At 42.0% G+C, this 72,089-nt stretch overlaps 2 protein-coding genes across 6 annotated transcripts; both read left to right on the forward strand.

Annotated features, from left to right (window-relative positions):
• The first annotated feature begins 18,226 nt into the window (after window positions 1-18,226).
• On the forward strand, window positions 18,227-26,275 carry LOC109889068 (ATP synthase mitochondrial F1 complex assembly factor 1). Of its 5 annotated transcripts, XM_031822460.1 has the most exons (10): window positions 18,228-18,459; window positions 19,085-19,205; window positions 21,516-21,624; window positions 22,890-22,943; window positions 23,082-23,156; window positions 23,275-23,325; window positions 23,439-23,486; window positions 23,918-24,013; window positions 25,072-25,179; window positions 25,546-26,275. In XM_031822460.1, the coding sequence occupies exons 3-10, from the start codon at window positions 21,613-21,615 to the stop codon at window positions 25,723-25,725; spliced, it is 624 nt and encodes a 207-aa protein (XP_031678320.1). In that variant the 5' UTR covers window positions 18,228-18,459; window positions 19,085-19,205; window positions 21,516-21,612; the 3' UTR covers window positions 25,726-26,275. The 5 variants fall into 5 exon arrangements, with proteins under 5 accessions (XP_020335819.2, XP_031678320.1, XP_020335820.2 ...); XM_020480230.2 differs by lacking the exon at window positions 19,085-19,205 and having other exon boundaries at window positions 18,227-18,459; XM_020480231.2 differs by lacking the exon at window positions 19,085-19,205 and having other exon boundaries at window positions 23,094-23,156.
• A 1,849-nt stretch (window positions 26,276-28,124) lies between these two features.
• Window positions 28,125-42,321, forward strand: LOC109888587 (ras-related protein Rab-3B-like). The gene is made up of 5 exons (XM_020479747.2): window positions 28,125-28,540; window positions 29,297-29,521; window positions 38,261-38,379; window positions 38,492-38,616; window positions 39,960-42,321. The coding sequence occupies exons 2-5, from the start codon at window positions 29,297-29,299 to the stop codon at window positions 40,148-40,150; spliced, it is 660 nt and encodes a 219-aa protein (XP_020335336.1). The 5' UTR covers window positions 28,125-28,540; the 3' UTR covers window positions 40,151-42,321.
• The last annotated feature ends 29,768 nt before the right edge of the window (window positions 42,322-72,089 follow it).

Here is a 72,089-nt window from a genome sequence, read left to right on the forward strand (position 1 = left end):
GTAGGTGGCATTCCCTATAGCCAGGCCAGCTTTGTCAGTTGGGTGAGCATGGCATGTGAGGCAGGGAGGGCAAAGAGAGGAAGGGCAGCGAGGGGTGCGCTTGGCCCTTTTGGCTCAGTGGCCTCCAATCCTGGAGGTGTGGAGGTGAGAAACGCACCGCAGGAAGAGCCACCTCAGAACATGAATAATTGAAATAAAGGGAGGGAACAGATGTTGAGGGTTTTGGTTCCCTCCACAGTTTCATTGTTCTATTTTTTTCCAGTTTTTATACATTTTTATGCTGACATTTTTACCTTTTTGTTTCAGATTTAGCACATTAGCCTACACTTTGAGCTACCAATTCTCCACACTTTTCCTACAGTTCATATTGAGCTAACCTTTCGATGCAAATCAAACTTTATTTAAAGTCCATTGAAAATTGCTATACACACACTTTACAGTAAAACAGACAGTTAGATATAATAAAAAGCAGTAACACTTACAGCCTGCAGCTATAATGCATTATGATCAAGTTATATCTCTTTTAATTGGCGTCTGTCCTTTGTGACATCGTGCTGGTCACCAGGCCAGTGACCTTGGAGGAAGAGAGGCTCAGACTGACCACAGACATTCTACTGGCCACCGACGGACACATCCACACGGTCCAACGTCAAAGGAACACCGTTCCTCACCTTCTCCCAGCTGGACGTGGCAGCCCAGAGAGCGTGTTACAACCATGACAACAGTACACAGCCCAGAGAGTGTGTTACAACCATGACAACAGTACACAGTCCAGAGAGTGTGTTACAACCATGACAACAGTACACAGCCCAGAGAGTGTGTTACAACCATGACAACAGTACACAGCCCAGAGAGTGTGTTACAACCATGACAACAGTACACAGCCCAGAGAGTGTGTTACAACCATGACAACAGTACACAGCCCAGAGAGTGTGTTACAACCATGACAACAGTACACAGCCCAGAGAGTGTGTTACAACCATGACAACAGTACACAGCCCAGAGAGTGTGTTACAACCATGACAACAGTACACAGTCCAGAGAGTGTGTTACAACCATGACAACAGTACACAGCCCAGAGAGTGTGTTACAACCATGACAACAGTACACAGCCCAGAGAGTGTGTTACAACCATGACAACAGTACACAGCCCAGAGAGTGTGTTACAACCATGACAACAGTACACAGCCCAGAGAGTGTGTTACAACCATGACAACAGTACACAGCCCAGAGAGTGTGTTACAACCATGACAACAGTACACAGCCCAGAGAGTGTGTTACAACCATGACAACAGTACACAGCCCAGAGAGTGTGTTACAACCATGACAACAGTACACAGCCCAGAGAGTGTGTTACAACCATGACAACAGTACACAGCCCAGAGAGTGTGTTACAACCATGACAACAGTACACAGCCCAGAGAGTGTGTTACAACCATGACAACAGTACACAGCCCAGAGAGTGTGTTACAACCATGACAACAGTACACAGCCCAGAGAGTGTGTTACAACCATGACAACAGTACACAGCCCAGAGAGTGTGTTACAACCATGACAACAGTACACAGCCCAGAGAGTGTGTTACAACCATGACAACAGTACACAGTCCAGAGAGTGTGTTACAACCATGACAACAGTACACAGTCCAGCAAGACTCATTCAAGGCAGACTTGAATGATTGAATTCAAAGCATTCTTGTTCAGTCAGATTTAATTGGATCTTTACATTTTTCTCTAAATCCAGACACAATTATGTCACAAATGTTACAATATGTCTCCTTCTGATGTTAAACACCATGAAATGTCAGTTGATTTTGACTGTATAAAAAAGGTAGATGTTTTTCATCACATGGCCCATCCCACATACATTTGGACGGAGTACTTGAGCATAAAAAGAAGTTCAGCAAAGCTCATCAAATGCAAAAAATATATACAGTATATATATAAAAGTCAAGTTTCAAGAGATGAGGGAGCTGTCACGACCTCTGCCTGTTCGGGTGGTGCTCGGCGGTTGTCGTCACCGTCCTACTAGCCACTACCGATCCCTTTTTCGTTTGTCTGTTGGTTTTGTCTTATTAGTTTCACCTGTGTGTATTTTAGTTTAATTAGCGTCCTTATATATAGTAGGTTGTCCCGCCCTTGTTTTGTGCGGGATTGTTTTTGTTACTCTGTTGTATGGTGGGTTTTTCGTGTGGTTATTCTCCGGACTATTTTGGTCCTGTGTTTGGGCTGGTCTATTGTATGCGCCCTGTGTGTTGACGTGACCGTTTTTGTGCGCCGGAGAATAAATTGACAATCTACTGAACCCTGCTCTCTGCGCCTGATTCCATCCACCACTCCTAGTAAATCGTGACAGGAGCGGTCTTTGCTACAGTATGTTAATGAGCTTAAGCTTGGGTGGAGAGAGAGAGATGGCGGGGCATATGACTGACCTGTCCTGTCCTCTCCCCTGCTTTCCTTTCCTCTCCTTTCCTTTCTTTTCCTTTCATCTCCTGTCCTCTCCTCTCCTCTCCCCTCCTTTCCTTTCCTCTCCCCTCCTCTCCTCTCCTTTCCTTTCCTTTCCTTTCCTTTCCTTTCATCTCCTGTCCTCTCCCCTCCTTTCCTCTCCTCTCCTCTCCTCTCCTCTCCTCTCCTTTCCTTTCCTTTCCTTTCCTTTCATCTCCTCTCCTCTCCTCTCCTCTCCTCTCCTCTCCTCTCCTCTCCTCTCCTCTCCTCTCCTCTCCTCTCCTCTCCTCTCCTCTCCTCTCCTCTCTTCTCCTCTCCTCTCCTCTCCTCTCTTCTCCTCTCCATCACCCAAAGGCCTGGTGCACACACACACACACACAGAGAGAGAGAGAGAGAGAGCACCCTGGCTGTATTCCACCTCGGGGTCAGCTGGGAGCCAGCAGCGCTTCTGCAGCCAAGCCAGCCCGTGACAAGAGGAGAGGAGAGGGGGAACACACCCACTGCCTATGCTCTCTGTCAGAGCGGGAGGTGATAGCCGACCAGCAGGGGCAGTAGTGATGGCATCTCTTAACTGACGCACTGACCCAAAAGAGCAATCAGTCATTTTATCCACGCCACACATCACACCACACATCACTCAAATACAAACTGATAACATTTTTAGATCATCCATCTATTTCACTAGGCCTATTTCTTCTGGTTTCTGGTTAACCCCAGTCTTAACCAACACATTAAGGTATTTGACCAGCTTCATCCATGCTGTATTGGTGTGTTACTGTATATTTCTGTTGGAGGGTGAATGAGGCCACACCTGTGTGTCAGAGCAGGGGCTTGGCACAGGCCCCCAGGCAGAAGGTGTTTTCTATGCCCACTCTCCTGGCTCCTGGTCGCCATGACAGCGGATGATGAATGGACATTATTAGGGGAATAATAAAAGCGGATGGCATCGGTTACCATGCCGGCCAGAGAGGAGTGTACAGACAGACAGGCATCCCTGGGCACAATTACCCAGCAAATATGTGATGATGGAGATGGCAGATGTTGCACCGGTTTGGCTGAGAGAGGGGACCTGTGTGTGTGGTGGCCAGTGTGTTGATTGTCATGGCTGGTGAAGCCTAGTGCAGTTGTCAGCTGCAGGGCTGTGTGTGTGAGGCAGATTGTCTTGGCAGCGGGTGGAACGAGGACTAAAATCTGCCCACACACACTCCACTGTCCCCATTTCAGCTCTAGTACATTGTCACTGTAACATGTGGTGGGCCATGGGCAAAACTGGGAACACGCATCAAAACTTACCCAGCTTGCAAGTGGGAAAGGGAATCTTCAGAGTGATTTATTGCTTTTTAAATTGGAATCAGAATAATAGCTAGTTCTCATGGTAGAGTAATGTAAATTATTTGGAGGGGTTTTCGATCATTTAGAGAAATTATTAATTTTGGTAGTTATTTTTCAATGCTATGTCTTTCTATCACACAGACACTGTTGCCAGTGGCAAACATGGCCTGACTGCTGATGCTTTGATCCGTACACTTTCTCCATCCATCTTCTTCTGTTATACAAGATGTCCACGAGTCGGCATTAGCCCTTTTACTGTACCTCTGTCTCCTGTGTTTTAATGGACACACCACCACAATATCACACAGCCAAACCACCAGTTCACCTCAATGTACAATCCAACCAACCATAACTTGATTTTACAACAAACGTGATCTGTGCTTTCTATGCCCACCTACATTGCCTTCAGAAACTATTCATACCCCTTGAATTATGCCACATTTTCTTGTCACAGCCTGAATTCAAAATGGATTAAATAGATGTTGTTCTTCACCCATCGACACACAATAACCCATAATGATAAAATTAAACCTGTTTTTAGAAATGTTAGTAAATGTATTGAAAATGAAATGCAGAAATATCTTATTTACATAAGTATTCACACCCATGAGTCAATACTTTGTAGAAGCACCTTTGGCAGCGATTACAACTGTGAGTCTTTCTGGGTAAGTCTAAGAGTGATTACAACTGTGAGTGTTTCTGGGTAAGTCTAAGAGTGATTACAGCTGTGAGTCTTTCTGGGTAAGTCTCTAAGAGTGATTACAGCTGTGAGTGTTACAGGGTAAGTCTAAGAGTGATTACAGCTGTGAGTGTTTCTGGGTAAGTCTCTAAGAGTGATTACAGCTGTGAGTGTTTCTGGGTAAGTCTAAGAGTGATTACAGCTGTGAGTGTTTCTGGGTAAGTCTCTAAGAGTGATTACAGCTGTGAGTGTTTCTGGGTAAGTCGCTAAGAGTGATTACAGCTGTGAGTGTTTCTGGGTAAGTCTCTAAGAGAGATTACAGCTGCGAGTGTTTCTGGGTAAGTCTCTAAGAGTGATTACAGCTGTGAGTGTTTCTGGGTAAGTCTCTAAGAGTGATTACAACTGTAAGTGTTTCTGGGTAAGTCTCTAAGAGTGATTACAGCTGTGAGTGTTTCTGGGTAAGTCTCTAAGAGTGATTACAGATGTGAGTGTTTCTGGGTAAGTCTCTAAGAGTGATTACAGCTGTGAGTGTTTCTGGGTAAGTCTCTAAGAGTGATTACAGCTGTGAGTGTTTCTGGGTAAGTCGCTAAGAGTGATTACAGCTGTGAGTGTTTCTGGGTAAGTCTCTAAGAGTGATTACAGCTGTGACTGTTTCTGGGTAAGTCTCTAAGAGTGATTACAGCTGTGACTGTTTCTGGGTAAGTCTCTAAGAGTGATTACAGCTGTGGGTGTTTCTGGGTAAGTCTCTAAGAGTGATTACAACTGTAAGTGTTTCTGGGTAAGTCCCTAAGAGTGATTACAGCTGTGAGTGTTTCTGGGTAAGTCTCTAAGAGTAATTACAGCTGTGAGTGTTTCTGGGTAAGTCTCTAAGAGTGATTACAGCTGTGAGTGTTTCTGGGTAAGTCTCTAAGAGTGATTACAGCTGTGAGTGTTTCTGGGTAAGTCTCTAAGAGTGATTACAGCTGTGAGTGTTTCTAGGTAAGTCTCTAAGAGTGATTACAGCTGTGAGTGTTTCTGGGTAAGTCTCTAAGAGTGATTACAGCTGTGAGTGCTTCTGGGTAAGTCTAAGAGTGATTACAGCTGTGCGTGTTTCTGGGTAAGTCTCTACGAGTGATTACAGCTGTGAGTGTTTCTGGGTAAGTCTCAAAGAGTGATTACAGCTGTGAGTGTTTCTGGGTAAGTCTCTAAGAGTGATTACAGCTGTGAGTGTTTCTGGGTAAGTCTCTAAGAGTGATTACAGCTGTGAGTGTTTCTGGGTAAGTCTAAGAGTGATTACAGCTGTGAGTGTTTCTGGGTAAGTCTCTAAGAGTGATTACAGCTGTGAGTGTTTCTGGGTAAGTCTCTAAGAGTGATTACAGCTGTGAGTGTTTCTAGGTAAGTCTCTAAGAGTGATTACAGCTGTAAGTGTTTCTGGGTAAGTCTCTAAGAGTGATTACAGCTGTGAGTGTTTCTGGGTAAGTCTCTAAGAGTGATTACAGCTGTGAGTGTTTCTGGGTAAGTCTCTAAGAGTGATTACAGCTGTGAGTGTTTCTGGGTAAGTCTCTATGAGTGATTACAGCTGTGAGTGTTTCTGGGTAAGTCTCTAAGAGTGATTACAGCTGTGAGTGTTTCTGGGTAAGTCTAAGAGTGATTACAGCTGTGAGTGTTTCTGGGTAAGTCTCTAAGAGTGATTACAGCTGTGAGTGTTTCTGGGTAAGTCTCTAAGAGTGATTACAGCTGTGAGTGTTTCTGGGTAAGTCTCTAAGAGTGATTACAGCTGTGAGTGTTTCTGGGTAAGTCTAAGAGTGATTACAGCTGTGAGTGTTTCTGGGTAAGTCTAAGAGTGATTACAGCTGTGAGTGTTTCTGGGTAAGTCTAAGAGTGATTACAGCTGTGAGTGTTTCTGGGTAAGTCTCTAAGAGTGATTACAGCTGTGAGTGTTTCTGGGTAAGTCTCTAAGAGTGATTACAGCTGTGAGTGTTTCTGGGTAAGTCTCTAAGAGTGATTACAGCTGTGAGTGTTTCTGGGTAAGTCTCTAAGAGTGATTACAGCTGTGAGTGTTTCTGGGTAAGTCTCTAAGAGTGATTACAACTGTAAGTGTTTCTGGGTAAGTCTCTAAGAGTGATTACAGCTGTGAGTGTTTCTGGGTAAGTCTCTAAGAGTGATTACAGCTGTGAGTGTTTCTGGGTAAGTCTTTAAGAGTGATTACAACTGTAAGTGTTTCTGGGTAAGTCTCTAAGAGTGATTACAGCTGTGAGTGTTTCTGGGTAAGTCTCTAAGAGTGATTACAGCTGTGAGTGTTTCTGGGTAAGTCTCTAAGAGTGATTACAGCTGTGAGTGTTTCTGGGTAAGTCTCTAAGAGTGATTACAGCTGTGAGTGTTTCTGGGTAAGTCTCTAAGAGTGATTACAGCTGTGAGTGTTTCTGGGTAAGTCTCTAAGAGTGATTACAGCTGTGAGTGTTTCTGGGTAAGTCGCTAAGAGTGATTACAGCTGTGAGTGTTTCTGGGTAAGTCTCTAAGAGTGATTACAGCTGTAAGTGTTTCTGGGTAAGTCTCTAAGAGTGATTACAGCTGTGAGTGTTTCTGGGTAAGTCTCTAAGAGTGATTACAGCTGTGAGTGTTTCTGGGTAAGTCTCTAAGAGTGATTACAGCTGTGAGTGTTTCTGGGTAAGTCTCTAAGAGTGATTACAGCTGTGAGTGTTTCTGGGTAAGTCTAAGAGTGATTACAGCTGTGAGTGTTTCTGGGTAAGTCTCTAAGAGTGATTACAGCTGTGAGTGTTTCTGGGTAAGTCTCTAAGAGTGATTACAGCTGTGAGTGTTTCTAGGTAAGTCTCTAAGAGTGATTACAGCTGTAAGTGTTTCTGGGTAAGTCTCTAAGAGTGATTACAGCTGTGAGTGTTTCTGGGTAAGTCTCTAAGAGTGATTACAGCTGTGAGTGTTTCTGGGTAAGTCTCTAAGAGTGATTACAGCTGTGAGTGTTTCTGGGTAAGTCTCTAAGAGTGATTACAGCTGTGAGTGTTTCTGGGTAAGTCTCTAAGAGTGATTACAGCTGTGAGTGTTTCTGGGTAAGTCTAAGAGTGATTACAGCTGTGAGTGTTTCTGGGTAAGTCTCTAAGAGTGATTACAGCTGTGAGTGTTTCTGGGTAAGTCTCTAAGAGTGATTACAGCTGTGAGTGTTTCTGGGTAAGTCTCTAAGAGTGATTACAGCTGTGAGTGTTTCTGGGTAAGTCTAAGAGTGATTACAGCTGTGAGTGTTTCTGGGTAAGTCTAAGAGTGATTACAGCTGTGAGTGTTTCTGGGTAAGTCTAAGAGTGATTACAGCTGTGAGTGTTTCTGGGTAAGTCTCTAAGAGTGATTACAGCTGTGAGTGTTTCTGGGTAAGTCTCTAAGAGTGATTACAGCTGTGAGTGTTTCTGGGTAAGTCTCTAAGAGTGATTACAGCTGTGAGTGTTTCTGGGTAAGTCTCTAAGAGTGATTACAGCTGTGAGTGTTTCTGGGTAAGTCTCTAAGAGTGATTACAACTGTAAGTGTTTCTGGGTAAGTCTCTAAGAGTGATTACAGCTGTGAGTGTTTCTGGGTAAGTCTCTAAGAGTGATTACAGCTGTGAGTGTTTCTGGGTAAGTCTTTAAGAGTGATTACAACTGTAAGTGTTTCTGGGTAAGTCTCTAAGAGTGATTACAGCTGTGAGTGTTTCTGGGTAAGTCTCTAAGAGTGATTACAGCTGTGAGTGTTTCTGGGTAAGTCTCTAAGAGTGATTACAGCTGTGAGTGTTTCTGGGTAAGTCTCTAAGAGTGATTACAGCTGTGAGTGTTTCTGGGTAAGTCTCTAAGAGTGATTACAGCTGTGAGTGTTTCTGGGTAAGTCTCTAAGAGTGATTACAGCTGTGAGTGTTTCTGGGTAAGTCGCTAAGAGTGATTACAGCTGTGAGTGTTTCTGGGTAAGTCTCTAAGAGTGATTACAGCTGTGAGTGTTTCTGGGTAAGTCTCTAAGAGTGATTACAGCTGTGACTGTTTCTGGGTAAGTCTCTAAGAGTGATTACAGCTGTGGGTGTTTCTGGGTAAGTCTCTAAGAGTGATTACAACTGTAAGTGTTTCTGGGTAAGTCCCTAAGAGTGATTACAGCTGTGAGTGTATCTGGGTAAGTCTCTAAGAGTAATTACAGCTGTGAGTGTTTCTGGGTAAGTCTCTAAGAGTGATTACAGCTGTGAGTGTTTCTGGGTAAGTCTCTAAGAGTGATTACAGCTGTGAGTGTTTCTGGGTAAGTCTCTAAGAGTGATTACAGCTGTGAGTGTTTCTAGGTAAGTCTCTAAGAGTGATTACAGCTGTGAGTGCTTCTGGGTAAGTCTAAGAGTGATTACAGCTGTGAGTGTTTCTGGGTAAGTCTAAGAGTGATTACAGCTGTGAGTGTTTCTGGGTAAGTCTCTAAGAGTGATTACAGCTGTGAGTGTTTCTGGGTAAGTCTCTAAGAGTGATTACAGCTGTGAGTGTTTCTGGGTAAGTCTAAGAGTGATTACAGCTGTGAGTGTTTCTGGGTAAGTCTCTAAGAGTGATTACAGCTGTGAGTGTTTCTGGGTAAGTCTCTAAGAGTGATTACAGCTGTGAGTGTTTCTAGGTAAGTCTCTAAGAGTGATTACAGCTGTAAGTGTTTCTGGGTAAGTCTCTAAGAGTGATTACAGCTGTGAGTGTTTCTGGGTAAGTCTCTAAGAGTGATTACAGCTGTGAGTGTTTCTGGGTAAGTCTCTAAGAGTGATTACAGCTGTGAGTGTTTCTGGGTAAGTCTCTAAGAGTGATTACAGCTGTGAGTGTTTCTGGGTAAGTCTCTAAGAGTGATTACAGCTGTGAGTGTTTCTGGGTAAGTCTAAGAGTGATTACAGCTGTGAGTGTTTCTGGGTAAGTCTCTAAGAGTGATTACAGCTGTGAGTGTTTCTGGGTAAGTCTCTAAGAGTGATTACAGCTGTGAGTGTTTCTGGGTAAGTCTCTAAGAGTGATTACAGCTGTGAGTGTTTCTGGGTAAGTCTAAGAGTGATTACAGCTGTGAGTGTTTCTGGGTAAGTCTAAGAGTGATTACAGCTGTGAGTGTTTCTGGGTAAGTCTAAGAGTGATTACAGCTGTGAGTGTTTCTGGGTAAGTCTCTAAGAGTGATTACAGCTGTGAGTGTTTCTGGGTAAGTCTCTAAGAGTGATTACAGCTGTGAGTGTTTTGGGGTAAGTCTCTAAGAGTGATTACAGCTGTGAGTGTTTCTGGGTAAGTCTCTAAGAGTGATTACAGCTGTGAGTGTTTCTGGGTAAGTCTCTACGAGTGATTACAGCTGTGAGTGTTTCTGGGTAAGTCTCTAAGAGTGATTACAGCTGTGAGTGTTTCTGGGTAAGTCTCTAAGAGTGATTACAGCTGTGAGTGTTTCTGGGTAAGTCTCTAAGAGTGATTACAGCTGTGAGTGTTTCTGGGTAAGTCTCTAAGAGTGATTACAGCTGTGAGTGTTTCTGGGTAAGTCTCTAAGAGTGATTACAGCTGTGAGTGTTTCTGGGTAAGTCTCTAAGAGTGATTGCAGCTGTGAGTGTTTCTGGGTAAGTCTCTAAGAGTGATTACAGCTGTGAGTGTTTCTGGGTAAGTCTCTAAGAGTGATTACAGCTGTGAGTGTTTCTGGGTAAGTCTCTAAGAGTGATTACAGCTGTGAGTGTTTCTGGGTAAGTCTCTAAGAGTGATTACAGCTGTGAGTGTTTTGGGGTAAGTCTCTAAGAGTGATTACAGCTGAGAGTGTTTCTGGGTAAGTCTCTAAGAGTGATTACAGCTGTGAGTGTTTCTGGGTAAGTCTCTAAGAGTGATTACAGCTGTGAGTGTTTCTGGGTAAGTCTCTAAGAGTGATTACAGCTGTGAGTGTTTCTGGGTAAGTCTCTAAGAGTGATTACAGCTGTGAGTGTTTCTGGGTAAGTCTCTAAGAGTGATTACAGCTGTGAGTGTTTCTTCCAGCTCTGTCAATTTGATTGTTGGTCATTGCTAGACAGCCATTTTAAAGTCTTGCCATACATTTTCAAGTCAATTTAAGTCAAAACTGGAACTAGGACACTCCAGAACAGTCAATGTCATCTTGGTAAGCAACTCCAGTGTTGATTTGGCTTGTGTTTTAGGTTATTGTCCTGCTGAAAGGTAAATTAGTCTCGCAGTGTCTGTTGGAAAGCAGACTGAACCAGGTTTTCCCTCTAGGATTTTATTTGTGCTTATAAACAAAACCCTAGGCCTAGGGTTTCCAACTGTTTCTAGCATGAGAGCTACTTTAAAATGAAACATGTCGCGAGTTACACATTTTTTTAGCTTTCAAATAGGCACATTATTTTATTTCCCCTGCAACTCTTCCCCGGGTCCTTAGTGTACAAGAGAAAGTAGTGCATTGTTCTCTGTCAATATACCTGGTCAAATAATGGTTCATAAACAACTAAGGAGTTCCCTATAAAATCTGTGATGTTCCCCTCAAAATGATTTCCCAAATTTGTTCTCAGTTATATTTTTTCCTGGTTTTAGATTATAGTTTTTTTTACTGTCAAAATTAGAATTGTTCATAGAGAAACAACAAAATGTGATATTCTGAGTCGATGTCAATGCTTCAATCACATCAGAAGACAATGTTTGTTTAGGTCTGAAAGAAAACAAAACATTTGAGTGTAATTCCCCTTTAATTGCACATCTAGTGTGCCTTCTATGTGCTGTCTAGCAATGGTTCAGTACTGTTGGTGCTCATTTCATGGCAAAGTTTGCAAATAACAAATTTATACAAATAATATACTTACTCCTGACATACTTCTGCCAGGTAAGCCTACTTGGAGAAAGTATTTCTGTCAACCCACATCAACTGGCTACACACAGAGTGAGACATATGCCCGCACCACAGACAGAAAGAGGTAATATTGCTGGAAATGAATTGGCAGATACTGTGTTAGGTTTGGCTTGAGGTCAATAGTGGCTAACCAGGGGTGGGATAATGTCAATGTTGCATTGGTTAGATAAAGGCTGGGATCTTGTGGTGTTTCATACTTGTGATATTTGTTGGACAGTTTGCGGTGGAACATGTGAAACTTGTTTGGTGAGCTACTCATAGGTGGGCAGCAAGATACTGGTAGCTCATGATCGACATGTTGGAGATGCCTGCCCTTGCTGATGACAAACATACCCATTACATGATGCAGCCACCACCATGCTTGAAAATATGGTACTCAGTGATGTGTTGTGTTGGATTTGCCCCAAACATAATGCTTGTATTCTGAACAAAAAGTGTTTCTTTGCCACACTTTTTGCAGTATTACCAGAGACTTTCTAAACCCAGAGGCACAACATCGCAAGACTTCCTGGAACGCTTGTGAAACAGACCAAACAGACCAGGCCGGGGTTTGAGAAGTAAATGAGAGAAGTGAACAATTCTTCCTTAGTTGTTAAATTTTCTTGAAATATAAAAGGCACAGCCTGTATTCAAGCCAAAGTCTTTAGTATTTGAACATGTTATTACTCCAACCTTGTGAAAGGACAAACTTACACGTTTTCATTTTTGTGAAAAATAACTTTATATCAAAGGAGAGCAGTCCGACGCTAGACGACCATTAGACCCGATGACTGTTTCAACACATGAGCTTAACTAGCCAACGTCGCCATGACATCGCCTACAAGTGTGATCAGGGATTTCTTTTGGAGAAGCAGGTTAAGCAAATCTTCATACGGTACTGTCTTTGGTATTACTTAGGTGCCTTTTTGCAAACAGGATGCATGTTTTGGATTATGTGTATTCTGTACAGGCTTCCTTGTTTTCACTTTGTCATTTAGGTTAGTATTGTGGAGTAACTACAATGTTGTTGATACATCCCCAGTTTTCTATCACATCCATTAAACTCTGTAACTGTTTTACAGTCACCATTGGCCTCATGGTGAAATCACTGAGCAGTTTCTTTCCTCTCCGACAACTGAGTTCAGAAGGAAGCCTGTCTCTTTGTAGTGACTGGGTGTTTTGCTACACCATCCAAAGCCTAATTAATCACCTAGTCCTCCTAGTACGGCAAGCTGCTCCTCAAGGTGTACCCACTAACGGTACCCTGTTTCACCTAGACTGATAACAACCTGGAACTGGCTTACTAGCACTGCCAGGGCAGCCCGGACCAGATTTACAGGGTCAGCCGGCTGCCATCAGATGGTACTAATAGAGAATACATAGAGTACATCCTCATTAAGAAGCATTAAGGAACATTTGAATTTCAATTTACGTCCTGAATTGACTGAATTTAAATGGAATTGACCCCAACCCTGAAGCCTTTTTTCTGTAGCGTCAAGATCCAAATAGACTGAGGGAACATTAGGGTATATCCTTCATTTTCATGTGACACAAAAAAGTATCTAATGTACAAAGCTATGGCTGTCACACCCTGGTCTAAGTATTTTGTGTTTTTCTTCATGTATTGGGTCAGGCCAGGGTGTGGTATGGAGTTTTTGTATTGTGGTGTGTTTTGTCTTGGGGTTTTGGTGTGTATGTTTTTGGGATTGTAGCTAGTGGGGTTATCTAGCAAGGTCTATGGCTGTCTGGATTGGTTCTCAATTAGAGGCAGGTGCTTATCGTTGTCTCTGATTGGGAACCATATTTAGGCAGCCATATTCTTTGAGTTTGTCGTGGGTGATTGTCCTATTTGTCCTGAGTGTCTTGATGTCCTTGTTTGATGTCCTTGTTTGATGTCCTTGTTTGATGTCCTTGTTTGATGTCCTTGTTTGATGTCCTTGTTTGATGTCCTTGTTTGATGTCCTTGTTTGATGTCCTTGTTTGATGTCCTTGTTTGATGTCCTTGTTTGATGTCCTTGTTTGATGTCCTTGTTTGATGTCCTTGTTTGATGTCCTTGTTTGATGTCCTTGTTTGATGTCCTTGTTTGATGTCCTTGTTTGATGTCCTTGTTTGATGTTAGTTGACACAAGTATAGGCTGTTTTCGGTTTTCGTTTCGTTATTTTTTTTTTGTAGTGTTAGTGTTTAGTCGTGTTTACGTTTGTTTAAATAAACATGGATCGCAATCGACACGCTGCAGTTTGGTCCGACTCTCCTTCACCACACTTAGAAAACCGTAACAGAATCACCCACCACCAACGGACCAAGCAGCGTGTCAACAGGCAGGAGCAGCCCAAAGAGGAGATGCGCTATAAGGATTTCTGGACATGGGAGGAAATCCTAAACTGAGAAGGACCCTGGGCTCAGCCTGGAGAATATCGCCGCCCCAAAGAAGAACTGGAGGCGGTGAGAGCGAAGAGGCGCCGTTATGAGGAGGCAGCACGGCGACTCGGAAGGAAGCCTGAGAATCAGCCCCAAAAATTTATTGGGGGGGGGGCTCAGGGAGAGTGTGGCAGAGTCAGGAGTCAGACCTGAGCCAACTCTCCCTGTTTATCGTAAGGAGCCAAGGAGGAGACCAGAACCAGAGCCGGTGTTGGAGGTGAGCGAAACAGAGACTGAAGGACTTAATGGGGAAATTGGAGGAAAGAGAAATGAGGGAGTTGCTGTGTTGGTGCTTTTTGCATGGAATTCGCCTGACGGAACGTGTTGGATTTGATGGCACCTGGGTTAGCGCTCCATACTCGTCCTGAGGTGCGTGTTAGTCGGCTGGTGAAGTTGGTGCCAGCTTCACGCACCAGGCCTCCTGTGCACATCCCTAGCCTTGCACGTCCTGTGCCAACACTGCTCTCAAGATCTCCAGTACGCCTTCACGGTCTAGCCCATCCTGTGCCACCTCCACACTCCAGTCCTCCGGTAGCAGCTCCCCGCACCAGGCTTCATGTGCGTGTCCTCGGTCCAGTAACACCAGTACCAGCACCACGCATCAGGCCTACAGTGCGCCTCGCCTCTCCAGCGCTGCCAGAGCTTTCCTCTTCTACAGCGCTGTGGGATTCTCCCGCCTGTTTAGCGCAGCCAGAGCCTTCCTCCTCTCCTGCGCTGCCGGAGTCTCCTGCCTGTTCAGCGCAGCCAGAGCTGCCAGCCTGCATGGAGCAGCCAGAGCTGCCAGCCTGCATGGAGCAGCCAGAGCTGTCAGTCTGCATGGAGCAGCCAGAGATGTCAGTCTGCAAGGAGCCGCCAGTCTGCCCGGCGTCGCCAGTCTGCCCGGCGTCGCCAGTCTGCCCAGCGTCGCCAGTCTGCCCAGCGCCGCCAGTCTGCCCAGCGTCGCCAGTCTGTCAGGATCAGCCAGGATCCACCAGTCAGCCAGGATCCACCAGTCAGCCAGGATCCGCCAGAAGAGCCAGTCAGCCAGGATTCGCCAGTCAGCCAGGATCCACCAGTCAGCCAGACTCTTCCAGATCTGCCAGTCAACCAGACTCTTCCAGATCTGCCAGTCAACCAGACTCTTCCAGATCTGCCAGTCAACCAGACTCCTCCAGATCTGCCAGTCAACCAGACTCCTCCAGATCTGCCAGTCAACCAGACTCCTCCAGATCTGCCAGTCAACCAGACTCCTCCAGATCTGCCAGTCAACCAGACTCCTCCAGATCTGCCAGTCAACCAGACTCCTCCAGATCTGCCAGTCAACCAGACTCCTCCAGATCTGCCAGTCAACCAGACTCCTCCAGATCTGCCAGTCAACCAGGGTCTTCCAGATCTGCCAGTCAACCAGGGTCTTCCAGATCTGCCAGTCAACCAGGGTCTTCCAGATCTGCCAGTCAGCCAGGGTCTTCCAGATCTGCCAGTCAGCCAGGGTCTTCCAGATCTGCCAGTCAGCCAGGATCTGCTGAAACCGCCAGCCAGCCAGGATCTGGTAGATTTATCTACCTGCCTGAGCTTCTTCTCTCACTCCCAAGCTTCTTCTCTCACTCCCGAGCTTCCCCTCAGTCCCGAGCTGCCTCAGTCCCGAGCTGCTCCTCAGTCCAGTGGGGTTCTGGGTGAGGACTACTAAGCCATGGTGGGCGGCGAGGGTGGTCTATCCAGGGACGCGAGGAGAGGGGACTAAGACATTAACTGAGTGGGTTCCACGTCCCGCGCCGGAGCCGCCACCATGGACAGACGCCCACCCGGACCCTCCCTATTGTTTTGAGGTGCGTTCGGGAGTCCGCACCTTAGGGGGGGGGGGGGGTTCTGTCACACCCTGGTCTAAGTATTTTGTGTTTTTCTTCATGTATTGGGTCAGGCCAGGGTGTGGCATGTAGTTTTTGTATTGTGGTGTGTTTTGTCTTGGGGTTTTGGTGTGTATGTTTTTGGGATTGTAGCTAGTGGGGTTATCTAGCAAGGTCTATGGCTGTCTGGATTGGTTCTCAATTAGAGGCAGGTGCTTATCGTTGTCTCTGATTGGGAACCATATTTAGGCAGCCATATTCTTTGAGTTTGTCGTGGGTGATTGTCCTATTTGACCTGAGTGTCTTGATGTTAGTTGACACAAGTATAGGCTGTTTTCGGGTTTCGTTTATTGTTTTTGTAGTGTTCGTGTTTAGTCGTGTTTACGTTTGTTTAAATAAACATGGATCGCAATCGACACGCTGCAGTTTGGTCCGACTCTCCTTCACCACACTTAGAAAATCGTAACAAGGGCTGCCACGTTCACCCCTCTAATCTCAGCTCTCTAACCCACTCTTCACAAACAGAAAACATTTTTTTCAACAATTATTTCTAAAATAACCTACAATTCATAAGTAATAATTTCAACATGAGACATCTTTGTAATTGTATTCACACAGAGAGAGACAGACACAGAGAGACCGAGAGACAGACACACAGAGAGAGAGAGAGAGAGACAGACAGAGAGCGTTATAACCCAGGCCTCCCTACAGTATTGCATGTTAACCTGTCAGGCTGTTGTGGCCAGGTGGATGGGCTGCTGCTGTGACACTGTGTATCTCGTCCCTCACCTCTCCTGTGGCCAGCCATGCACTCACATATTCTAGAGAGGTCAGCCAGGCGGAAAACCTGCTGGCCGGCACACCCTGGGCCTCTGAGAGTGTGTGTGGGTGGGTGGGGGGGGGATGCATAAGTGCTTGTGTGTTCATGCAGGTGAAGCAGCCCAGCCAGAGTTCCCCGGCCTCGGCCTAGTGGAACTCCCCTCTCTGACACTTGGCTAGAGTTATGCTCTGCTACCGTGAGCCAAACAACGCAGCTCCTCTCAATGCTCAACCCCTTAAGACTGTATTCTGCATAAGGTACGGTTGCACCATGAATAATATCTATTACAGACCTCAGAAGGTATAGTACAGGTACACTCAGTGAATGACAAACAGTACAAATCACTTTAATCCTTTAAATATGTTTAAGCTCTTATTGGTCGCTCTATTGCGTTGTGTGAAATCAGAGAGGACTATATTTGGGCCAAACATAATTTATTGAGTCTGATATTTTCCTAAAAGAATGTACCAGAATGTAATACAACATAATAAATATATTTTAAAATATGCATCTTTGATAATTCTACTCTAGAAGTTAACATACAAATGACCAACGGTTCTCCTCTCATGAGACATAATCAGTGAGTGCCCTCTTGTGGCGTTTTGATAGAAGTGCACATGCCTCTCTATTTACTGTGGTCACTAACACTGATTCTGGAGAACCACAGGCCATGCAGGCTTTTGTTCTAGCACATCACTAACATATTTGGTTAATCTAATCACCGAGACATTCATTGGTTGAATTATGTGTGTTAGTGCTGGGCAAGAACAAAAAGCCTGCACACCATGTGGGTGTCCAGGACCAATGTTAATAACCACAATACATAACTGTAGCCTACTGTCACTGTTCATTGAACATAGTGCACTTACACCATCTCACCAGAAGAGGCCACTCTCACTACCTGACTACAGAACACAACCGACATACACTGACTGTACAAAACATTAAAAACTATTTAATCTGTTAAATATGCGTATGTGACCAATAACAATTGATGCTGAAGTAATGTATTTCCCTCAACAGAAAGTTGTTTCTTACCAACCTGACTAGTTAAATACATTTTAAATCAAATTAAATACAAATCTTAACGTTCGATGAACTGAGAACATTTCCAATGTCAAAACCAGTTGTTGAACTTTCCTACAACAGAAATTAAATGTAGCCATCTTGAAATTTTACAAGAAACTATTCATTTTTTTGTCAAGATTCTGCACCATTCCCAGAAAGTTGTGGGAAGGTTGTATGCAAAATCACCATAGGACAACCACGCTCTCACCAAGCTCGAAGAAACATATGGTTCTCAGAACGTTATGTACTAGTTGGGATACCTCTCAGAAAAAAAGATCGGCAATGTGCCATTTTGTGGTGGGTGGGGATTGGGAAATTAAAAACTACAAATTAGATTTCAGTGCTTGAAAAGGTTGAGCTTGTTTTGTTCATATTTACAGTTATTACCTTGAAGTTTTATTTTATTTATTTATTTAACCTTTATTTAACTTGGCAAGTCAGTTACAAACAAATTCTTATTTACAACGACGGGCGACCAAAAGGCAAAAGGCCTCCTGCGTGGATTCTGGCTGGGATTTGAAAAAGTAATACAAATAAAATATAAATATAGGACAAAACTTTGCTCTGTATATTTGTCTAATGTATTACTTCTACTTGGGTTACACGCACGGATGAATTGGAGAATTCTCATATACTCTGTCTGTGCCATTGCTGTTGCATTCCAAGCTTGTTTTGATGCATTCCAAACTAATTTGGAAATGAATGCACATTTTATAGAAGACTGTTCCTTCTGTAGTGATTTTGGGACATTTGTGGATTGAATTAAAATTATTATATAGGCCTTTCTCATAATTGTAACAGACACATTACAGGTCCTCGGAACGAATTTTATGTTGACATTGTTTCTTTACGGCATGTTATTTATGTGCGACGACGGCCAAGGGGGAAAGATGGCGGCCGCCATGGTGCAAATGTCTTGTTTGTACCGTGGGATGCTAGCGGTCAGGGCAACTGGAATCCGACCGCTCATCCCTGGCCTGGTGCCGTCGCAGTTTAGAGCATTTTCTGTGAAGAAGGAGAAAGAGCCGGAACTGGAGGACAATCCATATTATAATAAATATCAGGAAAAGATCAGAAAGCTAAGGAGGTAACGTTATAAGCGAAAAAAAAGTCACACGCTAGCAAATGTTAATTTAACGTTAGCTTGCTAACTTACCTACATTACATGGCAATAACACTGGGTGCTAGCTAATCTTGGTGCGCACCTTTCACTGTTTGTCAAATTAATTTCCCATGTGTAGTCAGCTAGCCAAGTCTTGCCAACTGTTAGCTAGCAGGGGTGAAATCATTAGTCCAGAACTATTTCCTACGAAAACGAGTTATTGGACAAATTCAGGTTAGTCCCGTTTCGTTTGGTTCCTAGTGAATACACCCCTGGTCTCAAGGTTGTATTCATTACGTCTTCGAAAAAGAGTTTACCGTTTGACAACCAAACGTAACGGGGAGGAACCTACCTTATTTAGTTAAATAACTACTTTTCCAAAACTTTGTCCGTTTGGAGTAAACGATTTGTTGACGTTTTGCAACCGAGAACGTTTTGGAACAGAATCGGTATAATGAATACACCCCAGCTAGATAACGATATCTTGGCTTTTGACATGAATGGTACAGCGTGAGATGAAGGGTTATAATGAATGTTGATTGCTGCAGATTTATCATCTTTGCTAATGCTTGGTCAACTGAGTGTGGCGTGTATTGGCTTTTTGTTCCAGTGTAGTACTAGCTTGCTATCTGAACTAGAGGCCTTCACGGGTCCACCCCAACCCGATGACACAGGGTTCCACAAATCTGAAGTTGACACTTGGAGTCCTGTTTGGTGGCCACACACCTCAGGTCTGTGTGAAATACTGACCAGACCAAAATTAGTGTTGAGTTTTATTTCTAAATGACAAACAAAAATGTATCATATTTGAGGCATCCCAATTCAGCTGACGCCTGCCTCAACATTCCAATGCTATCACAAAATGTATCAGGTGGTTGTTTATGAAGGTTTTAGGTGACATTAGAATACGATAAAAAAAAATATTTATTTCAAAGAATACAAAAGCACTTATTAATCTAAAAAATAACCATTAACACAATTCAAGTGTTTATTTATAAATAGGCTACATTTTTAACATACGCCATCACAAGGAAATAAATTATTTATAAATTACGGAACAATAGGATTTTTTTTTTTTTAAACAAACATAATAGCATATGTTTTATTTATGTTAGTGCTTTTGAGTGTCGAGTGCCCATGTGTGGAACGCATGGTATCACGGCAATTCTGACAAAAAGGTATCATTTCAAGCATAGCTCGTCCACTCATTTTTCTTTGCGAGTTGTTTGGCAAAGATAGGTTATTTGGAAACATCAGAATCTGTTCTTTTTGATTAGTATTTAAATATCAAAACGTCTTACATGCATGTGACTGTAGTAGGATTTGGAAGAGTTGCCTTTTGGTGCTCTTTCCAGACCCTGTCCTCCCTGGGCGCTGTGCCTTGGATGACTTTTCTTTCAAACCAACTTAAGACTGTATAGGTTAATTCTATAAAACGGATATATCCAGCTCTGGAAAAAAAACGTTTCTCTGATTTGACTATTTATAGGTATGTGTTTGGGTTAAATTAACATTTTTGTTTTATTCTATAAACTACTGACATTTCTCCTAAATTCCAAATACATTTGGGAGAAATGTTGTCAGTAGTTTATAAAATAAAACAAAAAAATGTCATTTTACCCAAACACATACCTATAAATAGTAAAACCAGAGAAACCGTTAATTTTACCCAAACACATACCTATAAATATATAATTTTGCAGTGGTCTCTTATTTTTATCCAGCGCTGTAGAAATACACTACCGTTCAAAAGTTTGGGGTCACTTAGAAATGTCCTTGTTTTCCATGAAAACGTACATGAAACGAGTTGCAAAATGAATAGGAAATATAGTAAAGATGTTGAAAAGGTTATAATTAATGATTTTAATTGAAATATTAATTCTGTCCTTCAAACTTAACTTTTGTCAAAGAATCCTCCATTTGCAGCAATTACAGCCTTGCAGACCTTTGGCATTCTAGCTGTCAATTTGTTGAGGTAATCTGAAGAGATTTCACCCCATGCTTCCTGATGCACCTCCCACAAGTTGGATTGGCTTGATGGGCATCAACCACTCCTCCAGCATCTTTTCTTTTTTTCTGCGTCTCACGAATGTTCTTCTTTGTGATCTGAACACCTCAAACTTATATTTGTCTGTCCATAACACTTTTTTCCAATCTTCCTCTGTCTGTGTTCTTTTGCCCATCTTTTGCAGATTTTTACCTTGTCAGCTCAGGGATTCGATCTTGCAACCTTCTGGTTACTAGTCCAACTCTAACCACTAGACTACCTGCCTCCCCATTTGGATCCAATACAGACCCGACCCGGTCTCTCTAATCTATGACATGTTTGGGTCGGATCTGGTCATTATATATATATATATTTTATATATTTTATATATATATATATATATATATATATATATATATATATATATATATATATATATATATATATATATATTAGAAGTCTTCTTCGGTCTCAGAAATGAGACCCGCAGAATCCCCACCCAACCTAGAAATAATTTAAAATATAATATAAAATGTATATATTTATATATATAAAATATATATATATAATAAATAAATATATATATATATATATATATATATATATAAAAAATATTTATTTTTATTTTTATTATTTCTAGGTTGGGTGGGGATTCTGCGGGTCCCATTTCTGAGACCCAAGAAGACTTCTAATCTGAACTTTCTACTACTCGGTACTTACCCTCCTGATTCAACTAACTTAATCAAGAGAATTCACTGCTTTTTTAAGGACTGGGCAGGAACAAAAGCCTGCACATACTAGGACAAGGATTGAGTGACAGTACTAATAACTACTAGCCAGAGCTAACTTTGATATTGTAGAGCTTGTAAGTCTTTTGTCCTGGTCTGGATAATTAAAGGCCTAACTGAAGTCATGACAGTCACTCTCTGAGATGTTTCCTGCTACAAAAAATACACTGTTCTTTTTACCATTTTGTCTTTCATATCTAGGCTGAACTGTAGCTTAGTTTTGAACTTAGGGATTTCCTAACCAGCCTTTATTAAATTTTTTTCAGTGCCAAACCGCAGGAGTTCAATGCTCGGCTCGAGAAGCGAAATGAAATTAAACGGGAGCCACTCGGACACTCTAAACAATCAGAGTTCGTCAAACTCATGGAGCAGGAGGTAGGTTACTAAGATCTGAGGTTATAATGACCTTAGTCCCTTGGACCAGACGGGTGATGGCAAGCAAGTCTTCAATCTAATAGAACCCAGTGTTTTGATTTTGGAAATTGACCTCGCAAGGCCCTCTATAATAAGCTGGTTGTCTGGGTGGTTTGTCCTTATGATGCTAGGAAACTTTTAAAAAATATTCTGGGTTCATGATTTCACCTGACTCATGCGCACAACCATGTAAGCATGAGCTGGGCTGGTATGTGTTAATGGCGTGTATTTAGATTGTGTGGTTATGCTTCAGGTTATAGGAATCTGAACCCAATACCAGCATTTTGAGAAGTTTAATAATCATTCCTAGCGTCATTTGGACCAACCACCCAGATAAATAGTAGAGTAAGTTCCAATGTAATTGGAGGGGTTGTGAGAGGACCGGACACAACAATGTATCAGAGGGTACCTAGCTAGGGTTAGCATTAGCTAGCTATCACCGGCCAACGTATTAAGCTACAGTGTCTAAAAGTTTTCACACCCCTTGACTTTTTCCACACTTCAGCCTGAATTTAAAATGGATATTCATTGAGGTTTTGTGCCACTGATCAACACACAATACTTTACAATGTGGAATTTTGTTTTTAGAAATTTGCTGAAATGTCTTGAATCAATAAGTTGCATGGACTCACTCTGAGTGCAATAATAGGGGTTAACATGTTTTTTGAACGATTACCCCATCTCTGTACCCGACACATACAATTGTCTGTAAGGTCCCTCGGTCGAGTAGTGAATTTCAACCACAAAGACCAAGGAGGTTTACCAATGCCTCACAGAGAAGGGAACCTATGGATAGAAGGGTAAAAATAAAGAAGCAGACATATCCCTTTGAGCATGGTGATGTTATTAATAACGCTTTGAATGGTGTAGCAATGCACCCAATCACTACAAAGATACAGGCTTCCTTCTGAACTCAGTTGCCGAAGAGGAAAAAAACTGCTCAGTAATTTCACCATGAGGCCAATGGTGACTGAGGATGTATCAACAACATTGTAGTTACTCCACAATACTAACTTAATGGACAAAGTGAAAAGAAGGAAGCCTGTACAGAATACACATATTCCAAAACATGCATCCTGTTTGCAACAAGGCACTAAAGTAATGTACTTTTTGCCCAGAATACAAAACATTATGTTTTTGCCAACCCCTAGATGCTCTGACAGCCTTTGTGCCAATATGTTTGATTGACATCCATTTATATGCAACAAATCTTATCTTATTTGCAGTTAGAGAAGCGTGACAACCAGGCTGATGGTTCAGGCAGATTCACCAAAGACAAGGTGAGAAGTCAAATCAATGTATTAATACAATTTGCATAATTCGGTTGAATTTTGTGTACTGCTTTACACTAGGTTTTAAAGCCCATGGATTTGTATGAGGGTAAATCACCCTGTCCACCTGGATAATACCATTTAAAGTTTCTTGCACAGACCCTAGGATCTATCCTGAACTTGGACTTGATCCAGGATAAGTCAGGAGAAGAAATTGCAGAGGTACGTGTTTAAATGTTTAGAGTAATTCAAACATTGCATATCTATGTAAAGAACATTATTTTTCATGTTTTCATACGAGGAATAAAACCCATTTATGTAACTTTCATTTTGTTTTCAGCTTTGGAGGCAATATTATGCCACAAAAGACACCATAAGCGCCGTCATACCAGTAAGTTTGCCATTTTGTCAGAACACTTTTGACAGTAGTTTAACAATTACATAATTACAATTACATCATTAAAATTACATCATTACAATTACATAATTCTTGCTCTATTTTAGGCCCACGTTTTTGAAGTGATTTTCAACAGAGCTAAGTGCAACCCTGTGGTAAGCATTTATAAGCTTTGTGCCTAGTAGAACTGTACTGTACTTTGTTCAAACGTTGATGATAAAAGCAGTGTGTTTACAATGACATTGCACACATTGTGTGGCATGGTGACAGAGCAAATGTGGTTGTTTGAGGAGTATCATGCATCAAAGGACACTTGATGGCAGTATTGTACAAGCAAAGAAAGAGAAGCTTTCATATTCAGTGCTTCCATAACATGTTGACCACAACCTGAATAATGTATGGACAACAGTGAATTGAGATGATTTAATACCCAGCATTTCATTTATTTTATTTTTTGAAATGTTATACTCATGAGTCCACTATTGCAACTCATGTTGAATGGTTTTAATCTATCTGATAGTTGAATACAAACACATTTAAAGGTATCACTCACCGATATAACAATGATTTACTCCCCGACATCCAGTTCCTGTATGCGTTACCCCAAAAGGAGGGCTATGAATTTTTCCTGGGGCAGTGGTCGGACTACGAACTGCATTTCACGTCACTGATCAATGTCCAGGTAACTCCTATATCATTTATCTTATAGCTCCTCTTTTAATGTTTGATTTAATTGAACCTTTATTTAACTGGGCAAGTCAGTTAAGAACAAATTCTTATTTACAACGACGGCCTACACCGGCCAAACCCGGACGATGCTGGGCCAAATGTGTGCCGCCCTATGGGACTACCGATCACGGCCGGACATGCAGTGCCTTAGACCGCTGCACCACTCGGGAGCCCCTCTTCCTAGCTCACCCAAACAACACCATGGGTTTCAACACTGAACAAAAATACAAACACAACATGCAACAATTTCATATATAAGGAAATCAGTCAATTGAAATAAATAAATTAGGCCCAATCTATAGATTTCAGCCAATCAGAATACATTTTTCCCCACAACAGGGCTTTATTACAAACAGAAATACTACACCGTTTCATCATCTGTCCGGGTGGCTGGTCTCAGACGATCCCGCAGGTGACGAAGCCGGATGTGGAGGTCCTGAGCTGGCTTAGTTACACGTGGTGTGCAGTTGTGAGGCCAGTTGGACGTACTGCCAAATTCTCTAAAATGACTTTGGAAGCCGCTTATAGTAGAGAAATTAACATTAAATTATCTGGCAACAGCTCTGGTGGTCATTCCTGCAGCAACATGCCAATTTCACATCCCTCAAATTGAGACATCTGTGGCATTGTTTTGTGTGACAAAACTGCACATTTTAGAGTGGCCTTTTTTGACTTGTCTAATGATCATGCTGTTTAACCAGCTTCTTGATATGCCACACCTATCAGGTGGATGGATTATCTTGGCAAAGGAGAAATGCTCACTAACAGGGATGTAAACAAATTTGTGCACAACATTTGAGAGAAATAAGGTTTTTGTGCGTGTGGAAAATTTCTGTGATCTTTTTATTTTCACTCATGAAACATGAGACCAACACTTTACATGTTGCGTTTTATATTTTTGTTCAGTATATGATTTATAGAAATACGATTATAGTCCTAGATAACTTGTATTATCTTTGGTGTAGATTCTATACTATATCGACTCTTGTGTTTCCCTGACCCCCTCCACAGACCATGGGAGAGCACGCCCCCAGTCAGTTGATCCTCTACCACTATTCTGATCTGCAGAAAGACAAGGGTGTAGTGCTCATGACTGCTGAGATGGACCCTAAGTTCATGGTAAGCTGTTTCTAATAAGCCATTGTTCCTGATGCAATACCACTTTAAAAATCCATAAAAAATAATGATGTTGAGGTCAATGTTAGAAGGCAGCAGCCCAGTTATACTCCACATTCAACATAAGCTTTACTCATACAGGCTAATCACTACTGTATACACACGGCACATTTAATCAATTATATCAACAACTGTGCAATGTGAAATGGTAATTAGTCAAGTAGGTGTTCTGTAGATTACAGCAATGTCATTCACCTCTGGTATTTTTTGCACTGTAATTACCAGAGAACTTTTTCTAATTTATAGCTTGTTTTATTTGGTTTGGTCCAAGTGGGGGAAGGCTTTTAACCTAATACTCCTGTTTTGCAGACAGTACATCTGGCTCAGTGCTTGGCCAATCAGGTGCAGCTGTTCTACGGAACCCAGCGGCAGGAGATTTTTAGATTGGTGGAGACCTTCAACCACAAACCAGCTGACTTTAAACACATGGCAGTGATTGCTGAGTTGGAACAGAGTGGCGTCAATCCTGCTCTCACCTCTGGGAACTAGATCAAGAGTTGTCAGACAGTGAAATTTTGCTCCAATTTACCAAGGGATTGGCACATGGTCATTCATTTGGCGCCAATCTTGCGTTTGCGAGAATGACGTCTTTTGCTTGGCACTAATGACCTGGTTGACCAGATGCATCAGTCAAAATTAATGCTAAATTCCCGGGCATAGATGATGTAATGAATCAATGTTATTTAATCTTATCAAAGCCTTAAATGTTATTTTTCACCTCTCCCCTGTCCATCTTACTGTTGTACTTGACAGTAGTCTCATATTCCTGTCAGAACCCAGCCTACAACCCATAAGGCACTCTATACTGTACATAGGCCTCTGGTCAAATGTAATGCACTATGACCCCTTGTGGAAGGTAGTGCTCTATACACAAAATAGAGTGCCATTTCGTGTATGGTGTTCCCCTTCCAAATATTCTTGTTATTTTTAGATAGAATAACTGCAGGAATTTGGTTTTCAAAACAATGGAGTGTACAATGAGGTTTCGTACATAAGTATATTTGTACATATAAGTAAACTCAGCAAAAAAAGAAAAGTCCTCTCATTGTCAACTGTGTTTATTTTCAGCAAACTTAACATGTGTAAATATTTGTATTAACATAAGATTCAACAACTGAGACAAACTGAACAAGTTCCATAGACATGTGACTAACAGAAATGGAATAATGTGTCCCTGAACATAAGGGGGGGGGGTCAAAATCAAAAGTAACAGTCAGTATCTGGTGTGGCCACCAGCTGCATTAAGTACTGCAGTGCATCTCCTCCTCATGGACTGTACCAGATTTGCCAGTTCTTGCTATGAGATGTTACCCCACTATTCCACCAAGGCACCTGCAAGTTCCCGGACATTTCTGGTGGGAATGGCCCTAGTCCTCACCCTCCGATCCAACACGTCCCAGACGTGCTCAATGGGATTGAGATCCGGGCTCTTCGCTGGCCCTGGCAGAACACTGACATTCCTGTCTTGCAGGAAATCGCGCACAGAACGAGCAGTATGTCTGGTGGCATTGTCATGCTGGAGGGTCATGTCAGGATGAGCCGGCAGGAAGGGTACCACATGAGGGAGGAGCATGTCTTCCCTGTAATGCACAGTGTTGAGATTGCCTGCAATGACCAGAAGCACAGTCCGATGATGCTGTGACACACCGCCCCAGACCATGACAGACCCTCCAAATCGATCCCGCTCCAGAGTAAAGGTCTCGGTGTAACGCTCATTCCTTCGACGATAAATGTGAATCCGACCATTGCCCCTGGTGAGAGAAAACCGCAACTCGTCAGTGAAGAGCACTTTTTTTGTTGCCAGTCCTGTCTGGTCCAGTGACGGTGGGTTTGTGCCCATAGGCAATGTTTTTGCCAGTGATGTCTGGTGAGGACCTGCTGTACAATAGGCTGAGAAAGTCCAGCCTCTCTCAGCCTATTGCGGACAGTCTGCGCACTGATGGAGGGATTGTGCGTTCCTAGTGTAACTTGGGCAGTTGTGGCCATCCTGTACCTGTCCCGCAGGTGTGATGTTCGTCTGTACCGATCCTGTGCAGGTGTTGTTACACGTGGTCTGCCACTGCGAGGGCAGGCAGCTGTCCATCCTGTCTCCCTGTCGTGCTGTTTTAGGCGTCTCACAGTATGGACATTGCAATTTATTTCCCTGGCCTCATCTGCAGTTCTCATGCCTCCTTGCAGCATGCCTAAGGCATGTTCAAGCAAATGAGCAATGATCCCGGGCATCTTTCTTTTGGTGTTTTTCAGAGTCAGTAGAAAGGCCTCTTTAGTGTCCTACGTTTTCATGACTGTGACCTTAATTGCCTACCGTCTGTAAGTTGTTAGTGTCTTAACGACTGTTCCACAGCTGCATGTTCATTAATTGTTTATGGTTCATTGGACTAGCATGGGAAACAGTGTTTAAACCCTTTACAATGATCTGTGAAGTTATTTGGATTTTAACTAATTATCTTTGAAAGACAGTGTCCTGAAAAAGGGACGCTTCTTTTTTTTCCTGAGTTTATATTGTAGAGTAACTGTGTAATACTGAAAGAATGGTTAGACAATTTCTGTGTTCACTTATTTTACATAGTTGCAACTTGAGCGGTATGACTGGCCACATACAGTATCATTCACCTGTTGCACCCATTTATTTAGTGTCCTGATATATTGTTACAATAAATTCAAAAGGAACGTTCATAACATGCAAAATAGCTACCCTGGTTTTTACGGTAATGAATAATGCATAGATGCTTTTCCGGTTGCATGTGTACTTTGCTCAATCAATGTAAACATGACGCGGTGCTTTCGAGCTGCCTCTGGTACCACTGGCTATAAATAAATGTATAACTACATTTTTATTGGTATTTCATGAATGAGTCATGTCTCACCCGTGCAAATTCCTCTAATGCCGTCAGGTGATCTGATAGGCTACTGTTCCTACAGAGGTGTGTCTGTCTGGAAATTTGGTACATTCATTCACAGCGGAGTTAATGTTTTTAAGACCTTTTCTTTTCAGCACCTTTGTAAATTGCAGGATGTCTGTCGACAATGTTTATGGCCGCGTAGAGCAGTATAGGAACGCATGATAAACATTCATTATTTCGCTTCTGACATTTTCACCCAACACTCGCAATTCGACTCCCATTGCCTTATAGGTTATCCAATCTCTTTACAGATTAAGTCAGAAGCCGATTCATATCGATAATCAAGAGGTCGCTTCGCCAACGAGTTGACATCGTAAGGTGCATAGCCTACAGCTCAGTTCAGTAGGCGAGCCAACGAAGAACTGCGAGAAAACAGAACCACCCACAGAAGATTTATAGAGGTAATAAAACATTATGTATTGGCATTTTACCTATTATCCGTATACATTTATAATTACAGAAGTAACTGTATCGGTCGTTGTCTCTGACAGCAGTACTATAATGTGGCCTAAGACAATTTCCCTTGTGTCAAATTATATATTTGCACAGTAGCTACACCTGTGCCTCAAGCATAACGATGGCATCAATTCGTCCATTGATGGTTTCACAAGCCTGCTGTATACAGACATGGATGTCTCTGGCTTATCTGAATGAAGATGTTATCTTTTAAACGTTGCACTTTGAGTTAGAGCTTTATTCTTCTGTTTTGAATAATGGAGCACACCTAGGCTTAAACCTGTTTTAATGCAGAATATTTGCACTGACAAACCATTTAGCCTACATAGCCGACAAAACACATTCAAAATAAACTAGCACATGACTGAAATAAATTCAACTAGGCTAATATATCCAGTTAACACCATTGTGTATTAAAAATCCCTTTTTGTTAATTATATATTATAGGCAACATGCGTTTCTCCAAGTGTCATGACATTGCTGAGATCCGATCTAGAAGATGTTCAACGTATAACTCAAATGTGTTGATAATGGATTCGACATTCCACAACATCACATTATAGCCCTACTATACTTGTCCAGTAACCATGGTTTCCTTGCAAATGACTGAAACATTTGATAGCGTCCTCCACTTCCTCCTTCTACCTTTTCTTGACTCATCCACCCGTCTGCCTGCTGCCCACATGATGAATGCTCCACAGATGGCGAAGGCAGACCAGCGCTTTGGGCAGAGAGATGGCTCCGACCAGAACTTTGACTACATGTTCAAGCTCCTCATCATTGGGAACAGCAGCGTGGGAAAAACCAGCTTTCTGTTCCGCTACGCAGACGACTCGTTCAGCAACTCTTTCGTCAGCACAGTGGGCATCGACTTCAAAGTCAAGACTGTCTACAGGAATGACAAGAGGGTTAAGCTCCAGATATGGGTGAGTTGTAGACCATTTTCTCTAGTCAATTCAAACTGAATCTATTATCACCTTGTGGATTTTGAAGCTATTATGTTTCTATTGTGTTCTATTCTATATCTATGTCACCATTAATGTGCCATGTGATGCAGCTGAAGTTTTTGTCACCTGTTTTCAGTCAGTCTGAGCTTGATCAGACCGAACATAAGATGAGGATCATATTTCATTCAATTAGGCCTATGTGATCATTCTGCAGTTAGTTATACATGCTAAAAGTCCACTGCTCAAGATACAGGGCTTGAGTGCACTGTGCATAAGGATTATAATAATTACGCACAAGTAGGCTAAATACAGGATAGATAATCATGTTATTATGTGCATAATGATTATTATGTTCAGTCTCTTCTGGGTTATGCTTTGTTGATCCATTTAGTATTTGTTTCTGACACACACACACACACAGTATTTCCCCTGCAGGCCTAGGGAGACAGAAGCTTCTGGTGAGCTTGCATCATTGAATAATGATTGTTGTCATGGCAGCAGCTCTTCACATTACTCCCCAACAGTGAGATTCTGTGAGGTAATTGAGTGAGGGGTAAGGGGAAAGAACCCACAGAGGGTATACAGGGGGTGGTGGGGGTGTGGGGAGGAGCTATGCAGACTCGACTGCAAGAGTAAATTGCAATTTGTGACAAACCGAGAGTGGTAATCAGTGCAGATTGAGCCCGTCTTCAATGCCAGACTGGAGGTGTAAAAATAGAATGCGGTGTGGTCCCTCTCAAAACAGCTGCGGCGCGATTGATGTTGGCAGCAGCAGCGACAATCTTGAAAAAAACATACAGTAATGCCATCACTGGCTCTGTGAGAGCAGACAGCAAGCTCCACTACAGCAAACTCTAAGCACAGTTAGGGTTGCTGCCTAGCCTATTTACCCAGTGCTTCTCTAGAACCAGTGGTGTAGAATGCAGATCTGGGTTCAAATCATTTCAAATAGTTCATCTGTGCGGGATTGAGCATGCCTGGTTGGACCAATAGAATAGTAAAAAAAAGAATGCAAGCCCTGCCCATCTGGCACTCCAGGCAGGCTAAAGCAAATGATCAAAGTTGGTTGAGAGAAGCCAAGAGTGTGCAAAGCTTTGTTTAACACTTTTTTTGGATACTACATGATTATATATGTGTTATTTAATATTTAATAGTTTTGATGTCTTCACTATTATTCTACAATGTAAAAAATTGTACAAATAAAGAAAAACCCTTGAATGAGTAGGTGTGTCCAAACTTATGACTGGTACTGTACATATACACACAGCAACAGCACAGCCTCCATTGTAAAACAATTCTTAAAGGCTCAGTGCAGTCAAAAACGTGTTTTTTAAATATATTTCCAAACTATGAGGTTAAAACAACACTGTGAAAATGATGATGATGCCCTTTTAGTGTAGGAGCTGTTTGAAAAGACCACCTAATATTTCTTTCTAGCTAGCCATTTCACACCGGGTACACTAGCAAAATTCTTGCTTGAGAAATTGCTTTTGCTAAGAAGCTATTTTTGTTTGTTTTCAATTAAATGGTCAAAAATCACAGTGAGGTACTTCATTCTTATCCAAAAAGGATTTGATATTGAGATAAAAAAAACGGCCTTTTAAAGTTTAAACTGCTTAAAAAAAATGTTTAAAGGTGAAATATGCAGAAATCACTCCACGATTTCAGGGTAGCTAAAATTCTAATAGTTCACATAATTTATGTGACAAAACAAGTACTCAAGAGTGTATAGAATCAATGTACCATATAAACCGCTGTGAAATATATTTTCAATAACCAAAAATATTTGAAGCTGATGTACAAAACTGAAAGTAAAAGATGCTAATACGAAAGAACGGGAACCATAGAAATTGCGCACATAGAACAGGTCTACTGTGTCTTAGACTTGCTTTCAATGAGAATGACAGATCTATAACTCACATCTATGTGAATTTGATCAAGTTGCCCAAAAAGTTACATATTGTAGCTTTAAACACTAAGAAAAAATGTTAATTTCATGCGAATTTCCAATGTAGATATGGTCCTGCGTATGACCGCTAGGGGGCGATGCAGTTCAATCTACCGCAGTCATGGCAACCAGATGGCGCTCGCCTTACTGCTGTCTCCCACTCACTCAGCAACGATGGTAATTAATGCAGTTTTCAGGTTCTCTGCTGTGTGCCTCTCCTCCATGTTCTCAGTGGTCAGTACATGGGACTTCATATCCCACTTCCCATCGATGGGAAGTTGTTGCGGTGATGTATGATTGCGTGTTCATACACACCCAACAATCTGTGTTTAACGCCACATATGGGGTGTTTGAGAGCTTTCGCTTTGTACATATTGAGCAATCATTGTACAATATGTCCATCCGGGCCATCACGGTTTTCCGACATGGCATCGTGTAGATATGCCATCAGGGCATTGAGGCCGACATCCACTACCATTGACAATGGCTGCATATAAACTGCACACATTTCTGTAATCAGAGCTGTGATTTTCTCTCTCCGTCCCTTTATCGCACTGCTTTCGTCTGTTCGGGGCATACGCTGCTGCTAGCAATGGTTTGACTCATGGTGCCTCCCTTTCAGATGGTTAAACATTGCACCTGTACTGCCACTGTAGCTCACTTCCACCTCGTAAAGTTTGCATTTCACCACCTTTTCATTTAACTTCTCAAAGTGTTGCCAAACAGGACTTTGCTGCTATCTCACTCTGCCATTTGTCCAACTGTTAACGATAATGACGCTTTATATCCATGGCAAATAACGTTACAGCATTGCTGCGTTAGGTATTTGTTTAATTAAAATGTTGACATTCATGATGATGATCGGGACCTGTTAGGGATAGCTTTGTGATAACGGCACTGTTATTTCTAAAAAATAAATGAAGAAACGTTTTTCAGTTTAACGTTTAGAAAAAATAAACTATCACAATTTATTTTAAACACACCCCTTGCCTCCATATAACTAATTTAATAATAATAATAATAATGTAGTTTTCTTTACATGCACACAATCAGTCCTGGGATCAAATAGTCCAACCACTATCACAGTACCAGCAAAAAATATGGACATACCTATTCATTCCAGAGTTTTTCTTAATTTGTACTATTTTCTACATTGTACAATAATAGTGAAAACATCAAAACTATGAAATAACACATATGGAATCATGTAGTAACCAATAAAGTGTTAAATAAATCAAAATATATTTGAGACTCTTCAAAGTAGCCATCCTTTACCTTGATGACTGCTTCGGGACATGTCTCTGAATGTCCTTGAGTGGCCCAGCCAGAGCCCGAACCCATCTAACATCTCTGGAGAGACCTGAAAATAGCTGTGCAACGACGCTCCCCAAATAACCTGACAGCTTGAGAGGATCTGCAGAGAAGAATGGGAGAAACTCGCAAAATACAGGTGTGCCAAGCTTGTAGTCATACCCAAGAAGACTTGAGGCTGTAAAGTACTGAGTAAAGGGTCTGAATACCTATTTAAATGGGATATTTCATTTTTTATTTTTTTTAATGAATTTGCAAATTTAAAATAAAAATAAAAGTTTTTGCATTGTCATTATGGGGTATTGTGTGTAGATTTAATGATAATTTTATCCCATCCATTTTAGAGTAAGGCTGTAATGTAACAAAATGTGGAAAAAGTCAAGGGGTCTGAATACTTTCCGAATGCACTGTAAAACTAACTAAAATGCACTCCCATGCATTCAACCCAGGCATCCGACAATGGTACTTGAAACAAGCATCGGAAAATCCTGTCAAATGCCACTTGGCAGACCACCTGGCATTTACACTCAAATACGCAAACAAAAGCACCTGTTTTGGGCTGTGTATTTGAAATGAGTCAAATACACAGAAAAGCATTTCAAATACCAGATGCTGAAATACATATGTATTTGAACCCTGTTCTGCACATAATTTAACTTGGTCGTCTCGCCCCGACCCCAGGGGTCCACCGACCCGCAAAGCTCCGACATGACACACCCCACTCAGCTGCAGAATCGTAGTGAAACATTTATTATTGGCTTTGTGTGGACTATGCCAGGGCCAGAGTGACATTCCACAGGACGCTAGACCCCCAGGGCCAGAGTGACATTCCACAGGACGCTAGACCCCCAGGGCCAGAGTGACATTCCACAGGACGCTAGACCCCCAGGGCCAGAGTGACATTCCACAGGACGCTAGACCCCCAGGGCCAGAGTGACGTTCCACAGGACGCTAGACCCCCAGGGCCAGAGTGACGTTCCACAGGACGCTAGACCCCCAGGGCCAGAGTGACGTTCCACAGGACGCTAGACCCCCAGGGCCAGAGTGACGTTCCACAGGACGCTAGACCCCCAGGGCCAGAGTGACGTTCCACAGAACGCTAGACCCCCAGGGCCAGAGTGACATTCCACAGGACGCTAGACCCCCAGGGCCAGAGTGACGTTCCACAGAACGCTAGACCCCCAGGGCCAGAGTGACATTCCACAGGACGCTAGACCCCCAGGGCCAGAGTGACATTCCACAGGACGCTAGACCCCCATCGCCAGGATGAATAGTAGTATTTCAACCCAGGTCTGGTGGAAGGTGGCAACACATCCGGACAAATGTTTTACTGAAGTGGTATGCGGCCTGCTACATGTTGTTTTACTGTCTCCCAGGGATTGAATTGAGTATTTGGGGGTAAAATGTACAATGTGGACTCAAGAGGATAGCACTTAAAAGTATTAATTGAAACACTTGTGTCAAGATGGATAATGATAGGAGACAAGCGCAGGAATACAAAATAGTTTTTTTTATTTCTCCACCCAAACAAAAGGTGGTGTAAACGGTGAGACCCGTGTTAAAGGCCAGGCACAAGATAAAGGAGATGATTGTGGACTACAGGAAAAAGAGAACCGAGCACGCCCCCATTCTCATCGACGTGGCTGTAGTGGGGCAGGTTGAGAGCATCAAGTTCCTTGGTGTCCACATCAACAACAAACTAGAATGGTCCAAGCACACCAAGACAGTCGTGAAGAGGGCACGACAAAACCTATTCCCCCTGAGGAGACTGGAAAGATTTGGCATAGGTCCTCAGATCCTCAAAAGGTTCTACAGTTGCACCATCGAGAGCTGGTTGCATCACTGCCTGGTATGGCAACTGCTCGGCCTCCAACTGCAAGGAGCTACAGAGGGTAGTGCGAACGGCCCAGTGCATCACTGGGGCTACGCTGCCATCCAGGACCTCTGTACCAGGCAGTGTCAGAGGAAGGCCCTAAAAATTGTCAAAGACTCCAGGAAACCATAGTCATAGACTGTTCTCTCTGCCACAGCACGGCAAGCGGTACCGGAGCTCCAAGTCTAGGTCCTTGAGGCTTCTAAACAGCTTCTACCCCCAAGCCATAAGACTTAACATCTAGTCAAATGGCTACCCAGACTATTTGCAGTGCCCCCTCTCACCCCCTCTTTACACAACTGCTACTCTCTATTGTCATCTATGTATAGTCACTTTTATAAGTCTACCTACATGTACATACTAACTCAAAAAAAGGTGCCCCCGCATACTGACTCTGTATCGGTACCCCCTGTATATAGTCTCGCTATTGTTATTTCACTGCTGCTCTTTAATTACTTGTTACTTTTATCTCTTATTCTTATCTGTATTTTTTTTTAAACTGCATTGTTGGTTAGGGGCTTGTAAGTAAGCATTTCACTGTAAGATCTACACCTGTTGTATTTGGCGCATGTGACTAATAAAATTTGATTTGATTTGACCCGTAAACAAGTGCACAATAACGCGTAGCATGGAAGCCGATACAACAGCACAGGTACTCACAAGACCAATGGGCATAGTAACAATAACCCACAAGGAGGGGTTGGTGGTAATGAATCCAGTTCAGAGACGCCTAGAAGGCCGGTGACGCAGACCTCCGGAGCTGGTGAACGGAATGAGCAGCAGTACTAGGGGAATCCGTGACAACTTGTCTCCAAAGTGGTCCTCTGGTAAAAACAAGCACATATAATTATTAAAAGGCAAGACAAAATTACAAACACCCATAATATATTCATTTATATTGACATCCTAGAAATCATTCTGCTTAGGAGGCTGATACACCAACAAGTATAGGACGACATTTGGGAAGAAGTATATCTACCCATGCAACCTCAAAATCCATCCATTTTCAGATCTGAACGAGAATTACGTCATTCCTAGTAAAAACACAACAAGTTGTTCGTGTTAAACCATTGTGTTTGGTCACGAAGGTGGAGCCTATGTCTATGAATATGAAATCTCCATTAATTAGATCAGGACAAAGTGCAGGCTTTGTCCTACACATATGCTTGCTTATGTGCATTAATCAAACGAATGGACACAGAGGCAGCAACAAATCAGCATTACTGGAAAATTTGCTTTCTATATTTAGACGGGGAAAAACAGCCATTGTTACATTCTGCAATCAAGATTAAACAGTTATGTTTGGAAGAGTCTGAGCTGCCATAAGGACTGACAGATAAGATATTGACACTTCTGAAAGTCACATTGATGGCAATCATGACAAGCACAGATGGGGAGACCTGGGGAGAGATCAGTGGATCTGTCATTGGTATCAATAGATGGGTGAGTCATTGAGTCTTTTATCAGATTAGGTTTAGAGTCTTATTACGATTAGGGAGAGGTTGGTGTGGTAGCCTGGTCCCTGTATTTTGTTTGTATGACCATAGGAGTTGACTATATACAGCACTAACAGATCTGGGAACAGGTCATTGATATGGATGGCACCCACTGAGTGCACGTGTACACATTCAAACCTGTCCTTTCCTTACAATAAAAAAAATCTGGGGCACAGATGATGTCAAGTGATCAGAAACATCTGAGGCCGTATCAAGCGTTTCAGAGTAGGACTGCTTATTTAGGATAAATGCTGCCTTTTAGCTCCCGTTAAAACCTCTTTGGGCTAGGGGGCAGTATTTTGACGTCCCGATGAAAAGCAGCCCCAAGTAAACTGCCTGTTACTCAGGCCCAGAAGCTAGGATATGCATGTAGATATGGCTAGAAAACACTCTAAAGTTTCTAAAACTGTTAAAAGTATGTCTGTGAGTATAAAAGAACTGATATGGCAGGCGAAACCCCGAGGACAAACCATCCCCCCCCCAAAAAAAACTTCACCCTACCACTGTTTCCAATGGCTGTCATTTTTATTATGAGGCAAAATCCTCCCAGATTGCGGTTCCTAGGGCTTCCACTAGATGTCAACAGTCTTCAGAAAGAGTTTCAGGCTTGTTTTTGGACAAATGAGCTAGAATTTGTAGTTTTTCAAGGTGGCTCCCATTTTGGCTGTAGTGTTTTCATGTGCGTGGATGAGAGCACGTTCTTTGTTGTTTTTCTCCAGTAAAGACAATAACGATTCTCCATCTTTATCATTTATTTACGTATTAGGGTACCTGCGGTTTGAATAATAAACGTTGTTTGACTTGTTTGGAGAAGTTTATTAGTAACGTTTGGGATTAATTTTGTATGCATTTTGATGGCGGGAAACCGGTGGATTATTGACTGAAGCGAGTTTTTGGGGATATTATCGAATGAAAGGACCATATGCGATGATTCTGGGACCTTTTGGAGTGCCAACAGCATTTATTATATCGCTATTTCTGACTTTCGTGGCACACCTGCCTGGTTGAAATATGTTTTCATGCTTTTGTATGCGGGGTGCTGTCCTCAGATAATCGCATGGTGTGCTTTCGCTGTAAAGCCTTTTTGAAATCTGACACAACGGCTGGATTAACAAGACGTTAAGCTTTATTTCGATGTATAACACTTGTATTTTCATGAGTGTTAAATATTTATATTTCAGTCATTTGAATTTCACACTGCAATTTCATCGGATGTTGTCGAGGTGTGCCGCTAGCGGGACGTCTAGCCATAACAGGATTTAATAAGATTTCATATCCAGGTGGGGCTGATCCAGATGCTAAGATGCTTGATACATACGATGGCCCCAGAAACACTGCCTGCCTTGGGTTCACAGCCCATCACTACAGATCGCCGTTAGCAGCGCGACCAAGTATACTGTGATCTTAAATGATGTGGCAAGCCGAGAGGTTGGCCATGCAACTGCTACTGTTCTGATTGCCAATGTGACATTGCAACTTCCACACGTATCACGTGCCATGAGTTGAGGTGAGAAAAGCGTGAGTTTGACAATCCCGGTGGTTATTCTGGCATTTCACAGATGTAGCGTCTGTGTCTTGGGATTTTCCCAGGCAACAGCTCCTGCGTGGTTATAAGCCTAGATTTGGAAGATTCCAGATAAGGGTATTGGCGTCACTTTCCATCCAAGCCTCCTTTAACCCCCCAACTCCTGCTAACATGTCTTAATATCCCCCAGTCACAGTCAGTCCCTTTGACAAAGATCTGTCTCCCATAGCAAACCATTCTGTCGATGGCAGTTCCAGTGTCATTGGAAGGTTGACGTTTATTGTCACGAGTTTCTGCTAGATGGGCAAGATGCAAAGTCAAAATGTATGAAAACGTGATGACTTTGTGGCTGTGCTATCTAGTGACCACTTTGCAGAGCTGCCTCCAGTACATTAGTCTTCTCAATAAATGCCAACATGTAATATTGTCCTGTACCATTGCAGTTTTCTAACATGTTTTTTTACTCTTATACAGTGGTTCTTTCACACAGCACTGAAAGCTTCTTTATTATCATAAGATGCTATATGAACATTGAAAAATATGAATATGCCTTTGTCTCTCCTAGGACACAGCAGGGCAGGAGAGGTACAGGACTATCACCACCGCTTACTACAGAGGAGCTATGGGCTTCATCCTCATGTACGACATCTGCAATGAAGAGTCCTTCAACGCTGTGCAGGACTGGTGGGTCTGCTGACTGAGAGATCAGGGCTGTCTCTCAATACTCTCAAATGGCTTCATTTGCTGCTTTCATTACTCACCACTGGAGAAGACACTGATTGTGTGTGTGTTTCAGGGCTACCCAGATAAAAACCTATTCGTGGGATAACGCTCAGGTCATCATGGTGGGCAACAAGTGTGATGTGGGCGAGGAGAGGGTGGTGCCCACAGAGAAGGGGAAGCACTTGGCTGACCAATTAGGTGAGTTAATTGCCTGGATTACCATATTGTCAAGACTGTCCTTCTGCTGAAATTCATGTTATTTCGCCTTATAGCAGTGCTGACCTGCATGGTATTTCTGGCCAGGACAAGATTCCATGTTTGTGAGATTTTAATTGAAACCACACTGAGGAATTGTGGTTGTGAACAAAATGGTGTCTACTCTACTCTATTCTAGTATGAATGAAGAATAAATTGGTAATACACAAGAAAGATTTATCCCCTGGGGCTATACAGTGCCCTTATTGGGACAGTGAAGCCATTTGTCTTTTGGCTTTATACTCGAAAGGTTTGGATTTGAAATCAAACAATGACTATGAGGTTAAAGTGCAGACTGTCTGTTTTAATTTGAGGGCATTTTAATTTATATCGCGTGAAACATTTAGAAATTACAACACTTTTTTTTACATAGACCTCCCCCCATTTTAGGGGACCAAAAGTATTGGGACAAAATCACTTATGTGTATTAAAGTAGTAAAAAAGTTTAGTATTTGGTCCCATATTCCTAGCACACAATGACCTCATTGTGTGCATTTGCTGTTTGTTTTGGTTGTGTTTCAGATTATTCTGTGCCCAATAATGTATTGTGTCATCTTGGAGTCACTTTTATTGTAAATAAGAATATAATATGTTTCTAAACGGATCTACATTAATGTGGATGCTTCCATGATAATGGATAGTCCTGAATGAATTGTGAAATATGATGAGTGAGAAAGTTACAGATGCACCGTTATTTACATTTCATTTCTACTAGGCACAAAATAATCTGAAACACAACCAACACATCCAACATGATTCACTGTCCCAGTAGTTACGGAGGGCACTGTATAAGCAAATCCACATCAGTTCTTCTCTATATGTGTTATTAGCATTACTCTAGTCTTGTCAAGAGTCTACACACGTCATCTCTATAGCTGTACGTCATTTCTATAGCTGTGCGGCATAACGTGCCATGTCTGTGCTTTGCGCCCCATGTTGTGGAGGCAAGCTAATCAGTGCTAGTTGTTTCATGCTGTCTGCTCTGATGTCACCTTTCTGAGACGACCTGTCACTCCTGGAGCTTTGTGTTAGCCTCTTGCTCTCAAATGTTGAACGGCTGGCTGAAGTGTGACCACTGTTGAGGGTATCTTATCGAATCCTGGAGCGTGTTCGTACTTGGTACACAGCATGGTATAACCTGTGTAATATTTAGTATGCGGTGTCCTCACATAGCTCTGGTGTTAGTGTGCATTCCACTACTAACCTATTAGAGGAACACACACTAACGCCCTGGACCAGAGCTATGTACTCACCATACTGTATGTACTCCTTCTGTCTGTGTGCAGGGTTCGAGTACTACGAGGCCAGCGCCAAGGAGAACATTAATGTCCGCCAGGTGTTTGAACGGCTGGTCGACATCATCTGCGTCAAGATGTCCGAGCGAGTGGATGTGGAGCCGCCCATGGTCCCCGGCGTCAAGACTACCAGACTCACCGACAAGCCCCCCCAGTTACCTCAGAAGTGCACTTGTGCCTGACTCACACTTATAGGGCTGAGCCAAGCCATGCCGAGCCAAGCCATGCCCAGCCGTACTTGGCTGGCCTGGTTACGCTTCTACCATAGTTGCTGGAACCATGCTGGAAAATACCATTTGAATAGAAACTATCCGAGCCAGCACCATGCGGTTGGGGTTGACCCTATAGTATGAATGAGCTACTACTGATTTGGCCCCTCAGTTCTCCACTACGATACTTGCCATTCACATCAAAATCAAATCAAATGTATTTATTCATATATCCCTTCATACATCAGCTGATATCTCAAAGTGCTGTACAGAAACCCAGCCTAAAACCCAAAACAGCAAGCAATGCAGGTGTAGAAGCATAGTGGCTAGGAAAAACTCCCTAGAAAGGCCAAAACCTAGGAAAAAACCTAGAGAGGAACCAAGCTATGAGGGGTGGCCAGTCCTCTTCTGGCTGTGCCGGGTGGAGATTATAACAGAACATGGACAAGATGTTCAAATGTTCATAAATGACCAGCAGGGTCAAATAATAATAATCACAGTAGTTGTCGAGGGTACAGCAAGTCAGCACCTCAGGAGTAAATGTCAGTTGGAGTATCTCTACCACTCCTGCTGTCTCTAGAGAGTTGAAAACAGTAGGTCTGGGACAGGTAGCATTCCACTACTGTTCTTTCCCAACTCCCTGTAAAGCTATTACAAGTTCCACAAACCTCTTTCCAGAAAGGTAGCCAACTATACAATGTAATTTATCAAGCTACCAATAACCACTACTACTACCACCAAAAACTACTACCATCAATAACTACCACCACTACTACGACTATTTACATATGTTTCCCCCCTGTAGCCTTGACCTCCAGCTGGTTCAGAGGTCAGGGAACACTAAGCAGGGTATACAGGTAAGCACAGCATTGCCTCTATCCTCCAAAGAGTGGCTTCACCACCGCACAAAGAAACACAAGACCACATCAGTTCGCATTAAAAGTTTTACACGGGTTAGGAGACGAGCCTCGATAGCTGCATAGTCTTCAAGTTTAGAATAATTTGGTTTAGTGCTCTTGTTGACCGTCCTTTACAAGCACTAAAGCGAAGACAAACTAACCACTGGATACAGATGTCAGTTCAATCTAGTTTTGATTTACATTTTGTTGAGTTGTCAACTAACGTGAAATCAACAAATTCACCATGACATTGGATTTAGGTTCAAAGTTGGATAAAAAATAGATATAAATGCCCTTATGTTGATGACTTTTTGCAAATCAAATCAGTTTTCCACATTGATTCAACATCATCACATATATTTTGGGGGTTGAAATTATGTAGAAACAACATTGATTCAACCAGTTTTTGCCCAGTGGGTAACAATCTTCCCTGTAGATTTTTGAGTCCCTTAACAATATGCAGTGCAACTGTCTCTTGAAGAGGTAATAACAATGGTACACTGTTGAAATGGCAAGATGTCCAATACGTCTTTCACCACCAACACTAAGCCAATGCCATGTACAGGCAGCCATGTACAGGCAGTCTGCCTGTACAAGGCCAATGCCATGTACAGGCAGATGTTCATTGGAGAGCACACTCTTTATCCTTCAGCTAATATCATCTCCTAGCCGTTATGTAAGCCATGTTTATGTACAGTGTTTATTTCATGAAAATGTGTGTGTTTTAGAGAGCAAAGCAGTCTATTGTTGTGTGTGACACATAACTGAGTTTTCAGTTGTAACGGTTTCATTTGTGTATCATATAACTTGGGCTGAGGTACATGTCAACATCAAAAAACATTGTGAAATGGAAGAGACAGAAAATTATATTTTAAAATGTTCTGCTTTAAAAAAAAACTATGGCAAAATCTTAAACATATTCTGCTAAATCTTTGTATCGCAAAGTAGCACGTTTTTAAGTGTAGCTTCCCACCATGTGTATTTTCAGTTTTATATTTAAATGTCTTAATATAATGATTTAATATGTGAATTTGTAAATCATAGTTCAAATCTATAATGGTGTTTGCTGAATTTATTTTGATGCTGTATTATGGGAAGAAATATAGACCATTAATGTGAACTTGTTGTTACAGTGAACTCCTAGACAAAGTGGGAGAAAAGCACAAAGTGATTGTACAACATTTTGTGGATGTTTGTATATTATAGATGCAATTTAGTATATTAAAAAGCACAACTCTACTTTAATTCATTGATTCCATTTATCACGAATGTGCTTTTGAATTCTGTACAATCAGTTAAACTACAACGAATCAAATGTTCTTATAGGCAGTTAGCATCGAAATCTTATTAAATTAAGTATTCTAATTCCTAATTATAAACTGGATGGTTCAAGCCCTGACTGCTGATTGGCTGAAAGCTGTGGTTTATCAGACCGTATACCACGGGTATGACAAAACATATATTTTTACTCTTCTAATTACATTGGTTTAAAATAGCAATAAGGCACCTCGGGGGTTTGTGGTATTTAGCCAATATACTGTACCATGGCTAAGGGCTTTATCCAAGCACTCTGCATTATGTCATGCGCAAGACCAGCACTTAGCCATGGTACATTGGCCATATGCCTTATTGTTTAATTCTATGGCAGCTACACTGTATTCATACAATAGCACAATTAGAACTACAGTACCTTTAGAAAGTATTCAGACCCCTTGACTTTTTCCATGTTTTGTTACGTTTCAGTCTTGTTCTAAAATGGATTAAACAGCTTCCCCCCCCCCCTCATCAACCTTCTTTTCCCCTCATCCGTCTTCTTGGGTATGACGCTACAAGCTTGGCACACCTGTATTTGGGGAGTTTCTCCCATTCTTCTCTGCAGATTTTCTCAAGCTCTGTCAGGTTGGATGGGGAGCGTTGAGGCACAGCTATTTTCAGGTCTCTCGAGATGTTTGATTGGGTCGAAGTCCAGGCTCTGGCTGGGCCAATTAAGGACATTCAGAGACCTGTCCAAAAGCCAGTCCTGCGTTGTCTTGGCTGTGTGCTTAGGGTCATGTTCCTGTTAGAAGGTGAACCTTTGCTCCAGTCTGAGGTCCTGAGCACTCTGGAGTAGGTTTTCATCAATGATCTCTCTGTACTTTGCTCCGTTCATCTTTGTCATCATCCTGACAAGTCTCCCAGTCCCTGCCGCTGAAAAACCCGTAGGGATGGTGCCAGGTTTCCTCCAAACGTGAACCTTGGTATTCAGGCCAAAAAGTTCAATCTTGGTTTCATCAAACCAGATAATCTTGTGTCTCATGGTCTGAGAGTCTTTACGACTTTTGGCAAACTCCAAGCGGACTGTCATGTGCCTTTTACTGAGGATTAGCTTCCATCTGGCCACTCTACCATAAAGGCCTGATTGGTGGAGTGCTGCAGAGATGGTTGTCTATCTGGAAGGTTCTCCCATCTCCACAGAGGAACTCTGGAGCTCTGTCAGAGTGACCATCGTGTTCTTGGTCACTCCCCTGACCAAGGCCCTTCTCCCTCGATTGCTCAGTTTATCTGGGCGGCCAGCTCTAGGAAGGGTCTTGGTGGTTCCAAACTTCTTTCATTTATGAATGATGGAGGCCACTGTGTTCTTGGGGACCTTCAATGCTGCAGACATTTTTTGGTACCCTTCCCCAGATCTGTGCCTCGACACAATCCTGTCTCAGAGCTCTATGGACAATTCCTTCGACCTCATGGCTTGGTTTTTGCTCTGACATGCACTGTCAACTGTGGGACCTTTTATATAGACAGGTGTGTGCCTTTCCAAATCATGTCCAATCAATTGATTTTACCACAGGTGGACTCTAATCTCAAGGATGATCAATGGAAACAGGATGCACCTGAGCTCAATTTCGAGTCTCATAGTAAAAGGTCTGAATACTATGTAAGTAAGGTTATTTCATTCTTCTACATTCTACATTTGTAAAAATGTATAAAAACCTGTTCCCTTTGTCATTCTGAGGTATTGTGTGAAGATTTAAGATTTTTTTTTATTTCATCCATTTTAGAATAAGGCTAACATAACATTTTGAAAAAGTCAAGGGGTCTGAATATTTTCTGAAGGCACTGTATGGACAGAATGATCAATATAATTCTAATGCTATGGTTAGAATCATCAATAGAATTCTAATGCTACGGGCAGAATCATCAATGGAATTCTAATGCTACGGGCAGAATCATCAATAGAATTCTAATGCTATGGGCAGAATCATCAATAGAATTCTAATGCTACGGGCAGAATCATCAATAGAATTCTAATGCTACGGGCAGAATCATCAATAGAATTCTAATGCTACGGGCAGAATCATCAATAGAATTCTAATGCTACGGGCAGAATCATCAATAGAACCCAAATGCTATGGGCAGAATCATCAATAGAATTCTAATGCTATGGGCAGAATCATCAACAGAACCCTAATGCTATGGGCAGAATCATCAATAGAATTCTAATGCTATGGGCAGAATCATCAACAGAACCCTAATGCTATGGGCAGAATCATCAATAGAATTCTAATGCTACGGGCAGAATCATCACTTGCTCTGTTTCAGATTTTTTTCTGATTGTCAATTTCAGACAGAATAAAATAAATTTACAGTCAATGGTGTGAGCAGTTGTAGTGACATGCTAAAACATTCGTTTTAATATTCCCCCACTGATGACACACCTGAAATAATTATGAATTGTTGTTGTTGTCAGAGCACTTCAAATCAAATGTTATTGGTTACATACACATATTTAGGAGATGTTATTGCAGGTGTAGTGAAATGCTTGTGTTCCTAGCTCCAACAGTGTAGTAATATTTAATAATACACACCAATCTAAAAGTAAAATAATGGAATTAAGAAATATATAAATTATAGGACGAGCAATGTCAGAGTGGCGTTGACTAAATTACAGTAGAATATAATACAGTGTATATATATATATATATATATATATATGAAATGAGTAAAGCAGTATGTAAACATTATTAAAGTGACCAGGGATTCTATGTATATTGACCAGCAGCCTGTAAGGTGCAGGGTTGAGTAACTGGGTGGTAGCTGGCTAGTGATGGCTATTTTACAGTCTGATGGCTTAAGATAGAAGCTGTTTTTCAGTCTCTCAGTCCCAGCTTTGATGCACCTGTACTGATCTCGTCGCCTTTATGATAGAGGGGTGAACAGGCAGTGGCTCGGGTGGTTGATGTCCTTGATCTTTTTGGACTTCCTGTGACATCGGGTGCTGTAGGTGTCCTGGAGGGCAGGCAGTGTGCCCCCGGTGATGCGTTGGGCAGACCGCACCACCCTCTGGAGAGCCCTGCGGGTGCGGGCGGTGCAATTGCCATACCAGGCGGTGATACAGCCCGACAGGATGAACAGCATTCTTACATAGATATTCCTCTTGTCCAGATGGGATAGGGCAGTGTGCAGTGCAACAGACGATTGCATCATCTGTGGATCTATTGGGACGGTAAGCAAATTGAAGTGGGTCTAGGGTGACAGGTAAGGTAGAGGTGATTATGATTCTTGACTAGTCTCTCAAAGCACTTCATAATGACAGAAGTGAGTGCTACGGGGCGATAGTTATTTAGTTCAGTTACCTTTGCTTTCTTGGGGACAGGAACAATGCTGGCCATCTTGAAGCAGGTGTGGACAGCAGACTGGGATAGGGAGAGATTGAATGTCCATAAACATGCGCAGACCAGCTGGCTGGAGTGCTCTGAGGACGTGGCGAGTTATGCCGTCTGGGCCAGCAGCCTTGCGAGGGTTAACATGTCTTACTCATGTCGGCCACGGAGAAGGAGAGCCCACAGTCCTTGGGAGCAGGTCGCGCGATGGCACTGTGTTATCCTCATAGTGGGTGAAGGTGTTTAAGGGCCACTCCACACTGCCCTATCCTACCTGGACTAAAGGAACACCTATGTGAAAATTGCTATTCATTGACTACAGGTCAGCTTTCAACACCATAGTGCCCTCAAAGCTCATCACTAAGCTAAGGTCCCTGGGACTAAACACCTCCCTCCGCAACTGGATCCTGGACTTCCTGACGGGCCGCCCCCAGGTGGTAAAAGGGCCGCCCCCAGGTGGTAAAAGGGCCGCCCCCAGGTGGTAAAAGGGCCGCCCCCAGGTGGTAAAAGGGCCGCCCCCAGGTGGGAAAAGGGCCGCCCCCCAGGTGGGAAAAGGGCCGCCCCCCCAGGTCCGCCCCCCAGGTGGGAAAAGTGCCGCCCCCCAGGTGGTTCCCCTATTTGCATTGCTCCTGCTACTTTGTTTATTATCTATTCATAGTCACTTTACCTCTACCTACATGTGCATATTACCTCGACTAACCACACATTGACTCTGTACCGGTACCCCCTGTATATAGCCTCGCTACTGTTGATTTACTGTTGCTCCTTAATTATTAGTTATTTTTCTGTTTTAAATGTATATAAATGTTTTATTTTTTTTACTTCAGTTTATTTGAGTAAATACTTTAACACTTATTTTCTTAAAACTGCAATGTTGGTTAATGACTATAAGGTTGTATTCAGCGCATGTGACAAATACAATGTTATTGTATTTTAGCTTCCAGGGAGCAAGACGTTGATGTCCGTGACCTGGCTGGTTTTCCCTTTGTAATCGGTGATTGTCTGTAGACCCGGCCACATCCGTCTCATGTCTGAGCCGTTGAATTGTGACTCCACTCTCTGTACTCATGTTTTGCCTGTTTGATTGCCTTATGGAGGGCATAACTCCACTGTTTATATTTCAACCATATTCCCAGACACATTGCGGAGTTAAATGTGGTGGTTTACGCATTCAGTTTTGCGTGAATGCTGCCATCTATCCATGTTTTTTGGTTTGGGTAAGTATAAAATCCGTATATCTGTGTTAACCTCGGACATTATTTGGGGCTTTTTTTGTTTTTTAGGATTATAAATTGCCCAGCTCTATTGCCACTGCTCTTGGACATTTTCACGATCCACCATTTTAAAGTAGACAAGTAATGGTGGGGTGGGGATTCCTATGGGTTGTAGGCTCAATGTGTCTGCCAATGCTGTCAGTCACAGATGCTATAATGGCACCGATATAAATATATAAAGTCCTCTATCTCTGGATTTTCCCCCCAAAAATGTTTTTTACCGGTCTAACGAGCGTTACCAGAGACAAAACTAGAATACCTATGTAAGAATGCTGTTCATCGATTACAGCTCAGCCTTTAACACCATAGTACCCTCCAAACTCGTCATTAAGCTCGAGACTCTGGTTCTCGACCCCGCCCTGTGCAACTGGGTCCTGGACTTTCTGACCAGCCGCCCCCAGGTGGTGAGGGTAGGTAACAACATCTCCACCCCGCTGATCCTCAACCACAAGGGTGCGTTCTCAGCCCTCTCCTGTACTCCCTGTTCACCCACAACTGCGTGGCCATGCACGCCTCCAACTCAATCATCAAGTTTGCAGACGACACTACAGTGGTAGGCTTGATTACCAACAACGACGAGACGGCCTACAGGAAGGAGGTGAGGGCCCTCGGAATGTGGTGTCAGGAAAATAACCTCACACTCAATGTCAACAAAACAAAGGACATGATCGTGGACTTAAGGAAACAGCAGAGGGAGCAGCCCCCTACCTACATTGACGGGACAGTAGTGGAGAGGGTGGAAAGTTAAGTTCCTCGGCGTATACATCACGGACAAACTGAAATGGTTCACCCACACAGACAGCGTGGTGAAGAAGGCGCAGGTTAGTATATTTTGGGGCGGCAGGGTAGCCTAGTGGTTAGAGCATTGGACTAGTAGTTCAAATCACCGAGCTGACAAGGTACAAAATCTGTCGTTCTACCCCTGAACAGGCAGTAAACCCACTGTTCCTAGGCTGTCATTGAAAATAAGAATTTGTTCTTAACTGACCTGCCTGGTAAAATAAAAAGCTAAAGAAAAAAATATATAACCTCTACTTAGGTAGTATATAACCTCTACTTAGGTAGTATATAACCTCTACTTAGGTAGTATATAACCTCTACTTAGGTAGTATATAACCTCTACTTAGGTAGTATGTAACCTCTACTTAGGTAGTATGTAACCTCTACTTAGGTAGTATGTAACCTCTACTTAGGTAGTATGTAACCTCTACTTAGGTAGTGTATGTAACCTCTACTTAGGTAGTGTATGTAACCTCTACTTAGGTAGTAAATAATCTCTACTTAGGTAGTAAATAACCTCTACTTAGGTAGTAAATAACCTCTACTTAGGTAGTATATAACCTCTACTTAGGTAGTATATAACCTCTACTTAGGTAGTGTATATAATGACTATTTAGGTAGTATATAACCTCTACTTAGGTAGTATATAACCTCTACTTAGGTAGTGTATATAACCTCTACTTAGGTAGTATATAACCTCTACTTAGGTAGTATATAACCTCTACTTAGGTAGTATGTAACCTCTACTTAGGTAGTATGTAACCTCTACTTAGGTAGTATATAACCTCTACTTAGGTAGTATGTAACCTCTACTTAGGTAGTATGTAACCTCTACTTAGGTAGTATGTAACCTCTACTTAGGTAGTATATAACCTCTACTTAGGTAGTATATAACCTCTACTTAGGTAGTATGTAAACTCTACTTAGGTAGTATATAACCTCTACTTAGGTAGTATATAACCTCTACTTAGGTAGTATGTAACCTCTACTTAGGTAGTATGTAACCTCTACTTAGGTAGTATTTAACCTCTACTTAGGTAGTATGTAACCTCTACTTAGGTAGTGTATGTAACCTCTACTTAGGTAGTGTATGTAACCTCTACTTAGGTAGTAAATAACCTCTACTTAGGTAGTATATAACCTCTACTTAGGTAGTATATAACCTCTACTTAGGTAGTGTATATAATGACTACTTAGGTAGTATATAACCTCTACTTAGGTAGTGTATGTAACCTCTACCCAGGGTATATATAATCTCTACTTAGGTAGTGTATGTAACCTCTACTTAGGTAGTATATAACCTCTACTTAGGTAGTATATAACCTCTACTTAGGTAGTATGTAACCTCTACTTAGGTGGTATGTAACCTCTACTTAGGTAGTATGTAACCTCTACTTAGGTAGTATGTAACCTCTACTTAGGTAGTATGTAACCTCTACTTAGGTAGTATGTAACCTCTACTTAGGTAGTATGTAACCTCTACTTAGGTAGTATGTAACCTCTACTTAGGTAGTATGTAACCTCTACTTAGGTAGTATGTAACCTCTACTTAGGTAGTGTATGTAACCTCTACTTAGGTAGTGTATGTAACCTCTACTTAGGTAGTGTATGTAACCTCTACTTAGGTAGTGTATGTAACCTCTACTTAGGTAGTGTATGTAACCTCTACTTAGGTAGTAAATAACCTCTACTTAGGTAGTATATAACCTCTACTTAGGTAGTATATAACCTCTACTTAGGTAGTATATAACCTCTACTTAGGTAGTATATAACCTCTACTTAGGTAGTATATAACCTCTACTTAGGTAGTATATAACACCTACTTAGGTAGTGTATATAACCTCTACTTAGGTAGTGTATATAATGACTACTTAGGTAGTATATAACATCTACTTAGGTAGTGTATGTAACCTCTACCCAGGGTATATATAATCTCTACCCAGGGTATATATAATCTCTACTTAGGTAGTGTATGTAACCTCTACTTAGGTAGTATATAACCTCTACTTAGGTAGTATATAACCTCTACTTAGGTAGTATGTAACCTCTACATAGGTAGTATATAACCTCTACTTAGATAGTATATAACCTCTACTTAGGTAGTGTATATAATGACTACTTAGGTAGTATATAACCTCTACTTAGTGTATTTAACCTCTACCCAGGGTATATATAATCTCTACCCAGGGTATATATAATCTCTACTTAGGTAGTGTATATAATCTCTACTTAGGTAGTGTATGTAACCTCTACTTAGGTAGTATATAACCTCTACTTAGGTAGTATATAACCTCTACTTAGGTAGTATGTAACCTCTACTTAGGTAGTATATAACCTCTACTTAGGTAGTATGTAACCTCTACTTAGGTAGTATGTAACCTCTACTTAGGTAGTATGTAACCTCTACTTAGGTAGTATGTAACCTCTACTTAGGTAGTGTATGTAACCTCTACTTAGGTAGTAAATAACCTCTACTTAGGTAGTAAATAACCTCTACTTAGGTAGTATATAACCTCTACTTAGGTAGTATATAACGCCTACTTAGGTAGTGTATATAACCTCTACTTAGGTAGTATATAACCTCTACTTAGGTAGTGTATATAATGACTACTTAGGTAGTATATAACCTCTACTTAGGTAGTGTATGTAACCTCTACTTAGGTAGTATATAACCTCTACTTAGATAGTGTATTTAACCTCTACCCAGGGTATATATAATCTCTACCCAGGGTATATATAATCTCTATTTAGGTAGTGTATATAATCTCTACTTAGGTAGTGTATGTAACCTCTACTTAGGTAGTATATAACCTCTACTTAGGTAGTATATAACCTCTACTTAGGTAGTATGTAACCTCTACTTAGGTAGTATATAACCTCTACTTAGGTAGTATGTAACCTCTACTTAGGTAGTATGTAACCTCTACTTAGGTAGTATGTAACCTCTACTTAGGTAGTATGTAACCTCTGCTTAGGTATTATGTAAACTCTGCTTAGGTAGTATGTAACCTCTACTTAGGTAGTGTATGTAACCTCTACTTAGGTAGTGTATGTAACCTCTACTTAGGTAGTAAATAACCTCTACTTAGGTAGTATATAACCTCTACTTAGGTAGTATATAACCTCTACTTAGGTAGTATATAACGCCTACTTAGGTAGTGTATATAACGCCTACTTAGGTAGTATGTAACCTCTACTTAGGTAGTATATAACCTCTACTTAGGTAGTATGTAACCTCTACTTAGGTAGTATGTAACCTCTACTTAGGTAGTATGAAACCTCTACTTAGGTAGTATGTAACCTCTACTTAGGTAGTATGTAACCTCTACTTGGGTAGTATGTAACCTCTACTTAGGTAGTATGTAACCTCTACTTAGGTAGTATGTAACCTCTACTTAGGTAGTATGTAACCTCTACTTAGGTAGTATGTAACCTCTACTTAGGTAGTATATAACCTCTACTTAGGTAGTGTATGTAACCTCTACTTAGGTAGTAAATAACCTCTACTTAGGTAGTATATAACCTCTACTTAGGTAGTATATAACCTCTACTTAGGTAGTATATAACACCTACTTAGGTAGTGTATATAACCTCTACTTAGGTAGTGTATATAATGACTACTTAGGTAGTATATAACATCTACTTAGGTAGTGTATGTAACCTCTACCCAGGGTATATATAATCTCTACCCAGGGTATATATAATCTCTACTTAGGTAGTGTATGTAACCTCTACTTAGGTAGTATATAACCTCTACTTAGGTAGTATATAACCTCTACTTAGGTAGTATGTAACCTCTACTTAGGTAGTATGTAACCTCTACTTAGGTAGTATATAACCTCTACTTAGGTAGTGTATATAATGACTACTTAGGTAGTATATAACCTCTACTTAGGTAGTATGTAACCTCTACTTAGGTAGTATATAACCTCTACTTAGGTAGTATGTAACCTCTGCTTAGGTAGTATGTAACCTCTGCTTAGGTAGTATGTAACCTCTACTTAGGTAGTGTATGCAACCTCTACTTAGGTAGTAAATAACCTCTACTTAGGTAGTAAATAACCTCTACTTAGGTAGTATATAACCTCTACTTAGGTAGTATATAACCTCTACTTAGGTAGTATATAACGCCTACTTAGGTAGTGTATATAACCTCTACTTAGGTAGTATATAACCTCTACTTAGGTAGTGTATATAATGACTACTTAGGTAGTATATAACCTCTACTTAGGTAGTGTATGTAACCTCTACCCAGGGTATATATAATCTCTACCCAGGGTATATATAATCTCTACTTAGGTAGTGTATGTAACCTCTACTTAGGTAGTATATAACTCTACTTAGGTAGTATATAACCTCTACTTAGGTAGTATGTAACCTCTACTTAGGTGGTATGTAACCTCTACTTAGGTAGTATATAACCTCTACTTAGGTAGTATATAACCTCTACTTAGGTAGTATGTAACCTCTACTTAGGTAGTATGTAACCTCTACTTAGGTAGTATGTAACCTCTACTTAGGTAGTATGTAACCGCTACTTAGGTCGTATGTAACCTCTACTTAGGTAGTATGTAACCTCTACTTAGGTAGTATGTAACCTCTACTTAGGTAGTATATAACCTCTACTTAGGTAGTATATAACCTCTACTTAGGTAGTATGTAACCCCTACTTAGGTAGTATGTAACCTCTACTTAGGTAGTATATAACCTCTACTTAGGTAGTATATAACCTCTACTTAGGTAGTATGTAACCCCTACTTAGGTAGTATGTAACCCCTACTTAGGTAGTATGTAACCTCTACTTAGGTAGTATGTAACCTCTACTTAGGTAGTATGTAACCTCTACTTAGGTAGTATGTAACCTCTACTTAGGTAGTATGTAACCTCTACTTAGGTAGTATGTAACCTCTACTTAGGTTGTGTATATATTGACTACTTAGGTAGTATATACCCTCTACTTAGGTAGTGTATATAACCTCTACTTAGGTCGTGCATATAACCTCTGCTTAGGTAGTATGTATACTCTACTTAGGTAGTATGTATCCTCTACTTAGGTAGTATATATCCTCTGCTTAGGTAGTATGTATACTCTACTTAGGTAGTATGTATCCCCTACTTAGGTAGTATATATCCTCTACTTAGGTAGTATATAACCTCTACTTAGGTAGTATGTATCCTCTACTTAGGTAGTATGTATCCTCTACTTAGGTAGTATGTAACCTCTACTTAGATAGTATGTAACCTCTACTTAGGTAGTATGTAAACTCTACTTAGGTAGTATATAACCTCTACTTAGGTAGTATGTAACCTCTACTTAGGTAGTATATAACCTCTACTTAGGTAGTATATAACCTCTACTTAGGTAGTATGTAACCTCTACTTAGGTAGTATGTAATCTCTACTTAGGTAGTATGTAACCTCTACTTAGGTAGTATGTAACCTCTACTTAGGTAGTATTTATCCTCTACTTAGGTAGTATTTAGCCTCTACTTAGGTAGTATGCATCCTCTACTTAGGTAGTATATAACCTCTACTTAGGTAGTATATAACCTCTACTTAGGTAGTATATAACCTCTACTTAGGTAGTATATAACCTCTACTTAGGTAGTATATAACGCCTACTTAGGTAGTGTATATAACCTCTACTTAGGTAGTATATAACCTCTACTTAGGTAGTGTATATAATGACTACTTAGGTAGTATATAACCTCTACTTAGGTAGTGTATGTAACCTCTACCCAGGGTATATATAATCTCTACCCAGGGTATATATAATCTCTACTTAGGTAGTGTATGTAACCTCTACTTAGGTAGTATATAACCTCTACTTAGGTAGTATATAACCTCTACTTAGGTAGTATATAACCTCTACTTAGGTAGTATGTAACCTCTACTTAGGTGGTATGTAACCTCTACTTAGGTAGTATATAACCTCTACTTAGGTAGTATATAACCTCTACTTCGGTAGTATGTAATCTCTACTTAGTTAGTATGTAACCTCTACTTAGGTAGTATGTAACCTCTACTTAGGTAGTATGTAACCTCTACTTAGGTAGTATGTAACCTCTACTTAGATAGTATGTAACCTCCACTTAGGTAGTATGTAACCTCTACTTAGGTAGTATATAACCTCTACTTAGGTAGTATGTAACCTCTACTTAGGTAGTATGTAACCTCTACTTAGGTAGTATGTAACCTCTACTTAGGTAGTATGTATCCTCTACTTAGGTAGTATATAACCTCTACTTAGGTAGTATATAACCTCTACTTAGGTAGTATATAACCTCTACTTAGGTAGTATATAACGCCTACTTAGGTAGTGCGTATAACCTCTACTTAGGTAGTGTATATAACCTTAGGGAATTGCAGTGACACCTGGGATTTACTATTTCTCAATATGTGTAAGAGAAATGTTAGTAGCTAGTAGGCTGACACATTTCAAATGATATCCTGTTTTAGTTATTTAATACTTCCCCTAATTTTTCTTCTAGCTCATGTCCGTTTCAACCTTATCTCCCTGATGATTTAGAAATCTCCAGAGAAATTAGTATTTGATCTGAATACAAAACCCTTATTGTTTGTAGTGTATGTATTGTGGCCCTCTACCCCGGTACTGTTTGACATCTTTGTGAACATCTTGGCCCACAACCTGGCAGAGCTGGCCTACGAGGCTGACGTGGCCCAGCTGGAGTACAAACAGATGGCCGGGGAACATGGCCTGGTCATCAGGGTCAAGGGCTTCAACCACAAGCTGTCTGGTCATCAGGGTCAAGGGCTTCAACCACAAGCTGTCTGGTCATCAGGGTCAAGGGCTTCAACCACAAGCTGTCTGGTCATCAGGGTCAAGGGCTTCAACCACAAGCTGTCTGGTCATCAGGGTCAAGGGCTTCAACCACAAGCTGTCTGGTCATCAGGGTCAAGGGCTTCAACCACAAGCTTTCCTGGTCATCAGGGTCAAGGGCTTCAACCACAAGCTGTCTGGTCATCAGGGTCAAGGGCTTCAACCACAAGCTGCCTGGTCATCAGGGTCAAGGGTTTGAACCACAAGCTGCCTGGTCATCAGCGTTAAGGGCTTCAACCACAAGCTGCCTGGTCATCAGGGTCAAGGGCTTCAACCACAAGCTGCCTGGTCATCAGGGTCAAGGGCTTCAACCACAAGCTGCCTGGTCATCAGGGTCAAGGGCTTCAACCACAAGCTGCCTGGTCATCAGGGTCAAGGGCTTCAACCTGTTATATTTGTCAAGTGACAATTAACATTGGATTTGAAGGAAAGATATGTTAAAAAATATTGCTAGGTAGCAATGTACCTGGACCAAAACGCTGGTATTTTTTCATATATCACATATTTTTTATCATATAGTTTGTTCTCCATCTTCTTTTTAAATAGTGAGCCAACATGTTTTCATCACTTTTATTTCCATGACTGATAAACCCATTTTCTCATGCTCTCTCTAGTCTCTCTGCAGCAGACATGTAGAGAGCAATATGTTTCGGAACATCGAATTGCAATACATGTTGTATCGGCACTTAAGTATCATAAAAATATCGTATCGTGACGTCCCTGCCAATTCCCACCCCTAGTAGATACACACACACACACACACACACACACACCTCTCCTGCACTCATACTCATGCTGCCCATTCATACAACCCTGTGGAGACTACTGAGGGGAGGGTGGAATGGAGTGAATGCAATGGTATTTAGCATTTTTTTCATTTGTTTGATACCATTCCTTTCACTCCATTCCAGCCATTATTATGAGCCATCCTCTCCTCAGCAGCCTCCACTGATACAACCCCAATCTATAAACCCATTCTATACTCAACAAATGCGCCATGGCTTCAGCCAACCCTACAGCTGACCTGCCAACTCAACTACCTCTGTCCCTGTGCTCGTTACTGTTGAACCTGATGGTGAATTACATGGCAGACTTCGCGGCTGAGCCCGGCGTGTTCACCATGTTCACAGAGCAGCTGAAGAAGACCTACTTCAACATCCTCATCAAGCCAGAGAGGCTGGGAAAGTGAGTCTGATTTCTGACACTGTGACTGCTCAACCCTCTATAGGCTACAGCAGAGGTAGGCAACCCTGTTCCTGAGGTGCCGCAGGATTTTATTCCAACTAGGCACCACACCTGACAAACTGAGGTAATTGATCAGTTCAGTGATTCAACATACCTGACTGCTCAACCCTCTAGAACCAGTATCTGGTTGTCTCTCTCTGGCTGTCTCTTTCTCTTGCCATCTTTCTCTCAAATTCAAATTCTAGTTTCTTTAATTAATGACAAGTTCAAAGGTTGTTGATGGTGCCAAAGCGAAGTGATACACATAAATTATAAAAACAGTGACAGCAATAAAAATAGTAGCAATAATACTAAAGATACAGGTAACTGCCAAAATGAAGTTAACGCCAACGTAAAGTGTCTTGATGGCGTTGGGCCGCCATGAACAGCTTCAATGCACAGTGGCAGAGATTCTACAAGTGTCTGGAACTCTATTGGAGCGATGCAACACCATTCTTCCATGAGAAATTCCATCCTTTGGTGTTTTGGAAAATGCTGTCTTTGGCAGCTCCAGAATCTCCCATCAGTGTTCAATTGGGTTGAGATCTGGTAACTGAGACATATACATATACACCCCCCCCATTAAACCTCCTATGCTCCTTTGCCACCCCTCTTTCAAAGTCACAGAGATCTCTTCTAGTCATGGTAGGCAAAATAATGGGCAACTGGGCATTTTTATCAATGACCCTAAGCATGATAGTATGTTAATTCAGTGATTAACTCAGGAATCACCAGCTTTTAATATACTTTGTATCCCTCATTTACCCAAGTGTTTCCTTTATTTTGGTAGTTACCTGTGTGTGTATATACACTGAGTGTACAAAACATTAGGAATGCCTTCCCTAATATTCAGGTACACCCACTGCCCGTCATTCAGGGCAGTGGGGGCACTTGCTTGTTATTTTGGCATTAATACGTGTCACATCAGTTAGCAAATATTGTAAAAAAAAAAAAAAACATCATTGAGTTTATAAAGCCGCATACAAACATGGTCTCTTTTTTGCTTTCTTGAGTAAGGCAGCTCCAAAATACAGGTGTTTCAGCCTAGCTCAGTCCTTTCTGTGGTGGTGGGGCTAGCCAGCAGAAAATACCAAACATTGCACCTGATTGGCTCAGTTTTCTGTCGCTCATGGGACAGTATGTTATCCCCAATTCTAAGCTTAGAGCTCGAAAGTTTTAGCCCCTTGGGTTCTGACATTATATTGGAGTTATATTGGAAGTGCCCATCCAAGAAGGCTCAAGGTTATTGGCCACAGGTAACGTAATTTGATGTCATTCTATGGTTACAGTAGCTTTGATTGGACTGATGTCAACATCTTACTTTCAAAATCTTATCTAGCAGTCATCTACAGTTGTCGACAATCTACTGGCAAATCCTTTTTAATCCTTGGCGTATGAAGATAAATAATGAAGAGAAATTATAGATGAAACGAATCGGTGCTCATCGGCCATTGTACATAAAGATTACACAACATGTTGGAAATCGCAAATCCAAGAATGAGTCGTATGGAAGGAATCAGTGACTAACTGCAAGCATTGCAAAGAAACCACAAACATTGTTCTGCTACTCTGCTCTGACTTGCCTGGCCATTCTCCTTCTCTCCAAAGCCTACCATCTGACAGAGGGAGAGTAGGTACAGTAAGCTCTGGAGGAGCTGATAGGGGATAACACTTGATATGCTCCCTCTACCATGCAAGCACATACAGTGGAAGTCGGGAGTTTACATCCACTGAGGTTGACTGTGCCTTTAAACAGCTTGGAAAATTACAGAAAATTATGTCATGGCTTTAGAAGCTTCTGATAGGCTAATTGTCATCATTTGAGTCAATTGGAGGTGTACCTGTGGATGTATTTCAAGGCATACCTGCTTGACATCATGGGAAAATCAAAAGAAATCAGCCAAGATCACAGAAAAGAATTGTAGACCTCCACAAGTCTGGTTCATCCTTGGGAGCAATTTCCAAACACCTGAAGGTGCCACGTTCATCTGTACAAACAATAGTACGCAAGTATAAACACCATGGGACCACGCAGCCGTCATACCGCTCAGGAAGGAGACGCGTTCTGTCATCTAGAGAGAAACGCACTTTGGTGCAAAAGGTGCAAATCAATCTCAGAACAACAGCAAAGGACCTTGTGAAGATGATGGAGGAAACAGGTACACAAGTATCTATATCCACAGTAAAATTTGTGTACTCACTGTACAACAAGTCAGAACTGTAGGATAAATAAAGGTGGCATATAGGCAGACAATGAAAGCTCTTACAATATTCAATTATTACATTTCTCTAAAACAGGTTATCGGCTATTTGTGCACTACCAAGTTAGAAAAGTAGGCAAAATTAAGAGGTGAAAATAGACCAAATGATTAGGGTGAGGCACATTGAACGCAGTTTGGGTCTTTGCGTGTCAAAAAAAAATGCACGTCATAACACGATTTGACACATTAAATAAAGCTTTTAATTTGACACGTCAAATAACCCAATTATATTATCGAATGTTGTGTGTGCTGAATTTGCACATGCAAGCCAAGCACCACCAGTACTTTCAGTAGCACTGTCAACACTGTACAAACAAGTAGCCAAACAAGCCACGAAAGATGTGTTTACAACACTGTGTTGGTGAAAATAGACCAAATTATTCGGGTGCGGCACATGGGCTACTAACAGCTTACTACACAATATACACTTAGTAGTACTTTCTTAGCTACAGTATACATATCTCCCTGGCATATTACATCATTTATGCAGCAGCATACAATACATTTTTGGACTCACCTTGTTGTGAAGGTGGCGCAGCGGGGTCCTTTGTGGGCAAATATGGTCATCATAACTTTGTCAAAGTCTGGCATTCTCTGGATTTATGGTGGAAACTCGGGGAAAAAACACAGCCACTCCATTGGCAGCTGCAGCCCCAGCCCCTCAGAGGGGGAAGAGGACCAAGGCCAGGCCTCTATAACCTCCTCCTACGGAGACGTGTCCAAGCTGACCTGCCTGCCTCCCTCATGCTGGCCGACGCCACGCTCATCGATGACATCCGGTCGTTCACTTCCTCCCTCACCCTTTACCCCTACCACAAAATCCTTTAGTAGATCGGTTCCACACATTGTTTCCGCATTGCAGTAGGCAACTGAAGGAGCAGTGGGAGCCATTTGGTTCCGGGTGACTAGCCAGGCCATGCCACAACACAGTACAGTGGTGCTTTCAGAAGAGAAACTCATATCTCTGCTTCTCTCTTTTCTCGCTCTCTCTGTTAATCAAATATCAACAGCAGAAGCAGGCACTAGTATTAAAAATGGCATTCACCACTAGTCAGCTACACCAAAGCACTGTTAAAGAAACAAAATTGGTCGAGAGCTCATCAGTTTGTCATTTTGTTCTCCCCAGTCTCTGATTGATTTAATAGGAGGAACCGTCTTTGCTGTGAATGGCAGTAGTAAAGACTCAGGGTTTGGCTGGCAGGAGGGCGGACAGAGAGGGTGGAAAAGAGGACAGAGATTCTATCATGTCATACTGTATATTCATTTTTTTGTTTTTTTTGTTTTTCATATCACAGACACATCTCCTCATCGCTAACATGGAAAAAGGATTGCATGTATTTTAACAATGGACATCAGGGTTAAGATTTCACATGTTCATACTGTCAAATTTAGTTGATTATAAAAATGAAGTGTTTGTCTTAATGGTAAGATGAGGAGCCTGATACATGGTCCGTATGTTGTCATAATGGTAAGATGAGGAGCATGATACATGGTCAGTATGTTATCATAATGGTAAGGCAAGGAGCCTGATACATAGCCAGTATGTTATCATAATGGTAAGATGAGGAGCCTGATACATGGTCCGTATGTTGTCATAATGGTAAGATGAGGAGCCTGATACATGGTCCGTATGTTGTCATAATGGTAAGGCAAGGAGCCTGATACATGGTCCGTATGTTGTCATAATGGTAAGATGAGGAGCCTGATACATGGTCAATATGTTGTCATAATGGTAAGATGAGGAGCCTTTAAAGCTTGGGAAATCTTCCACTTCATGATTGTGTCCCACTTTTTGTTGATTCTTCACAAAAAAATACAGTTTTATATCTTTATGTTTGAAGCCTGAAATGTGGCAAAAGGTCGCAACGTTCAAGGGGGCCGAATACTTTCGCAAAGGCACTGTAAATCACTATAAGTCCGGAACAGTAATGGTACAGGGTAACCCCAAACAGTTTCAGCTGACCTTCACCTAATTAAAGAATTAGCCCAGCAGGAGAAGCTCTCCCTTGAGAAAGATAACCCCACCCCGAGCAGGTCAGATCAGACCTCTTCGTTATATAACCCCACAGACGAGAAACCCCCAGTGGAAAGTCAACCTCCCAGCACAGATTACTACTCCCTCATTGAAATGAAGGATACATTTATCCATCTGGAGGTAAGGCAGGTGGAGCTGGAACAGCAGGTGATTATACTCCAGTCAGCACAGACCCAGACAACAGTGCAGCACAACAACACTCTCTTAACCAGACCCGGAGTGCTGGAGGTGGAGAGAGACATATCTGCACTCTGGACAGTGGTGAGACAACTTCAACAGGAGAAAGAGCAGGAACAGGAGAAGAACAGAACACTAGAGGAGAGGATCCGACTGCTGGAGGAGAGGTTGAGGGGGATGGCGTGTGACAGAGAACAACCCACTAGAGAGGTGGCCACCCCGACAGAAGAAAAAAATGTGAATTGTTACGTGTTCGTTTTTTTTTTGTGAAGTAGTTTGTAGCCGGTCCTGCAGAGGTATGTTTATGTCCAAAGGACTGTTAGGGTTATTGAAATGGTTTGTATTCTGTTTAATTTGTTCCCAAGGGGTAAGGGGAGGGCACCTAGGGAGTGCTTTGGCAAGAGGCCTGCGGGCATGCATAACCCGTAGTGTTCACTGTCTATGCACACTAGGTAAGACCTGGGCGGACTACCCCCTGTATTTTGGTTAGTGCAACAGGTGGTGCTAAGTTAGGTAAGTTGTGGGTAGGCAGGTAAGGTAGGAGAGGGGGCTTTGACATGTACTTTCTTTGCTTTGGTTCCGTTCAGCCCCTTTCCCCCAAATTTACAGTGTGAAGGAATAAATCAATTCCCAGTAAACGGTAAATTCTCTGCCTTTGTCATCCTTACTCGCACCTACAGTCCCATACCTCTTTCACTCCACGGGGAGTTGAGTTGTAGCAGGGTGTTGCATTCCCTCTTCCTAGAGGCGTACGTAACAGATGGTGTTGGAGTTGTGCTCCAAAAGGTGTTCCTTTTGTCCAGGTGTGAAATGGCAGTGTGGAGTTCAATAGAGATTGCATCATCTGTGGATCTGTTGGTGTGGTAAGAAAATTGGAGTGGGTCTAGGGTGTCTGGGATATTTGTGTTGATGTGAGCCATGACCAGCCTTTCAAAGTACTTCATGGCTACAAATGTGAGTGCTATGGGTTGGTAGTCATTTAGGTAGGTTATCAGAGTGTTCTTTGGCACAGGGAGTATGGTGGTCTGCTTGAAACATGTTGGTATTACAGACTTGGACAGGGAGAGGTTGAAAATGTTAGTGAAGACACTTGCCAGTTGGTCAGCGCATGCTCGGAGTACACGTGCTGGTAATCCGTCTTGGCCCTGCAGCCTTGTGAACGTTGACCTGTTTAAAGGTCTTACTCACATCGGCTGCGGAGAGCGTGATCACACAGTCGTCCAGAACAGCTGACGACGTCCTCGATGCACTTATTGATGAAGCCAGTGACAGATGTGGTCTACTCTTCAATGCCATCGGAAGAGACCCGGAACATATTCCAGTCTGTGCTAGCAAAACAGTCCTGTAGCTTAGCATCTGCTCCATCTGACCACTTTTTTATAGACCAAGTCACTGGTGCTTCCTGCTTTCGTTTTTGCTTGTAAGCAGGAATCAGGAGGAAAGAATTATGGTCAGATTTGCCAAATGGTGGGTTAGGGAGAGCTTTGTACGTATCTCTGTGTGTGGAGTAAATGTGGTCTAGAATTTGTTATCCCTCTGGTTGCACATTTAACATGCTGATAGAAATGAGGTAAAACTGATTTAAGTTCCCCTGCATTAAAGTCCCTGGCCACTAGGAGCGCTGCCTCTGGGTGAGTGTTGTCATAATGTTGTCATAATGTTAAGGCGAGGAGCCTGATACATGGTCAGTATGTTGTTGTCATGACGTTGGCCTGAGTGGCGGAGGTTTATGACCCCCATAAATGCCTTTCAACTTTTCCTCTCTAGTCTACCGATGTGACGATTGAAAATCCCCTGATTAACATTGAGAGAGGTTGGTGACATCAAAAGATGGGAATGGAAACATATTTCGGTAATCCAACCAGCTGAAAATATGCGTTGGTACTAAATGAATATGATGCCAGATCAGTTGACACCTGAAACATTATTACTGATGATCGGACGACATAAACTGTATCTTGGAAAGTCTACACATTCTAGTTATCAGATTCACATGGAATTGTGCAATTTAAATGTTTAAATATTAAACTATTTGTGAAAAGAATAAATGTAATTTTAGCTTCCAAATGAGAGAATTGGGGTTTCATGAGGGAACTATGCTCAACTCAGTGGCCCTGCCAATGTGAACAGACATTGGTTATAAACTATGAAACACGCCCTTCTCTCCCCTCCTATTTAAAGCCCTTGACGAAAATTAAACTTTCTGTTCCGAGGACGTTAGGGCGACAATCCTACGTTTAAAAGGGCTCAGATAATAAGCTGTTCAAGGATGTGAGGACTTTCTATCCCCATGTTGAAAGGACAAAGACCACCTACAGAACTAAGCCAACCTCAGCAAGAACCTAACGCAATTGGCATCGAATTTCAATGTGACCTACACACCGAAAGGATGAATTTTGACTATACCAGCCAGAATATAGCATGAGCTTAAAAGAATGGCAGCTTGGTATGAACTTTGAACTCTTATTCACTCCAGAAGTGATACCGTTGAGTTAGCAGCAGTCGCTAAACGTGGGATAGGAGAGGACGGACAGAGTATCCATCCTACCACGCTCCAGTTCACCACTAGACATTCTTCAGAGGACCAGAGATCCATGAAGGACAAACCGGCCTTCCCACGATGACCAATCTACCGAAGCGCAGCTCAGAGTAAATATTTATTGCATTCTCCTTTTTCAAAAGGGCGGTTATTTAGAATGCATAAGATTCTGTATTTACGATAGCATAGCTTCTCCCTTTGTTACTCAGTCTTCCCACTCTTTTACTCAAGCCCAACCCCTCTCTTTGTGTAACCAGCCATCGTATCTGTTCTGTCCACCAGGGACGTTTCTTTATGACATAATTTGTAATCAATGTATTGTCCATTGAGTGTGATTATTTAGTAAATTATTTAGTCACCTTATGCATTTAGTAAATAAATAATTTAACCAATTTAACCAAATTTTGTATTGCTGATTCAACTTGTTAGCCAGGGTTCGTGAAGATAACCAAGAATTTACAACTTTCAGATGATACTAAATAAGGTGACGATTAAATATTGACTGCTATTGCTGTAAAAGATTACTAGGTCTTTAAGAATTTATTTGGAAGATAACAGCTCTATAAACATTCTTTCGTGGTGCCCCGACTTTCTAGTTAATTAAAGGACAAAGTAGGGATGTAGGGATGTCCTTGTCTCATCACGCACCAGCAACTCCTGTGGGCGCAGTGTGCGCTAACCAAGGTTGCCAGGTGCTCGGTGTTTCCTCTGACACATTGGTGCGGCTGGCTTCCGGGTTGGATGCGCGCTGTGTTAAGAAGCAGTGCGGCTTGGTTGGGTTGTGTATCGGAGGACGCATGACTTTCAACCTTCGTCTCTCCCGAGCCTGTACGGGAGTTGTAGCGATGAGACAAGATAGTAGCTACTAAAATTGGATACAATGAAATTGGGGAGAAAAAGGGGTAAAAATCTAAACCAAAAAAACAACAAAAAAGAATAGCTTGTCATATCACTTAATCCGGCATAGCCAAGACACAACATTGTCATAATGATAAGGCAAGGAGCCTGATACATGGTCAGTTCGTTGTCATAATGGTAGGATGAGGAGGCTGATACATGGTCAGTATGTTGTCATAATGGTAAGATAAGGAGCCTGATACATGGTCAGTTTGTTGTCATAATGGTAAGATGAGGAGCCTGATACATGGTCAGTATGTTGTCATAATGGTAAGATAAGGAGCCTGATACATGGCCAGTTTGTTGTCATAATGGTAGGATGAGGAGCCTGATACGTGGTCAGTATGTTGTCATAATGGTAAGATGAGTAGCCTGCTACATGGTATGTATTAAAAAATTAAAAAATAATCACATTTTATTTGTCACATGTGCCTAATACAAAATTTCAGCCCTACCTCTGCCTTTTAAAACTACTGGACGACTGGCATGTTTCAATCTATAGCCTGTTGTAAATATTAATAAATGTAAATATTTATTAAGTGAATGTAGAACATTTCATTTCTTTTTGGTCTTCTCTTACATATGATATCATGCAGTATTGATGACCAATTATTTTAAATACCCATTTACAGGTGGGTGTTAAAACATTGTCGGTAGATGGGGTTATTTATCCAGGTCAAGAGCTTTGAGGTCTTGTGAAAAGCACTATAATTGTTATTTTCAGTTTATTTGGACTGTTGTACCTTGGAGAATGCTTTAAGTAATCTCAGCTATTTCGATTATTGCTTAACACAACGGAAGAAGGTATGCTTGGGCAAACTTTCCGTGTACTGTACATGAAATAGGCCTACCTGTAAAGCACTAGGATTAATACCAATGCACCACACCCTAGCTCGTGACCTACTTTTTAGGTTGCCATTGTAAATATCTGGCTCAGCTCAAACGTCAGCCTCCTATGAGGATCATCTATGCCCAAATAGGGTAAACAATCATTTGATTGGTTCAGTGATCAAACTCTGACCAATCAAAAAAGCTGTCTCCTAACAAGACACAAGAAAGCGCCTTGTTGTAAGGAAGTAGCCTACAAACAAGAAATGTAGAGGAGCAATGATGTGACGGTATCTCTATGCAGCTGGAATGGGTAAGTCCTATTCGTTGCTATAGATCAGTGCTTGACTTGGACTGAAATAGGTGCCATTACTCATTTTGGGTGTGGGTACTGTTAATATTTAAGTGCAGGAGCTCCACAAACGTTTGAGCAAAAATTCTATAAGAGGAACAGGAACTCAAACAATAGAAAATCTGAGGTGCCAGTACTCTGCTCAGGTGAGCTCCTGCCCAAGTCAAGCACTGCTATTGATTAATTGTATATTTTCTTAATGTACAATTTGGAGTGGGCACATGAAGGCAATAATAATAATAAAAGTGATTTAAAATAAAGGTCATACATTATTTTAAATGTTTGAGTAAACCATCGATGTAGAACCAGAATAAACATTCTACCAACACAAACAAAAAATATACAACCATCTATTTATTTGACACACTATGATGAGCTACTTTAATGAATTATTATGGGTATGCTACATGGATTCAGTGAAACGAAACTAAGGCAGCAATCAGGCTAGTGGATCAGGCTACACATTTAAGAGGTGACATATAACAAATAAAGCACATTTGGGGCCAGTTCTGAATAAGTTAATTATAGCATTCTGAAATGGCTTCAACTTGACGTGTAAAATAATAAACACTTAAAATAATCTCTTTACATTATGATTGATGAAATTAGCTTTGTGATTTAAAATAAATGTAAGTCCTGAAAATAAAGTAATGTATGGAATGCATTTTGAACCAGCAGCTATCGTGTAATAACGCTCGTCAATTTTATTTTCAGTGTTCGTTTATTCAACTTGTGTACAAAACTGGATGAACATTCTATTCCTGTTTTGAAGTAAGCATATTTTGACAAGCATGTTTTATATACATTTTGGTTTAATAATTTCAATGAATCACTTCAGCAGTGGCGTGTATTCATGGATCCTTCAATTTGCAAGAGGCTGAACATACAGTTGAAGTCGGAAGTTTCCATACACCTTAGCCAAATACATTTAAGCTCAGTTTTTCACAATTCTTGACATTTACTCACAGTAAAGATTCCCTGTCTTAGGTCAGTTAGGATCAACACTTTATTTTAAGAATGTGAAATGTCAGAATAATAGTAGTGATTTATTTCAGCTTTTATTTCTTTCATCACATTCCCAGTGGGTCAGAAGTTTACATACACTCAATTAGTATTTAGTAGCATTGCCTTTAAATTGTTTAACTTGGGTCAAACGTTTCGGATAGCCTTCCACAATCTTCCCACAATAATTTGGATGAATTTAGGCCCATTCCTCCTGACAGAGCTGCAGTAACTGTGTCCGGTTTGTAGGCCTCCTTGCTCACACACGCTTTTTCAGTTCTGCCCACAAATTTTCTATGGGATTGAGGTCAGGGCTTTGTGATGGCCACTCCAATACCTTGACTTTGTTGTCCTTAAGCCATTTTGCCACAACTTTGGAAGTATGCTTGGGGTCATTGTCCTTTTGGAAGACCCATTTGCAACCAAGCTTTAACTTCCTGACTGATGTCTTGAGATGTTGCGTCAATATATCCACATAATTGTACTTCCTCATGATGCCATCCATTTTGTGAAGTGCACCAGTCCCTCTTGCAACAAAGGACCCCCACAACATGATGTTGCCACCCCCATGCTTCACGGTTGGGATGGTGTTCTTCGGCTTGCAAGCCTCCCCCTTTTTCCTCCAAACATAACGATGGTCATTATGGCCAAACAGTTCTATTTTTGTTTCATCAGACCAGAGGGCGTTTCTCCAAGAAGTACGATCTTTGTCCTCATGTGCAGTTGTAAACCGTAGTCTGTCTTTTTTATGCCGATTTTGGAGTAGTGGCTTCTTTCTTGCTGAGCGGCCTTTCAGGTTATGTCGATATAGGACTGATTTTACTGTGGATATAGATACTTTTGTACTTGTTTCCTCCAGCATCTTCACAGGGTCTTTGCTGTTGTTCTGGGATTGATTTGCACTTCTCGCACCAAAGTATATTCATTTCTAGGAGACAGTACGTGTCTCCTTCCTGAGCGGTATGACAGCTGCGTGGTCCCATGGTGTTTATATTTGCGTACTATTGTTTGTACAGATGAACGTGGTACCTTCAGGCATTTGGAAATTGCTCCCAAGGATGAACCAGACTTGTGGAGGTCTACAATTTTGTTTTCTGAGGTCTTGACTGATTTATTTAGATTTTCCCATGATGTCAAGCAAAGAGGCACTGAGTTTGAAGGCAGGCCTTGAAATACATCCACAGGGACACCTCCAATTGGCTCAAATGATGTCAATTACCCTATCAGAAGCTTCTAAAGCCATGCCATCGTTTTCTGGAATTTTCCAAGCTGTTTCAAGGCACAGTCAACTTAGTCTATGTGAACTTCTGACCCACTGGAATTGTGATACAGTGAATTATAAGTGAAATAATCTGTCTGTAAACAATTGTTGGAAAAATGAATTGTGTCATGCACAAAGTAGGTGTCCTAACCGACTTGCCAAAACTATATTTTATTGACAAGAAATTTGTGGAGTGGTTGAAAAACAAGTTTTAATGACTCCAACCTAAGTGTATGTAAACATCCGACTTCAACTGTATCTCATCATTAGAAAGCAAGCGAAACAGCGCCCCTCTGTCTCTGTATGTGTAGCCCATCTATCTGATGCTGTCTGGTCAAAAAGAGTATGACATTGTTGCCACCCGTAGCATTGAATGCAAGGTAAGTCGGTTAGCATTTGGCCTCCCTTGATAAAAAAAAACCTACAAGTATTAAATAATAGCCAATCAGTGTTGAGCTAAACTGTTAATGGTCCTGGCGCACTAAAAAAAGTGTCAAGGGAAGCCAGTTTGGATTTGGCTTCACTTCAATCACATCGAGAGCAATACTTCATTGACAGAAACTTACTTGAATTGTTGCATCTCGTTGTGTTGTTGGGGATAACTAGCTAAAATTGTATTTTTCCTAAATTAGCCATGGATGGGGATTTGGACTTGTGGTTTTTCTTAATTCTCTGTACTGTCCAATGATTATAACGGCGATTCTGATCCATTCATACATTGTTCCCCTGGCCTGAGAGGATGGACGTTCAATATATAGCTAGATGTAGTAGGCTAATATTAACTAGCTAACATTCTCCATAAAAGAAAGTTAGGCTAGCGAGCAAGCATTTTAGCCAGGTAGCCTAGGACAACAACAAAAAAAGCATGTACTGTTGGACAGTCATAGACTGTTTCATCAACATGAAAGTGTGGAGGATGGCATTGGCGATTCTCTACAAGTAGGGTGAGGCAACGTGTTTTTTCTACTTGCGAACACCCACACACAAACACACAACAGAACCATGGACAGCCACATAATGTTTAGCTTACGTTGATTGGAATAGATAGTTTTTTACATTTTTTAGTTGTCACAGTATTAGACTAAGCATAGGTGATTAGATGATGTTGAATTGGTGCCGGAATACTGAAGGTAGCTCATGTTTTCTTTGAGACTTGCGGTAACTTGAAAATGTCATTAACATTAACTTGCTTGACCATACTGTAGGTCATATAACTGTTTGTTACATGTATTATGCTTTGTGGACTTCACCGGACAGAGTTTGCTCTCCGGTTTTGTTTTAAAACTAAGGTGTGGTTTAATTTATTCTGCCATGGTGTCTTCTTATTGTCTCAGCCTTAGGCCTATACAGTACATTCAGAAAGTATTCAGACCCCTTGACTTTTTCCAAATTTTGTTACGTTACAGCCTAATCCTAAAATTTATTAAATTGTTTTTTCCCCTCATCAACCTACACACAACCCCAAAATGACAAAGCAAAAACAGTTTTTTTGCCATTTTTGCTAATTTATACAACTAAACAACTGCTATCACATTTACATAAGTATTCAGACCCTTTACTGAGTACTTTGTTGAAGCACCTTTGGCAGCGATTACAGCCTCGAGTCATTGGCACAGCTGACTCGCTACAAGCTTGGCACACCTGTTTTTCAGAAGCACGTTAACAGTAGCATGGAGAAATCCAGTCTGTTGGTGTTAACATTCCACTCCTTGCCATTCCAAACAATCATTAGTAATGACACGGAATCAAATCACATTTTTTATTTGTCAAATGCTTCATAGACAACAGGTCCAATAATGCAGTTAATACAAAATGTAATATAAAATATTGAAATAGTGACACGAATAAAAATAACATGAGTAGAAAATAACATGGCTATATACAGGGAGTACCAGTACCGATTCGATGTGCAGGGGTATGAGGTATTTGAGGTTGCTATGTACTGTACATCAGAGGAGGCTATAGAGGAGCTATAGGAGGACGGGCTCATTGTAATGGCTGGAATGGAATTAATGGAATGGTACCAAACACACGGAAGCAACATGTTTGGCTCCATTACAATGAGCCTGTCCTCCTATAACTCCTCCCACCAGCCTCCTCTGCTGTGCATATAAGTAGGGGTAACATGACTAGGCAACAGGATAGATAATAGACAGTGCATGTTATGTGTTTGTGGGCATCAGTGGTGGTCGGTGACATTTAAGATGATAACCATGCGCAATACCAAGCGTTGGCTGGAGTGGTGTAAAGTTCGCCGCCATTGGACTCTGGAGCAGTGGAAAGCGTTCTCTGGAGTGATGAATCCCGCTTCACCATCTGGCAGTCCGACGGAAGAATCTGGGTCTGGGATGCCAGGAGAACGCTACCTGTCCCAATGCATAGTGGCAACTGTAAAGTTTGGTGGAGGAGGAATAATGGTCTGGGGCTGTTTTTCATGGTTTGGGCTAGGCCCCTTAGTTCCAGTGAAGGGACAGCTTAACACTACAGCATACAATGACATTCTAGACGATTCTGTGCATCCAATTTTGTGGCAACAGTTTGGGGAAGGCCCTTTCCTGTTTCAGCATGACAATACCACATGCACAAAGCGAGGTCCATACAGAAATGGTTTGTTGAGATCAGTGTGGAAGAACTTGTATGGCTTGCATAGAGCCCTGACCACAACCCCATCGAACACGTTTGGGATGAATTGGAACGCCGACTGCGAGCCAGGCCTAATCGCCCAACATCAGTGCCCGACGTCACTAATGCTCTTGTGGCTGAATGGAAGTCCCCGCAACAATGTTCCAACATCTAGTGGAAAGCCTTCCCAGAAGAGTGGAAGGCTGTTATAGCCAACTCAATATTAATGCCCATGATTTTGGAATGAGATGTTTGACAAGCAGGTGTCCACATATTTTTGGTCATGTAGTGTATTTAACAGTCTTGTTTACAAGTCTTATGGCTTTGGGGTTCAGGGTCCTGTTGGTTCCAGACTTGGTGCAATGGTACCGCTTGCCATACGGCAGCAGAGGGAACAGTATGTGGCTTGGGTGGCTGGAGACTATGACCATTTTTTGGGGCCTTCCTCTGACACCGCCTGGTATAGAGGTCTTGGATGGAAGGGAGCTCGGCCCTAGTGATGTACTGGGCCATACGCACTACCCTCCGAAGTGCCTTGCAATTGCTATATCAAATGGTGATGCAGCCAGTCAAGATGTTCTCGGTGGTGAAGCTGTACGGTTGGTGTGTGTGGACCATGATAGATCCTTAGTGATGTGGACATAGAGGAACTTGACGATCTCGACCCACTCCACTACAGCCCTGTCGATGTGAATGGGGGTATGCTCGGCCCTCCATTTCCTTTACTCCACAATCAGCTCCTTTTGTCTTACTGATGTTGAGGGAGAGGTTGTTGTCCTGGCATTACACTGTCGGGACCACCTCCATATAGGCTGTCTCATTATCTTCGGTGATCAGGTCTACCACCGTTGTGTCGTCTGCAAACTTAATGATGGTATTGGAGTCGTGGGTGAACAGGGAGTACAGTAGGGGACTAAGCACGCCCTCCTGAGGGGTCAGTGCGGTGGATGTGCTGTGCTGATGCTCTCGTGCATGGTTCAGTGTTGCTTGGCTTAGAGCGAACATGGAGTGCATTTAGCTCGTCTGGTAAGCTTGTGTCACTGGGCAGCTTGTGGTTGGGTTTCCCTTTGTAATCCGTGATAGTTTCCCAGCCCTGCCACACCCAACGAGCATCAGAGCCAGTGTAGTAGGATTCGATCTTAGTCTTGTATGAACTCTTTGCCTGTTTGATGATTCGTTAGAGTGCGTAGCGGGATTTCTTATAAGCATCTGGGTTAGTGTTCCGCTCTTTTGAAAGAGGCAGCTCTAGCCTTTTGCTCAAGGCTGCTGTAATCCTGTAATCCATGGCATCTGGTTGGGATATGTACGTACGGTCACTGTGGGGATGACATCGTCAATGCACTTATTAATGAAGCCGGTTGCCTCTTGGCACTTGGAGACTGCAGCATAAGCTAACTTGGAGCCGAGGTGGCAGTGGAGAGCAAGTGTTCTGGAAATGCCTCCCGGGTGGCGCAGTGGTTAAGGGCACTGTACGGCAGTGCCAGCTGTGCCATCAGAGACTCTGGGTTCGCGCCCAGGCTCTGTCGTAACCGGCCGCGACCGGGAGGTCCATGGGGCGACGCACAATTGGCCTAGCGTCGTCTGGGTTAGGGAGGGCTTGGTCGGTAGGGATGTCCTTGTCTCATCGCGCACCAGCGACTCCTGTGGCGGGCCGGGCGCAGTTCTCGCTAGCCAAGGTTGCCAGTTGCACGGTGTTTCCTCCGACACATTGGTGCGGCTGGCTTCCGGGTTGGAGGCGCGCTGTGTTAATAAGCAGTGTGGCTAGGTTGGGTTGTGTATCGGAGGACGTATGACTTTCAACCTTTGTCTCTCCCGAGCCCGTACGGGAGTTGTAGCGATGAGACAAGATAGTAGCTACCACAACAATTTGGATACCACGAAATTGGGGAGAAAAAGGGGGTAAAAAAAAATGTAAAAGGTGTTCTGGAAATAAAGTTCATAGTATTTTATTGATCAAACATTCCAAGTGCAAAAGTATGCATAAACTATGAGGTGGACTCCAGTTACATACCTGTGGTGTGTCATCTTCATCACCGCATACTCTGCCAGAGACGCGGCATGGTATCGACGAAGATGCCATAATGTTGACTCATCGAGTTCCTGTGTCTTCACCAAGGCCGTGAATCTCAAGTTCTGCCATCTGTAATACATACGCAACTATATGATAGAGTTTGAACATCTTCATTCAGACCCTTGATTCAGAACCTGGAACACACATGTTGTGTATTTAAGTCTAAGCTGTTGGGGCGGGGGTTCTAAGCTGACATGTGGATTTGTTATAAG

The sequence above is a fragment of the Oncorhynchus kisutch genome, linkage group LG4 (genome assembly GCF_002021735.2).
Source record: "Oncorhynchus kisutch isolate 150728-3 linkage group LG4, Okis_V2, whole genome shotgun sequence".
NCBI classification, from domain to species: domain Eukaryota; kingdom Metazoa; phylum Chordata; class Actinopteri; order Salmoniformes; family Salmonidae; genus Oncorhynchus; species Oncorhynchus kisutch.

What these genes read in the sequence shown, in the direction of transcription:
- LOC109889068 (XM_020480230.2), top strand. Translation starts at nt 18,227, where the DNA reads ATGTTATTTATGTGCGACGACGGCCAAGGGGGAAAGATGGCGGCCGCC. An exon ending in TCAAACTCATGGAGCAGGAG is followed by an intron (nt 21,625 to 22,889) that starts GTAGGTTACTAA and finishes TCTTATTTGCAG; the next exon opens with TTAGAGAAGCGTGACAACCA. An exon ending in CGTCACTGATCAATGTCCAG is followed by an intron (nt 24,014 to 25,071) that starts GTAACTCCTATA and finishes CCCCCTCCACAG; the next exon opens with ACCATGGGAGAGCACGCCCC.
- LOC109888587 (XM_020479747.2), top strand. Translation starts at nt 29,297, where the DNA reads ATGGCGAAGGCAGACCAGCGCTTTGGGCAGAGAGATGGCTCCGACCAG. An exon ending in GGGTTAAGCTCCAGATATGG is followed by an intron (nt 29,522 to 38,260) that starts GTGAGTTGTAGA and finishes TGTCTCTCCTAG; the next exon opens with GACACAGCAGGGCAGGAGAG. An exon ending in TTCAACGCTGTGCAGGACTG is followed by an intron (nt 38,380 to 38,491) that starts GTGGGTCTGCTG and finishes TGTGTGTTTCAG; the next exon opens with GGCTACCCAGATAAAAACCT.